The 72,089-nt window shown below is 32.5% G+C and overlaps 3 protein-coding genes and 1 long non-coding RNA gene across 7 annotated transcripts; all 4 read right to left on the reverse strand.

The window, feature by feature from the left end:
- Nucleotides 1–14,295: 14,295 nt before the first annotated feature.
- Nucleotides 14,296–20,010, reverse strand: LOC127256578 (uncharacterized). The gene is made up of 3 exons (XR_007839880.1): nucleotides 19,807–20,010; nucleotides 15,260–18,800; nucleotides 14,296–15,014 (listed from the first exon to the last, which is right to left on the reverse strand). It is a non-coding gene; the product is annotated as an uncharacterized LOC127256578 (long non-coding RNA).
- A 1,111-nt stretch (nucleotides 20,011–21,121) lies between these two features.
- On the reverse strand, nucleotides 21,122–21,649 carry LOC127256611 (zinc finger protein 6-like). Its single transcript, XM_051282722.1, has one exon. The coding sequence runs from the start codon at nucleotides 21,647–21,649 to the stop codon at nucleotides 21,122–21,124; it is 528 nt and encodes a 175-aa protein (XP_051138679.1).
- A 15,944-nt stretch (nucleotides 21,650–37,593) lies between these two features.
- On the reverse strand, nucleotides 37,594–39,574 carry LOC127256554 (uncharacterized). Of its 4 annotated transcripts, none has more exons than XM_051282615.1 (3): nucleotides 38,498–39,574; nucleotides 38,134–38,408; nucleotides 37,594–38,052 (listed from the first exon to the last, which is right to left on the reverse strand). In XM_051282615.1, coding segments are annotated over exons 1-3 (339 nt in total). In that variant the 5' UTR covers nucleotides 38,561–39,574; the 3' UTR covers nucleotides 37,594–38,051. The 4 variants fall into 4 exon arrangements, with proteins under 4 accessions (XP_051138572.1, XP_051138571.1, XP_051138570.1 ...); XM_051282614.1 differs by having other exon boundaries at nucleotides 37,594–38,408; nucleotides 38,498–39,197; nucleotides 39,292–39,569; XM_051282613.1 differs by having other exon boundaries at nucleotides 37,594–38,408; nucleotides 38,498–39,209; nucleotides 39,292–39,569.
- Nucleotides 39,575–49,192: 9,618 nt separating this feature from the next.
- LOC127256612 (zinc finger protein 4-like) lies at nucleotides 49,193–49,825 on the reverse strand. The gene has a single exon (XM_051282723.1). It carries the CDS (start codon nucleotides 49,823–49,825, stop codon nucleotides 49,193–49,195), a length of 633 nt encoding a protein of 210 aa, XP_051138680.1.
- Between the last annotated feature and the right edge of the window lie 22,264 nt (nucleotides 49,826–72,089).

The following is a 72,089-nucleotide window of genomic DNA, read 5'->3' on the forward strand; positions in this document are numbered from 1 at the left end:
ATCAAAACGAACAAGGCTCGCCTGGTTACACAGGGATACACTCAGATTGAAGGAATTGATTATGATGAAATGTTTGCCCTTGTTGCAAGAATTGAAGCTGTGAGATTACTACTTTCAATTTCATGCTCGTTGGATTCTCTCTATTTCAAATTGATGATAAAACTGCATTTTTGATTGGCTGGATCAAAGAGGAGATATATGTGGAGAAATCTAAAGGATTTGAACACCCATTCTATGCAAATCATATCTACCAATTGAGGAAAGCTTTGTATGAATTGAAGCAAGTACCCTTTACTTGGTATGCCCAATTTTCTACCTTATTGATTTGAAAGGAATACACCAGAAGATCCACAGACAAGACGTTATTCATCAAATACAAAGGTACTGACGTTACAATTCCTCAAGTTTATGTTGATGATATAGTGTTTAAGATGATTATGATTGGAGAACTGACATACTTCCTAGGTTTGCAAATCAAACAGTGTGTTGATGGAATATTTCTGAATCAAACGAAGTATGAAAAAAATATGGTTGAAAAGTTTGGGATGCAGAGTTCTATGACTGTCAGAACACCACTAGGACAACAAGACAAGTTCTCAAAGGATGCTGAAGGAAAGGTGTCGATCAGAAGCTTTACAGAAGTATTATTGGGAGTCTGATGTATCTTACTACTAGCAGACCAGACATCACATTTTGTGTTGGTGTTTGTGCTCGATTTCAATCAGACTCGAAGGAATCTCATTGGAAGGCCACAAATAGAATTTTGAGGTAAATTCATGGTACTACAGAACTTGGTTTGTGGTACTTCACAAGATCATCTCTTGATTTAGTTGGATTTACAAATTTTTATTGGGTCGGCTGTTGTGATGATTGTTACAGTACAACCAGAGGATGCTTTTACATTGGTGAAAATTTGATAAGTTGGCTTCTTTCGCTTTGTCTACTACCCAATCGGAGTACGCAGCTGTTGTATGCTGTTGTGAATAATTTTTATGGATTAAGAAAATGGTTAAGGACTATTGGACTGAGAAAAATTTGTTTGTATTGTGGTGTGATAACCACCAGTGCAATCAATATTTCAAGAAATCCGGTTCAACATGGACACACAAAACATATCGATATTCGATATCACTTTATTAAAGAACTTGTGGAAGCTGACATTGCAAGTTGCTGCATGTTGGAACAAAGTTTCAGAAGGCTGATATATTTACAAAGGCGTTAGATTCTGAGAAGTTTGAAGAATTGAGACGAAACTTAGGTATGTGCTCATACCCTAGGGTGTGTTTGTTTGGGGGTTTGGATTTTGGATTGAGATTTGAATAGTAAAAATTTTAAATTTGAATAATTGTATGATGTGATATAAATAGGTGTTGATGTGATGTTTTGAATGTAAAATTGATTTTTATTATAATATAAAAATAAAAAATAGATATTTGATTTGATTTTTTTTTTTTTTGAAAGAAATAATGGGATGAATAATTAAATTTAAATCCAATCTTCCAAACAAACACACCCTAAAAATATTTGCTCCAATATTCATGGGATTATTAGCTATTCAGATAAAGTTTGAAATATTGAAGGGTAAAATAAAATAGAAATTCATGGCATTATGCTATTGGCTAGTCAGCCATATAGCCTTTTCTTAGACTTGTATAGTCTATTCGTCTCGGGCAGAGGACTCCATGCGATCACTGCGCTGTGATAGTCTATGCGCGTGGTTTCTAGAAAAGAAATAATGTTTGCATATAAGGTTTACTATATACCCTTGGTCTATTTACTGATCTTGGATTTTGCCCCTACCTTGAGGAGAAACATCTCTTGTTCTGGGCTACTGGGTTGGAGAACTATTGCCCCCACCTTTTTATGGAATTGTATGCAAATCTGAGCTCGAACACTTGTGATTCAAGCTCTTTGTGGTTTCACAAGATTTATTTGCGACGTAAGCTACTGGAACTCAGTCCTGTTGTTCAACTCGCGGAGATGCCATCCGCCCTGCTTGAAGAATCCACAAGCCATATTGCAAGGACATTGTCTGCTCGACAAGCTGCATTGTTTCGATGTTTAGGAGTGACCATTGCGATGTTATCCTTAAATTATTATTTCTTGTTCAAACTTTGTGGTCAAATCATATATCCAACTGAAAATGCCACATCTGTAATTACCACTGAAAAAAATAGTACATTTGTAACGGAATTCTATCTCTAAAGTTCACGTAGCTAATGCAATTCTATATCTAATTCTGTCTCTAAAAAGATTAGTAACGGAAAAAATGAATTTAGTAATGAAAAAATCTCGTTGTAACAATGATATTTTCTAGTAGTGTACTGAAATGGGTAATCTTATGTATGTCATTAATAAACATGTTGAGGTGATAAACTTTGGGTATACTGTGCTGCAACGCGTGCTTGAACTAACCCTGAGTTTGTCATACCTTGCCCTTATTACTATGTTTCTGCACTTACATGGGATCATCTCCGAGGAGGATTAGAAAGTTTGCCCGATCACCCCATTTCAAACCCAAGCGAATCTCAAGCGACTTTACAATGATTTTCTGGAAGGAGAGACCTTGGACATGGCTGCTCGATTGGATCGATGCCGTGTTCTTATTGGTAAGGTTATGCAAGCTTATAATGCTCTGTCGACCCAACTGATTGTGGAAAAGTGCAAAACGGCACAGGCGCTCAGCCTTATGCCACGCCGCCCCAATGCTTCTACTGATGATGAGGATGCCCATGCTGCCTTCAATGCTGACGAGGACCATCTCCTGTGACTTCCTGCCGGTTTTGGCCTTGCTGCAATCCAAGGGGAGTGTTCCAGCAAGCTAGGGGGAGTTCCGCACAGAAGGGGGAGACTTGAAGAATTGGAGATTTGGAGATTAGGCGATCTGTTGCTTGCTTTTGTTGTAGCTTATTTGATGCTCCTAAAGTACTACTGGCAGTGTCTCTGTTGTTAGAATATTTGTCTAATTAGGCAGTCTATTTTTTCTGAAGATGTATGTGACTTTTTTGCTCATTTGCCTTAATCCCTAAACTCATTGCACTATTTCGTTTGAATGATTAAATGAGTGTGTGTGTGTTTCGATGTGCTTGCTGCCCAAGTATCTTGCAACATTTCCCAAAAAGGGGAAGAATGTTAGAAAAGATAAATTAGAGACTTTCCAATTTTGAAAAATGTTGCCAATGCAGCACAATCGTCAGAGTCGACATCGACAACAAAAAGGTAAGCCTTGTGCAGAGCATATTGTTGACAAAATATGTTACTAGGAAAGGTCATACACGTTGGGAAACTGATACTTGAAGACAAAGGAAGACTATCTTATGTTCCCTGACACTAGTACAATGAGCTGAATGCTTTAGCTCGTGTGAAGGCATTTATTGCCTCAGTTTCTACCTCAAGAAGAGATACAAAAACCTGCCTTGGAGAAATGAGATGAAGAAGGTGAGTGGTGTATAGTTTGAACGAAATCAGAGTGAGAAACAAGAAGTATTTTTCTCTCAACTTTACACCATCTGATTCTCTTTGAATTGAAGAAGAAGGGAGTGCTTCCATGATCTTGTAAAGCAACCTTGTTAAGGAGAAGAAGGAGTTCCATCCAAACAAGACGACCAACGTGCAAAGTACCTTACCCTGAGCTAGACTGCAAGTCTCTGGTGTTGTTACTATAGTATAACAACCAGTTTGCCTGTGTTTGTAAAACAAGGGGAGTTTGTATAGAGGCTACATTGTAGAGGTTGATTGGTGTCTTGAGTGTATAAAAGTGGTGATAGGTTTAGTGAAAACAATCCTGGATTGAAGTCCCCCACATGTAGGTATTTATATTCAACTAGGTCAAAAAATCATGTGTGTTGTTTGTTTGTGTCATTGCACTTAACGAACCATAGGTTAGTGATCATTAACACACCGAAGCTATAACTACGCAAAAATCACGTATTAAAGTTGTATTTCCTTCAATAGGTTTCATAGTTCTACTGTGCATTAGACTCGGAAGCGTTGGACCACTTTTAGGGTGGACACGGTAGAAGATCTTAAATAGTATTTTTTTGAATAAAATAAATAAATAAATAATTTATCAATCATTCATTTTTATGATTCTGTATAAAGTCAGATAACAGTTTTTCTCGATTAATCAATTATTTATTTATTTATTTTATTAAAAAAGGCCATTTAATATATTTACGTATAAAAATACCTAATTAGATTTGTTTTACACTCAAATATCAACTTTGACGAATGAGGTGTTTTGTGCAAATTTTTATATAAAATAAGGGCTTTCACCCAATAAATAAAATACGAGATATTTCATGTATTTTTATTAAAAATGTAAGGGGGTATTATATAATTTACCAAACTTTTTATACAAAATTCAAGACTCTTCGCATATCTTTAAAATAATTTCTAAGTAAACTATTCTTCTGATTATATAGATATCAAATTTATGCTTCCTGTATTTGATGTGGTTAATCGAAATTCCTTATAATTTGTTATCCAACCATCCCTAAGATAGAAGGGTGTTAGATATTATTTTATTTTATTTTATTTCTATATTTGAGTTTTCCAATATTGAAGTATTGTATGTTTGTTTGATTTATTATTATGATTTGTTATAATGCTTGTGTAATTAAATTCAGATGGTGTGTTTTTAGTAGTTTGATTCATTAATTTATTTTTCATGCGCTATTTTGTGTTTCGATTTTATACTCCTATATTTTCATGAGGTGAATTGTTACGTGATGTGATGATATGGATGAAAAATAAGTGTTATACATGATATTTATAAAGGAAAATTGTCATATTACAACGTAAAGATATAAATAAGTAAATATCAATGGAGTAAATGTAATAATTTATGCGATCCTTTCTAAATTGGTTATATGGAAAATGAGTGTTCAAATGTGATTTTTATGGTGGAAAATAATGAAATTTAATTATATATAAAAAATATTGTAAAATAGAAATAAGATAACAAACCAAGAATTTATTGGAATGCTCTCTAAATTAAAATTAGAATAACATCATCAGAGAATTATAAACATAGCATAATTGAATCAAAGTCATCAAGTCAATACCACTCCATAAAACCTAATTTATCATATGCTTGGAAACCTAAACATCCAATTTTTATTTATATCTGATTCATCATTTCTTGGGGCAGCCACTACCCTCACGAGCTCCGGTGCCCCTACCACATCCACTGCCATAAGCTTGACGATTTTTTTCAGTTCTAGAAGCACTACCCACAGAGCCTATGCCGGGAAAGAGATTATGCAACTGTGGCGGAGGCCGTGGGAGTTGTGGCTCAGCCAGCACCACCTAGGGCGGAAGGGGGGCATTGCCTGCATCTTATCCCCCCAAAAGGCCTGTAAAGCCCTGTTATAAAACCCCGGGAATGGTCCCATCCCGCCGTACTGCATCCTATCCCCAAAAAAAGACTTTGAATGGGCTTCTGATAAGTCCCAAATATTTTTCTCGAAGGCCCTTTCAGTCCCATGGACATTTTGGTGCCCTCCCAAAGGTTGTTCATCCAAGAAATCCCGGATACCTTTTTCCATAGCTCTTTCAAGCTTGTGGACATTTTGATGACCTTCAAAGTTTGTTTGTTCAGGAACATCTTCTCGGAATTTCTGCATCCATATTCATGTAGGGAGAGTTTTTTCAAACGAGGTTTTTAAATGGTGCTAGAGGAAGATGAAGCCCCTGTATTTATATAGAAAGGTATCACGAGGAGTCATTAACCGTTCTTGTTGGCAGGTCACTGCATATTTTTATTACAACCTACGTAATTAAGATTATTTGTTTTAAAGGAAACATAATTGATTTTAAATATTAAAAAGTAGTTGGGAATTAAAGTCTAACGTCCACCTACTATTTGTTAATTATTGTTTTAAAAAGGTGGTTGAGGAATTAATTAGGGTAGGTTTTTGTTAGAAGTTGTCGTTTTCTCTTAGAAATGAACTGAAAATTGTCTATATCGAATAAATAATTAATTCAACGAGTGAGATGATTATTTTATGGTTTAATTAAATTAAAAAATGTATTTAGAATCGGTTATTGCACTGAATACATTCTTATTAGAGTTCTAAAACATCATTATCAAATATTTTTTTTTGTTTACTTTCCTTTAATTTTCGGTAAACTATTTTTTTAGTCTCGTATCTGACCCCTTTTATCACTTTTAGACTTTAAGTGAACCCTGTCTAAAAATAGTCACGTAAGTAAATTTTTTTTGTTAAAATGGTTCTCCGGTGCCAGACTCGCCATGTTGGTCTGCCGTTGCTGACATGGCGCTGACGCGGCTGACATGTCATTGCCACGTAGATGCCATGTCAGCGACACGTGGAATTTTTTTATTTTTTATTTTACAAAATATTTTGGTAAACTATTTTTCTAATCATGTATATGACCTCATTTATCATTTTTAGGACATCTAAATGGATTGTCTCAAAATATTCCTACATGTAAAATTTTTCTGCTAAAATGGTCCTCCCACGTGGCGATGACATTTTAGCCAGTCAGCGCCATGTCAGCAACAGCTTCCAGCGTGGCGAGTCCGGCACCATAGGACCATTTTAGCGAAATTTTTTTTACTTACGGGACTATTTTCAAACAGGGTTTACTTAAAATCCTAAAATAATAAAGAGGGTCAAATACGAGAATAAAAAAACCAATTTACCCTTTTATTTTTATATTAGCTTTTCTTTTTTTTAAAAAAATATTTTTTTGTTAGTTACAATGTAACAATATATGTATATATATATATAACATCTCATATCTTGTGTATTTTAATTAACTTGCTTGCATAAATGTTGAAAACGTTAAGGAAAACCTTAAATAAACCTGTGAAATTGTTGGTAAGCCAAGAATGTGCGTTTCCTAATGTCAAGAATATGCGTTTCCTAAAATTCAGAGGCCCAAGACCGGTCATTGATTCCATCGGTGTGGGTTCCAGAAGAACTCCAAAGAGTCTGTCCGTCGTCGGATTTGGGAGAGGCTCCGATGCTAAAGCCTGCGCAGCTTCGAGCCTAAGCGAATGAATTCGATGGATTTAAACTAAAATCTACTAAAACTCGTATAAATCTAATGGAAAGCTAAAAACATGTTGGAAACATAAATTAACAAGTAATTAAGATAATCTCCTAAAACCTATGGATAAACTAATAATATGATAAAAACTTGTAGAGAATATGTATTCTTCTCGTGTATGTGTTCTTTTCACTATATTTATCTTAATATCAAATAACTATCTCTTCTACTAAAAAGGTAGTTTCAATTATTTCTTCCACTACCTTTAACCGCTTGGTGACCTCCCCCATCAACTTCCAACCGCTGGATTTTCTTTGAACTGCCTCCATTACATATGAACTGGCTCCCCACTCATTCTGAACCGCCTCCACTGCTGTTGAATTGATTTGTAGCATACCCTGAATTGCTTATATTACATCTCTAGCCGGTCTACGGGGTTTTGTTCCCAACATTCTTAAGTCACGTTGAGTCTTTGATTTTCCTCTTGTTAGCTTGTTCCATAGAGCTTTCTGAATAAAATATGAAAGTGCATAGGCCTTCCACTGATGTTCAGTATGAAATTATTAACCCAGGGTCAATAGAGGTCGTTATCCCATGATTTGTGGAAGCTGTTGCTTTCTATCTTGTGGAGGCACTACAGTTCAATGGAGGCAGTTGTTTTCAACCCAATGGAGGCAACAATTTATGACCATATTGAAGCATTGTTCCAGGATGGAGGCGCCATAGTCCAAGGAGTTGCTGCCACAAGGTTAATGGAGGTTGCTGCCCCAGGGTCCGTGGAGGCTGTTGCTTTCAGCCTTGTGGATGAAGCAATCATTTGCTTTGTGGAGCTTGTTGTTTTCGGCTCTGTGGAGTCAACTGTCTTTGGCTCCGTGGCATGAAGTTCCATTGTTGTTGGAGGACTTCGTGGCCTGGGAGCTCCGGCTCCGCTTTTATCTTCGAACCTCCTTCATAGTTGAGTATTTTTGGACCCATGTCCAACAATGCCCTCCTCAAAAGGGCTGGGCGATTGCTTCAATTGAGCCGATGTCTTTTTGCTCCGAGCTGTTCGCTTGCATCAACTGTGAAAACTTCTATCGACAAGGATCCTTCTCGGCTTTCACATCTTGGACTTCATTTCTATCCCAAAACATCAACTTTTGATGGAGTTTCGAAGGCACACACTCCCATGGATGAATCCAATTTTATCCCAAGAGAGCCAAATAGAATGGCCTACTATCGATCACCATGAAAGTTAATGATATTTCCTTTGTCCTCACTTGCACATCCAAAGTGATCATACGTGCCGGTTTGTATTCCATGAAATCAGTAGCCGTACAAATGTAGAAATCAAATCGTCACTAGTCTTTCTGAACTTCCGTAGGGTCTCAATTGGCAACGCATTCACAGAAGCTCCACTGTCCACTAGAACTTGGTCAAACGGATGGCCATTCATTGGTGACCGAATGCTCTAAGGCTTGACATGTTGGTTTTTGCAAAACCCGAGCCTCATAAATTCTATCATGGTTGCCACATCAATCCATTCGAAGATAGGCTCTTCATTAATGACAGCTTCCTCTGACTCTTGAAATTCTTCCGGAGCTTTGAACTCTTCCGAAGGCTCCTCCACTTGCTTTCTTTTTGAAAAAGACTCCTCCATCTACTTTCCTCTTTGAAGGGGCTCATCCGTCTGCCTTTCTGTTAGAAAAGCTCCCTAATCTGCTCTCTTTTTGGAAGCGGCTCCACAGTCTGCTTCTTTAGTGGCTTCACAGCCTATTTACTTTCTGGAAGTGGCTCCAAAGCTTTATTTCTTTTTGAAAGCAACTCCACAACCTGTTTTATTAGTGGCTCCACATTCTGCTTTCTTTCTGGAATTGGCTACACAACATGCTTTCTTTCTAAGATCGACTACTACATCATTTCTAAAATAGGCTCCACAGCTTGCTTCCTTAGCAGTTCCATAACCTACTTTCTTCCTTGAAGCGGCTTCACAGTCTGCTTTCTCTTTGGAAGCAGCCTCACAACCTGCTTTCTTTTTGGAAGCGGCTTCGTAGCCTGCTTATTTTTTAAAGCCAACTCTTCTATCTACTTTTCTTTTGAAATGACTCATGTGACCTTTCCTCCTCCATACGACCCTGCAACTTTCTTCTTTGAGCTTGCCTCTTTTAAGTCCTATTGAGTCCTCTTATTGCGCCCTTGGTGGAAGGCTTCGGCTCATTCATAATCCATTTTTCATTCTCTTTCACGATAGAAGGCTTCCGTGTCGCCTTATGAATGATGGTGACCTAATTGGCCTTGGTAACAGTCCAAACTTGTTTCCCATTCACAACCTTCAGTTCTAATAAAAACTTGTAAAGAATGTGTTCTTCTCATATGTGTGTGTTGTTTTCACTATATTTATCCTAATATCAAATAACTACCTTTTCTACTAAAAAGGTAGTTTCAATTATTCCTTCCACTACTTCCAACCGCCCGGTAATCTCCCCCCATCAGCTTCCAACTGCTGGATTTGCTTTGAACCACCTTCATTACATTTGAACTGGCTCCCCACTCATTCTGAGCCGCCTCCACTGCCCTTGAATCGATCTGCAGTTTACCCCGAATTTTCTCCATTACATCTCTAGCCGGTATATGGGGTTTTATTCCCAACAACCTTGAGTCGCGTGGAGTCTTTGGTTTTCCTTTTGTTGGCTTGTTCCATGGAGCTTTCTGAATAAAATATGAAAGTGCATAGGCCTTCCACTGATGTTTAGTACGCAATTATTAACACAGGGCCAATGGAAGTGGTTATCCCATGATATGTGGAAACTGTTGTTTTCTGTCTTATGGAGGCAACTTACCTCTGCTTTGTGGAAGCACTGCAGTCCAATGGAGGCAGCAATTTCTGACCTTATTGAAGCATTGTTTTGGGATAGAGGCACCATAGTCCAAAGAGTTGCAGTTCTAAGGTTAATGGAGGTTGCTGCCCCAAGGTCCGTGAAGGCTGCTGCTTTCGGCTGTGTGGAGGCAACAATCATTTGCTTTATGGAGGCATCACAGTCAAATGGAGGTTGTTGTTTTATGCTCTTTGGAGGCAGCATTCTTTAGCTCCGTGGCATGAAGCTCCATTGTTGTTGGACGACTCCGTGGCCTGGGAGCTACGACTCCGCTCTTTCTTCGAGCCTCCTTCATATTTGGGTGCTTTTGAACTCATGTCTAACACCTACAAATGTTTAAGAAGTTGTTCCTGTAAAGCAGAATTAATTAAAAAATATATAAGATAAAATAGCACTTAAATTAAAATATTATTTTCCAAAAAAAGTAATAGTTCAAAAATTATATCATGTGTTGTTATTTATTTATTTTAAATAAAACTAATATATTAATTAACAATTGTGGGTGCAATTATTTGTCTTTGTGGTGTATTTTTATTGCATGTACATATAAGTGAGAATATTAATGGAGGTTTTATCACTTTGAATTGAGTACAAATGTGACATATTGAAATTAAGATAAAAAATAAAATAAGGGTGTCTTTTTTTGTTTTTAAAAAAAACCCATACATTTCCCCAATAAAATTAATATATTACATACATTCATTATTTTTATATTTTCTATACAATTTTCTATATGCGTTAAATTAAGTTTATGTTTGAATATATTTTGATGCGATATGTTATAAGAGAAAATAATAAATTTTAATTGAAATTTATAAAATGAATAGCGTTGATTTTTAGTTTGAAATTATAAAAGAACAAACTCCATTTGGTAAACCTAAGGTCGAACCTAATACCCTGCGAACTAAACCCCACGGTCATAAGTTCATTCTCCACAGCTATTTTCAAAAAATCCAATTATATATATCTATATGTATATATGTATCACTACAAGAAATTATCAAATTTGTAACGAGGTTTTTTCGTTTCTAAATTCACTTTTTCCGTTACTAATGATATTAGAGGCGAAATTAGAGATGAAATTACATTAGCTACGTGAACTTTAGGAACGAAATTCCGTTACAAATATACTATTTTTTTGTAGTGTATATATTTTCTTTTTCTATTTAATCGTAGCTTATTTAGAATTTTAAATTTATTTTCATATTATTCAAATTCTACCAATATTATATATATGTATGAATATAATTTAAGTGAAACTTATTGTACATAAAAAAGTACTATATGTAATGGTTAGGATCACTTTAAGAATATTAAGAATTTAAAAACAAAACATTAAAATATATAATAATAATAATAATAATAATAATAATAATAATAATAATAATAATAATAAAACATTACACCATAAGTATAAATATATTTTCTCTTTCTTTGGATATCTTTGTCATTATAAATTCTGATTAATATCATTGTAAAATTACTAAATCAATTCAAAATCATCGAGATCTAACATATTCAATACTGTAACTAGCAATAATTCACTATAAGAAAAAATTATTTTTGTAACAAAACCTTTTTGTCTCTAAATCTACTTTTTCCGTTACTAATGACATCAGAGACGGAAATAAGAATGGAATTACGTTAGCTACGTGAACTTTAGGAACAAAATTTCGTTACAAATATATTATTTTTTTTGTAGTGATTCGATCAGCAGCTAAGATTATAAGTACGACGATAGAAATATTTGACTTTGGATTTCATTCAATTAGCATTAAAAAAAAAAAAAAAAAACATACAATAAGATGTTCAACATATATTTTTTGTGGTTCAATAATTATTGTTACATACTAGTAAGTTAAATACCCTTACATTTATCATATATAGATATACAAAATTCGCTTTTAGTTTAATAACATCATTTTACATAATTTATTTTTAAATAAATGAATGATTAATTGAAGACAAAATAGAACGGCCATATCAAACAAGCATACAAAATATTCATCTAATAGCAGGGTGTTATCTTTTATTTTATTTCCACATTTAATTTTTCGAATAATGTGAAACTAAATTTATATTTTTAAATAAGGCAATATAGCTAAAAAAATATTAATGCAATGAAATCCAGTCTAAATAATAATTTCAATTAGACTACAATCTTATATGTAATTAAGGGTTTAAAAATTTAATTGTGAGGAAAAATAATAAAAAATTAAATTTGTTGCCAAATATCATTACCAAAAAAATTGACTTTTTGTAGCGGTCAAAATTCATAACTAAAACATAATTTTCATGCAAAAAAACCTTCTGTGTCAACTTTGTTACGGAATTTGACCGCTACGAAAAATCGCGGTACAAAAAATCATTGTTGCGGCAAAATCTGTAACAAATAACTGGCGGTCAACGCCCTTAATATGCATGTGCTAATTGTATTTGTTACGTTTCTCATCCGCAACAAAAGGATCGATTATGCTTTCGATACGAAATATGTCCGTAAAAAAAAAAATTCGATACAAAAGTGGTAATAATGTTAGAAAACTTCTTGTGACGAATATCTCCGTAACAAAAAATACTGTACAAAAGATATGTCACTGTGAAACTCTTGTTCCGAAAAATATCCGTAACAAAAAATACGGTACAAAAGATATGTCACCGTGAAACTCTTGTTCCAAAAAATATCCGTAACAAAAAATATGGTACAAATAGGAAATCTGTGTCAAATGAAATTTTTAGTGCCACAAAAGAAAATGCACTCAACTTCGTATTTGTTACGAAAGCAACTATTTCACAAACACTTAAAAGCATAATTTACCATAGATAATCCGAAAAACTTAATAAGTCTTACAAAATAACGTCAATCAAACGACGTTCATAGAAATGCCAAAAGTAAAACAATAACCATAAAAAGTACTTTGAAACATCAACTATGACAATGCCCTCGACCATCATAACAAGTAACTAATACACAATCCCCGAATTAAAAATATAATACTCAGAAAATCAAACTAGCAGCAACGAAAAGTGTAATCTTCGAAGTGCTAGGAACAACTACTTCGGACAACCAAGCTTCTCAATTAAATAATTACAATGGCAAGAAATAGGGGCAAACCAACTGCAATGAGAAATCAATATATATACCAATTTATTACTACAATTTAAAATATTTAGTTCGTCAAACAGTAAAACTAATAAAATATATATACATGTTGGTATGTCTGTTCGATGTTATCTCCGTCGAGTACCTCACCAAGGATCTTCGCTCCGGCATTCGTTGAGTGTAATACAAAAAATCGACAAAACAAATTGCAAGCATATGCTAAATTAATTGTGTATTTAATTACAAGAACAAGTACTAGTAACACAACAACTCTACAAAACAATTGCAAAGTTCTGATAATATTTTTTCAACAATTACAACAATAAAATCCATAGAGAAGAATTGCAGGCATGCCCAACTAGAAACACTACTCATCTATCTCATATCATGATTACCTCTACATTAATCAGAATAAAGGTAATTCAAGTGATAATGGGGGAGAAAGTGTTGGTGACATTGCATAATGGATTCCATGCTGAACCACATGTTTTTGGGTCAGTGTATCATTAGAAGTTCCTACATATTGTCCGGAAGTTTAGACACATCACAAAACTAGCAAAAAAGGTCCAAGTCTAAGTTCAATGTTGCAGTTTGCAAAATATAATCTGATATTTTTCTCTTCAACCGATATTTTAACTATTTGCAAAATTTAAAACAATATTGATTTGTAGTTTATCAATGAAACAATCATGCTAGTAAATATAGCTACTCAAAAAAACCAAAAGAGATATCAAATTCAAAAATAGCTAAGAATTTACACTAATATCAATTAAAGAAGCTCTCAGTCAATTCATAACATGCAAACTTACTCCACATGTACGATGTCTAATTACAATATACAATTCCATGTGGTTTGAGTGTTATGGTATGCCTTCTTGTTTTGCACTTAAAATAACTAGTTCAATAATATGAAAGAATGTTATTCCTAACTCATGGCTACCAAACTCAAGTCTCTACTGTAGGGCCTAAACTACGAATCAATCAATCAATATTACAATGAGAAACTCAAATTGATCAACAAGCTATTTGTGTCTTGTACATACATACCCAATAATAAAAGTGAAAAATTCACCACATCCAATTTCATTGAATAAGTAGTATATATATACATATTTAAATATATATTTATTTTTCTATTTTCTTTTTCTTTTTTTATATGTACATTATTAACAAGTAAAAAAATTAAATAACTATATTTTATGCCAAATACCACCACAAAAAATATGGCTATTTTTAGCGGGTTCGAATTTGCTACAAATATTTAGTTTTCATAGCAAAAAGCTATTTGTGATGATTTTGTTGTGGATTTTGGCCGGTATGTTTACACGGGTAACAAAAAGTCTGTCTCGCAACAAATGTTATAACAAAAGATTGATGGTCAATGCGCGTACGGTTTTGTACGTGACAAAAAATATAATTCTTTTTGTAACAAAGCATAACGCGGTGCAAATATTTTCTGACAGTTACATTTTCTTTTCATAACGGTTTCTTGTTTGAAACAAAAATAAAAATCAAACTAAATATCTATTTGTAATGAAGCATAACCGTAACAATTGATCCAGTGCAAAAATTTTCTGATATTCACAATATTTTTTGGAACGATTTTTGTAACATCTTTTCGCAACAAAAAATATACCTCCGGTCAATTAAAATAAACTTTTGCTATAGACTGAAGATGATACAATTGTAACAGTTTTTGTAACATCTTTTTTATGACAATTAACATACAACTTGTTTTTTCATATTCCCTCCAAAAATCATCATAAAACCTATAAAATGAGAATAATCCAACTAGATTCTAAGGCATAACAATCGTGTCAACTACACATAAGACTACATAAACTGCAAACAAGCCAAATCTATATACTTATATGCAAAATGATCAATCTAGTAAGCTCAAAAGATGTAATTATACGGCAGAGTGTTCAATCCAGTATAGAAAATATGCAAGACATAAATCCAGGGTCAAATATACATGGTATGCAGATGTCAATGCAATGAAAAAAGTACGGAGAAGGAACACAAGAGTGGCGAACCAGCTGCAACAAATAAGTAAGTTCTATAAGAATTTAATTGAGAAATGAATATTATGAACATATAATAAAATAACAATCTTAGAAAGCGAGCATAAAATAAACACACGAACAAAGGGTAACTACAAAAATTAAATACAATAGATAATTGTATGTCATGCTCCACAATTATATAAACAACAAATATGCATTAAGCATTATGCAAATACTTAAAATTTCACAGCTATAACATATTAAAATTGGAAACGAACCTAGGCCAGGGACGAATAGCATGAACCCCTCACCAACATATTTTTTCAAGCCATGGGTGATCAAAAGAACACGAGACCCAATCTACATAAGTGTTTTTGCAACTATTAACAACATTCTTATGGACTAACAAAGTATAAGCAAAAGAGAATGCTAATTTACCAAATTTTAGATATTACTTTAAAACCCGTCACATATTCATGCGTAAACTAACAATAAGTGGTTCATGAACCTCAATCCTTGGAATCTTGACATTTTTTGGTACAGCTAGTTCCCTACAATGCATGAAAACAATTAATTGCATGAAGTACATCACCAGACAACATGCCATACAATTTATAGAGATAATTGTATCCTTACAAAGGCTCGTACTAATGCTCCAATGGAAGAATTCATCCAATTAGACAATTTAGCATGGATATCTTTAATTTCAACCATGACAGCCCTCATCTAAGGAATATCCTTCTTAGGATTTTAAGCAAATAACTGATCAACGAAGACTTATCAATGGAATTTTAGGATACATACACATCCCAAGAAGAAAATGGCAGTCAATAATAATATCACACACTATCAAAGTATACACATCCCAAGAAGAAAATGGTAGTCAATAATAATATCACACACTATCAAAGTTACATAATATAATTTGCATAGACATCTGCATAAATTTCAAGGAATCTTAGGCATACAATGAAGCTTTTTGCAAAAAGAGTAAAAGGTGGGGATACAAACCTTACAAGGCATTATTTTGATCTACAAGATGGTTATGTGAGGTATCCATATACAGGTGCGATTATGAAATATAGAAGCAAAACATCAAACAGTAAGCAAAACCATGCTGAGAAAAAGGATAGAAATTACATGTTCGGTGCCGAACACGCAAAAACTATTGTATCAACAATAGACCTATGATACTGCAAAATCTAGCAAGTTGTTTGGATATAAAACTTTGGAAGAATAAATTTTATGAGTTACTTATGCTTCAGACAATTTTAAATGCTAACAATATGGATGTACTTTTTTAAATATAGGCATAATTCCATTTAGAAAAGAGAATTGTATTGGCACAAATCGAATAAAAATAAAAAATTGTAAGCATCCAAATAGAAACCATTAAAGAAATGTGTCTGTATATGGTAAATTTATATCGAAAATGGTTCTATTTTTTTTTTTTTTTATGTATCTGCCTATGTAACAATAAATTTAAGTTTATTAAAATGTTATTTTTCACATTAGAATTATAAAGTATTGTGAATGATAATTAAAATTGATTAATTAATTGCTATGTTGTTCTGGCTAATCCATTTAAATACATACAATTCAACAAAATCACAAGAGCCACAATATGATAAGACACATGACGCTTTAAGGTCCTTTGAACCTAAGTAGTCTTGGCTTCTAGGAATTATTTGAATTAGAATGAAGTAAATATAAGAGTACATGTAATATTGAAATAATCACATAAAAAAAAAGGGTAACCGAACAACCAAATTCACTAGATAAATATATGGCACGGAGATTGTCCTTGTGCAAAGAGAAAAAATAGAATAAAATAAAGAAATAAAATATTAATATCTGCTAGCCATCCATTCTATATACATAGTATTATATATATATATATATAACAATTATGATTACCACTAATAAACAATCAAAAGTTGAATGATAGAAGCAATTAAACATGGAGTGGACATTTAATACAATCAACATTCTAATGAAACCCTTTCAAGTTAAAGTCTATAAATTCAGAAGTGGATGACCAAAATTCCATCAAAATCAAGTAAAACCATTGAAATAAAAACCAGAATTTGGACAAATTCAAAGACCAAATAAAAAAATTCAAATTCATCAAACACAACACCGACAAGAAAACACACAGACGACTCACTACATGTTCAACACTACGCTTATCGCCTTGAAACTATTCATCAAGCAACTTGGGCATAAATACTAACTAAATTATTTAGTTATACTTGTATCTCGCACTTTTCTAGTTCAATACTTGTATCTCGCACTTTTCTAGTTCACATACCGTTGTTGGCCTGCTGCGGCACTGAGTTTACCTTCTCCTAGTGATGAGTTTCTTCAAACATCAGCCATAAGCATAAGAGATAGACAAGACATGCCAAGGCCATAATCCATCCAGGTAACGTGTTTTACATGAATGTAATTTCTAAGATCTCGGAAATTAGTTTGAAGTCAACATGCAAGCGCAAGATCGCAAACCATCCAAAGTGCACTCGCGTTGGAAAAACCCGCAGATGCTTTCATACGAATTATTAAAGGAACGCATACAATGATATAGCGCCAATTAACAAATTTTGCGGATCTCAATCTTAAACAGTCATTAGCCTAAAATATTCAAAAATAAGTATGTACAAAGAAGTTTAGTAAATAATCTCTACTTATAACTTCAATCCTATATGTAGAACAAAATTTCCATAACATTAACTCACTTAGACTCCTAAACCACATTAGGAAAAAAGAACTTTTATGTTAATTTCTTACCCACAAAAAAGAAAAAAAGAAAAAAAGACCAATAAGAACCACCTAGATAGAGTTGAAATCATAGCCAAGAGCATATAAGGTGCACTTGCGCTGACAAAACCCGCAGATGCTTTCATACGAATTATTAAAGGAACACATACAATGATATAGCGCCATTTAACAACTTTTGCGGATCTCAATCTTAAACAATCATTAGCCTAAAATATTCAGAAATAAGTAGGTACAAAGAAGGTTTGTAAATAATCTCTAGTTACAACCTCAATCCTATGTGTAGAACAAAACTTCCACAATATTAACCCACTTAGACTCCTAAATCATATAAGGAAAAAAGAACTTGTATGCTAATTTCTTACCCACAAAAAAAGAAAAAAATGCCAATAAGAACCACCTAGATTGAGTAGAAATCATAGGCAAGAGCATATAAGGTGTTCCCAATCAAAAGAAAAATGCTATTGAAATCATAGGCACATAGAAGATGTTCCCATTTGATCCTAAAACAACATGCCTAGACCTCTAAAACCATGTCTCCTCTTGCCATAGGGCAGACCACCCCATATACATTACGAAATTGGACTCAAATTCATTCCAGCCTCATGTCCCTTCTTTGGAGGATTGTTGCTAGATTCATTAGGACGCAAAAAACAAGTGCATATAATTTGACAAACTAAATGTTAAATATTTTAAATATTAGACTAGTAGAATGGTAAAAGTCGATTCATTATTTGGGAATCCAGGAAGAGATTCATCATCAATCTTTGTAGAGGTGGGGGATGAAAGATACAGTTGCTGCCCTTAAATCCAAAAAAATTCAACAACAGCTTTATGACTTCTCAAAATGTAAAACAAAGAAGACAAATTTAAAGCATAATAGGTAAATGGATTGGAGGTGCTCCTGGGGGTTTGAAACCTTCATTGTGTTTCAATCTTAGACTACATAACCGAACAATAAAGATTAAATGACAAAGGGAAAGTGTCAAAAAATCACCTTTCCCCATACATGGGATCCAATTGATCAACATCAAACCTGTGATCCTGCAAAAAAATAAAAATAAAAAAGAATAATTTCTTATAATGTCAGCTATTTTGGATAAGGATATTGATATCTTGTAATTGAAAAGTACTTGTCAAGAAATCCAAATATAACTAAGACTTTAATAAAAAAAATATATAATAACTTGTTCCGCCAGCATCAAATGATCTTTTAACCCTGTAATAATAGGGACTGCAACTTAAACTATGCAATTCAAAGTAGTAGCATGGCACACGCCAGAGTAATGCAATTTTATCAAGTTGGCAATGAAACTTAAGAATGTAGATTATAAGAGGTAGCATTACATGTAAGACGATAAATATATCAAAAGTGCATTGTATAACGGGATTGCAAATGAGAAAGAATGGTCAATTAAATTATTCTTAGATTATGGAATGGTTTCACTTGATGGAACTTCCACTACCTTAAACTACTAAGCTAAATCTCTCCTGCAGAGTAGTTTTCTAGCAAACAATTATGAGTCATAGTTCATTGCACTACACTTGTTGGCAGATCACCATACTTCACTGCACTATATCACATTCACAATCACGTGCCTGCTCTAAACAAGCTATATATATAAATTCCCAACAATGCGCCAACGTAGCTCTTTTGTCTTGCCAACACATGTGCTCCCTCTATGGCCTGTCTTGTCTTTCATCGATAATAATCAATATAATCTCCCTCTTCAAAAGAAATCCAATGAAGTCCAAGAGCCCAAGTTTTCATCCACTTCATTTTTGCTAATTTATCTTATATATGTATCAGAAGAACTAGTTTTGCTCCAAATGCAGAATAACACAATTTAGCCATTATATACACACACATATATATATATTTCAAATTATAAAGAATAATTTCTACAAGAAGATTATCCAAAGGCAGAAAAAGTCGATTTCAAAAGATTTTGGGTGAAGCTCTAATCTTACAAATGAACATCAACAAAATGAGTATTATGCCACCCCAAACAATCAATCACACAAACTCAATTGTTACACGCTATATTACCTAGGTTTTAATCTATTCTTCTAAGAAGAGCGCTGCGTCTAGAAGATTGAGGCCGCCGATCCGTCAACAAACTAGAACAGCTACGGAGAGGGTTGTAGTCCTATTGTTGCTATTGGGCTACCTGAAATCGGCAACGACGTAGGAGTAACTAGGGTTTGCCGGAGAATGAATCGATTGATTTAGACGAGAAAAAAAAATGGAATCAATTTTGTCGACTGTTGAGATGTAAAACCTTATAATGCTTTGTCATCCTTTTTTACATTTTTTTTTTCATTTTATTTTATAAAAATAAATTTATTTAGATATATATATATATATTTTTGTAATTATCATATTTAATTTTTAGTTACGGCTTGCCTCGTAACAAATGTGTATAAGATCATATTTCATTATAATTATAATTCTTTCGGACAAATTATTATCGATACCAATAAAGGAAAAACGTTTAAAACATTTTTGTTATTGAAAAGCATTCTTATGATTATAAGGAATTAAAATGATTTTTCTTTTTTTCTTTAACATAAAACATATGCTTTTATTATTATTATTATTATTATTATTATTATTTTATTTTATTTTTCTGTAGATATTGAAAAACATTATTATGATTATAAAGAATTGAAAGGCTTTTTCTTTTTTTCCTAACATAAAATATATGCTTCTTGTATTTAATATGGTTAATCGCGATTTATTATATTTTTTGATCGAACTATCCCTAATATAGGAGGGTGTTAGCTTTTTTTTTTTTTTTTTTTTATGATTTATTATTCTGATTTATTATAATACTTGTGTAAACTCATATGGCGTTCTCAAAAAATAGATTTATTTATTTTTTTCCTGCATATTTGTGGTTTGATTTTTTATAGTTTAATAAGGTAAAATTGTTGTTTGATGTGATTATATGTATGGAAAACTTTTATACATGATGTTTATAAACACAAATCGTGAGATTACAAAGTATAATAAAATATAATCTAATAGAGCACATCGAACAATTTGTGTGATTGATTTTAAAATTGATTTACATGGAAAATGGGTGTTAAAAAGTGATGTTTATGGCTGAAAATAATGAATTCGAAAAATGAAAAAATTTATATGCATAAAATAATTGAATCTAAGTCATTAGAGAATATTGCAAAAATGAAATAACATAACAACCCTACAATTTATGTAGATTCTCTCTAAATAAAAATTAAAATAACAACATTAGAGAATTCATACACATAAAATAATTGAATATAAGTCATTAAGTCAAGACACTCGATAAAACCTATTTTATAACATGTTTGGAAACCTAAACATTCAATTTCCCGATTTATAACTTAAGAGATAAATCGAGTCCTGAGTCATCAAAATCTGACTCATCATTTCTTGGGGTAGCAAGGGCACTGCCCTCACGAGCCCCGGCACTACTACTATATCCACTGCCATAAGCTTGACGACTTCCATCTCCAGAAGTACTACCCATAGGGCCAGCACTTGGAAAGAGGTTATGCAATTGTGGCGGCCGTGGGAGTTGTGGCTCAGCAACCACCACCCGGGGGCGTAATGGGGGCATCGCCTGCATTTCCGGGCGAGGATTAATGCCAAACTGGATTGCAGGATGTCGTAATAGCATTTGTGGAGCCTGTAAAGGCCTTTTGTAAAACCCCGGGAATGGCCTGTTGTAATTGGGTTCTGAGAAGTCCCGGTTACTTCTCTCTAAGGTCCTTTCAGCCTTGTGGGCATTTTGGTGCCCTCCCAAAGCTTGTTTCTTGTTAAATTTTTTATTACAGTATTGACATTCGTATTCAGGTTCAAAAGAGTTACAATTTGGCGGTGGTGGTGACGGTGGATGCTCCATGGATAGGGGTGGGAGTATGAGTATGTATAAAAACACTATGAAAAACAAGTTTTCGAATAGAATGATACTAAAAGAACATACAACCTTTTTATATATAGAACAATGGGTTTTGGGACTCAACTAAAATTAAAATTTTGTGAAAACTGTTTCATCTGCTAAAATATCAGTAATAAATATTTCAACTAAAGTCTCATATTACATCTGTCCATTTTCATCTTTTCTAGTTTAAGGAAAAAAATGAAATTAAAATAAAATGACATTTTTTTTCAGGAATAAGAAATACTAGGTAAGTAAATTTTTATTACATAGTGTATTGTTGGGGTTATTAATTAGGGTTTAATCACTTCAAGTCGAGTCCAAATTTGACAGTTACTTGTTGTAATTAAGATAACAAAAAATTAAGTATTTTGAATATTGAAATTTAATTGAAAATTAAATACTAACCCCCAACCAATTTTTTTTAATTATTATAAAAGAGTTGTTGAAAAATTAATAATAGTGCCATTGTAATAGAAAATGTTGTTATCTGTTTCAACTTATTTGAATTTCTCTTTCAATATTTGAGAATAATTAATTAATTCAAAGAAATCTTTTATTATTTTAGTGAATAATACGTTTAAGAACATAATCACAATGGCGTGTACTACGTTTATAGGGAAAAAAAGGAAAATAAAAACGGTTTTAAATTTATGTTTCTGCTTTTCAATCAACATCTTCATCATCATTGTTATTATTATTATGATTATTATTATTATTGCATTTTGAAACTTATTCATAGTATTCAAATTCTACCGATGCTTTTTCCTTATATATATATATATATCAATATATATGATATTTTATGTTAAACTTATTATATATAAAATATTATATATAACGGTTAGTTTCAGTTAAAGAATTTCGAAATGAAAAAACCATTAAATCATAACTATATACACAAATTTTCTTATAGATTGAACAAAAAAAAGAAGGTTTTCTGATAGATTGTTGATACAAAAGTTGAGATTCATACGATACATTTGTTGTAATAAATTACCATCGATATGAAAATTTTGAGGTGTTCGTCATTTGAACAAAAAAAAAAAAATTCTTATAAATTTTTGATACAAAAGTCAAGATTCATATGAAACATTTATTGCAATAAATTATGATCGATATGATCTTTTTGAGGTATTTGTGGTATTTGCAAACTTTTTAAATGAATTGATAAGTATAAATATAAATAGAGAGGAGGAGGGGGAGAGTAATTTTGTCAGATCAGTTATTGATATATTTGAGTTCTAACGAAGTCAATAAAGGCATTATAATTAATTTGTTCAATAGCTTTGACAATAGAGATATTTGGCTTTGGATTTCACTCAATTATAATCCAAAAGACCAAAAGGACGAACAACATATATCTCTTGTCATTAATTATTATTTCATACTAAGAAGTGAATTACAGCTGAGTTTTTGAGATTTATAGGTGTAATGAGAGAATGAGAAAGAAAGCAAATAAAGAACATAGAGATTTTACGTGGTTTAGCGACGGTGTGTCAACTTACGTCCACGGGCATGAACCGGAGAAATTTTATTATACTGATTCAGATAATTATAATCATTGTCATAAGGCTAGGAACCATAGTTATCTATTTATAAGCATCCCAAAACACCCTAAACCGTAAGCTAATTTGTTATTAATTGGGATGAGCCCAAAAGGAACCCTGTAAATTGAAACAGCCTGTTCGCTTTGGTTCTGGGTCGGGTAGACCGCTATATCCAAGTCACGTTTCAAAAATCTCCACCTTGACTTAGAGTTTCTCCGACCGCCAAAGGTTTCTCAATATCCCTCAGTCGTCTCCTTGCTTCCAGATGTCCCGAGGGGACTTTACCTCCTGAAAGTATTCACCAAGTTCAAGCAGTGCTCAAACTTCTTCGTCGGTAGCGCCTTTGTCAACATATAAGCTGGATTGTATTCTATAGCTATTTTCTGAAAAGAAAACTGTCTTCCTCCAGAACATCACGGATAAAATTCAACTTTACATCAATATGTTTGGTTATCTCATGATACACCAGATATTTAGCCAAACTCAAAGCACTTTGACTATCACAGAATAACAGTGGTTTCTCCACTTTCACACCCAAACTCTGCACCAGACCATGTAACAAGATATCCTCTTTAATACCTTCAGTCATTGACATGTATTCCGCCTCAGTTGTTGATAGTGCAACCACAGGTTGTAGACTTCCAACTGACTGCACATCCAAATAGAGTGAAGATAAAACAAGTCAGTGATCTTCGTTTCACCAAGTCACCCTCGTATTCAGAGTCTGCATAGCCAACCAGACCATCACTATGGCCTTTATTATCATATACCAGAAAAATATCAAACGTTTCTTTCAAATATCGCAAGATCTACTTTACAGCTCCTCAGTGAGCTATACACGGATTAGCCATTAACTTGCTCACCACACTAACCACCAATGCATAAGCCACGGAATCCATGTCACATGTATTGACAAATCTTGCAAACCTAGCTGGTTTCTGAATATTTCTCTTTCCCTTTCTAGCTACTATGGAATCTTCAACTCCGGTACCAATGTCATCAGTTTCCTCCCCAACCGGTTTTCCTTGAGATTTTGACTGATCTGGTTGATCGGATTGATCAATAGTATTATCCTGATGCTCTTCCTCTAACACAACTCTGTCAGGAATCTCAAACTCCACATTCTGGTTATCACTGCAATATTTTGTACCTGCAATACTTTCATAACCTCTACTTTGATCAAGCATAGTAGATTCATCAAAGATTACATCTCTGCTAGTAAGAAATTTACCAAGAATTTTATCTTCTGTACACCACAGTTGATAACCTTTGACTTCTTTTGCATACCCTAGAAATATGCATTTTACCGTCATCTGCTCCGCCTTACCATTATTCACATGAGCGTATGCAGGACATCCAAATATTCTTAGATTAGAGTAATTAGAGGGTTTACCGGACCATACCTCTTGAGAAGTCTTTAAGTCAATTGCAGTTAATGGAGATCTATTAACCAGATAGCTAGCAGTGTTAATTGATTCAGCCCATAATTTCTTAGATAAGTCAGCAAATATGCGCATACACCTAGCATGCGCCATGAGGATTTGGTTCATATGCTCTGCAATCCCATTTTGTTGTAGTGTGTGTCGTATAGTGCGGTGCCTCACTATACCTTATTTCTTAGAAAATGAGAAAGAAAACAAATAAAGAACACAGAGGTTTTACGCGGTTCGGTGACGGTGTGTCAACCTACATCCACGGGCAGACACCGGAGAAATTTTATTATACTGATTCAGAGAGTTATAATCATTTTTATACGGCTAGGAACCATAGCTATATATTTTATAAGCACTTTAAAACACCCTAAATCCTAAGCCCATTTGTTATTAACTAGGATGAGCCCAAAAGGAACTCTGCCAATTGAAACAACCTTTTTACTTTGGTTCCCGGTCGGGTAGACCGCTAAATCCAAGTCACGTTTTAACAATATGATACATTTGTTGTAATTAATTATCATTGACATGATCATTTTGAGGTGTTTGTAGTATACATGGGGGAGTATGTAGGTCGGATCAGTTATTGATATATTTGAGATCTAACGTACTCAATAAAGTCATTATAATTAATCCGTTCAATAGCTTTGACAATAGAGATATTTGGCTTTGGATTTATTCGTTTATCATCCAAAACAACAAATGGATGTACAACATATTTCTCTTGTTGTAATTATTATTTCATATTATGAAGTGAATTACAGTTAAACTTTTGAGATTTATAGGATACATTTGTTTCAATAAATTATCATTGACATGATCATTTTGAGGTGTTTAGTATATACGGGGGAGTATGTATGTCGGATCAGTTATTGATATATTTGAGATCTAACGTACTAAATAAAGTCATATAATTAATTCATTCAATAGCTTTGATAATCGAGATATTTGCCTTTGGATTCATTCATTTATCATCCAAAACAACAAAATGATGTACAACATATTTCTCTTGTCGTAATTATTATTCAATAAATATAAAGTGAATTACAGTTAAATTTTTTCGTATATATCAATAAAATTTGCTTTCCCACCAATAATTTTGTTATCCAAAAGAACACTTATTTATTAACATCATTTACATAAATTAAATTAAAATAAGTAATATAAGCATATTATAATATATATCTTCAAAGATTCGAGCAAAATAATACTTCCACATTAAACAAACAAAAAGAATATTCACCTCCATTTCTTCTAGTCCGGTAAGGCAATATGCTTCAAATGAACACTCATTTAAATAAACCAACAATCTAAATGACAATTTCTATATAATTTATCTATCATCTCACAATCATACTACAATCTTGAATGTAATATAAGTGTTTAGAGTTTGGATTGTAGAAATAAGAAAAAGTTGTATAGCCACATAAAATAGTAATATATATATATATATAATGGTGAATTTCAATATACTGTATATGCTTTAGTAAAAATTGTTAATTATCTTTCTTGATTTAAAAATAATGTGAAGTCTTATGTGCGTATCGTAAAACAATACACAAAACTCCTTATCTATTAAAATTAATTGGGTAAAAAATAAATTTTACATGCTCGTATATTGGGAAATAATTGGGTAAAAACTCCTTATGGCTGCCCTTGATTGCCTCAAATGTAGTTGGAGAACGCAAGCATGTTTGTCCTTGGTCATGTTCGTAACTGCTGTTTTGATCGAATATCAGTTGTACTGGATTGGAATATTGGGTGTTAGTAATTATATTGCGGATTGATTTATTTAGATGTTTGGTGCATGTTTGGCCTCATTGTTGGTCGGATATTTTAAGGTGTCTTCATTTAGGCTGCTCCTAGACATCGGTTTGGCCTTATTTTTTAGGTTGGGTCAAGGATTTCATTTGTAATGGAAAGAACTGGTTCGAGATATTTAGAACAAAATTTGTTCCGTAACAACTACTATAAAAATGGCCATATTTTTATGGTCGTAATGAAAATTTTTTTTGATGGACAAAAGAAATTTGTACGCATTTTTTGTTATGGAGTGAGTTTTGTAATAAATATTTTTCTGTAATATTTATTGCATACAAAAAATCCTAACAAATAGTAATCCCATGTGCGTTTTCTCAATGTTTACCACCTATCTTTGTTGTGAAAAATAACATGGGAAAAAAAAAATTGTGCCGCATTTCTTTTACAGTCGAATTCCGTAACAAAGTTGATACAATAGGATATCCCAATGAGCATTTCTTAGGGAAAATCGGGTGTGTCAGAAAGTGAATTTTCTGCTTGTGTGTATGCTTCCTCATTTGTACTCTTTGTTGGAGAAACCTACTTCTGTAGAGGAAACTTTGAAAATTAATGTTTAGAAAAAGACAATGGAAGAAGAAATGATGGCCATCAATAGACACCGAACATGGGCATTGATAGTTTACCAATAGGTAAAAATGCAATCAATTTGAAATGGTTATTTAAGGAAAAATATAATCCTAATTGTAGTGTGCAAAAACATAAGGCAAGATAAGTTGATGGAAGGTTTAGTCAAGAGTCAGAGATCGACTTTGAAGAAACTTTTTCTCCGGTGGCGATATTGGAGACAGTAAGAGTTTTTCTTTCCTTGGCAGCTTATCATTGATGGGTGATTTATTAGTTTGATGTAAAATCTACCTTACTCAATGGTGATCTAAAAGAACAATTTATGTTCCGCACCTGGAATGATTTATTGTGCAGGGGAGAAAGACAAAGTGTATTGCTTGTACAAGGCACTTTATAAATTCAAGCAACCTCCGAGAGCTTGGTAAAAAAAGAAAAAAGATAGATGAAGTTCCTAAATCAAGTGATTAGGACGAAGTTTGAGTGAACTGATATTTACATAAAAAAAGCAAGTCTTGGGAAGATAGTCATCATTAGTATTTATGTTTATATTGTTATGTATACATGTACTTGCAACATCAATTGATGAATGAAAAAAAAAAAATTATGATGAATTGTTGTGCTGGAAGTCAAGCAAGTTCCTAGTTGTAAACAGCGGCTACTTGAATGAATTCAAATGAAAAATCGAGTATTGGCGATGGTACTGGATTATCAGATCCAAGACTATTTAGGAGCTTTGTTGCCGGGTTGATATATATTTAAGTCAGATATGACCTGACATTGCATTTCATGTGGGACTAGTTTCCAAATTTATGCATTGCCACAGAAAACAATATTATAGAGCAGCGAAATGAATCTTGTTTTATCTACCCGTAGTCAAGACTATGGAATTTGGTACACAAAAACTGAAAAGTTTATTCTTGAAGGATTTACCAATAGTGACTGGGTGACAAAATAAGTACCTCTGAAAATTGTTTCAGTTTTTTTGAGCTGGTCCAGTCATGGCTTTCATGGAAACAATCTATCGTTGTTTTATCTTCTGCGGAAGCTGAATACGCAGCTGATGCAACAGCTGGATGTCAAAATGTTTGGCTATGAAGAATCCTTGATGTTCTTAATCAACCCTAGGAAGGGCTAACTGTGATTTATTGTAGAGTTCGTATTTTGTGGCAATTGCTAAAATACAATAATGCATGCCCGGACAAAATATATTGAAATGAAGTGTCACTTTATCCGTGACTTGGTAACAACTGAAAGTGAGCAACTGACATTGTTGCAGTCAACGTGGGCAGAACACAGGCCGATTGAATGAATAATATGCTAATTAGATAACCCTCTAAAAAGTAAACAAGTACATTTCGCTACTCTTCGAGTGCGCTCTGGGTAAACCCCCTGCCGAACCTAATAACTTGCAAATTAGACCCGACAAGGCAACTCATACTAGGCGAACCATGTGTGATAGGCAAGGAGGCGTGGGGGTTTGAAACCCATGACCTTGTTGGGGTGCAAACCCAAGTCCCACATTACAAGATATTAAAAAAAATTTACACCTTATAAGTCCCACATAAATTCCACTAATATGAGCCCTTTTGTAGGAAGTTCAATAACAAATTTGTGCGAGTTCAGCACAAAGCGGAAAAATATCATACTAATGTTGACTTGGCCATGTCCTAACAGTAGTATTAGAGTTTGGTTCGTTAGTAGCGTGGATGTGATTTGCAAAGGTGTCTTGCATCAAAAGTCTCCTAGCATTCGTGAGTTGGACGGTCGATCCGAAACCCAAGTCCCACTTTGTCCCAAATAAACTCCAAATCTATGTTGGCTCAGCCCAAAACGGATAATATCATATTAGTGTTGAGTTGACCTAGTCTCAATAGACGTTACGGTTACAAGTCCACCCAATTCATGGAAGTGTAGTATAACATAGTACTGAATCACTTATTTTATACCCTTAGTTTTTATATATTTTATAGGTTATAATATCTTATTCCATCCAATTTAATGAACTTACTTTATTCAATTGTTAGAGATTATTCAATACTCTGCGTAATGAGTCTTGGAATAATTGCTGAACTATTTTTTGTTAATATATCAATTGCGTTTAATGATTGAAGTAAAACTGAAGAATGGTACAAGAACGAAGTATCAAAATTCCATGGATAAAATCTATTAATTTAAAAACTAATATCAAGAGAAGTTCAAAACATATTCCTGATTTGAGAACACAATGGATTGTTGATAGTGACATTGTTGCTGAATGGAGCATTGATTTTACATATTGATATTGTTCAAGAACAGTCAAAGGAATAGGAGTCAATCGAGCCGACTGCGAAGTAGGCCAAAATCATTACGGAAGAAAACTCAAATTTAATCCGATTATCGTGTTCAAACTGGTTGTATTGAAATAATTATTGTGTTGTGTGCGCTGGGACTCCCGTTTGCAGATAAATAAATTGATGGTCCGATATGGTATTAGAGCCTGGTTAGGTCTCTAGTTCGAGTCCCTAGTGCGTTGGGGACTCCCGTTATGTTGGGACTGGACCAACTCAACATTAGTATAATATTATCCACCTTGGGGTGAGCCCGCACGGATTTGTTTTTGGATATTCTCCAAAATGCCTCATACTAGTGGAGTTTATGTGGGACTTATAAGGTGTTGATTTTTCTCACATTTTCTAATGTGGGACTTGGGTTTGCACCCCAGCAAACCTCCCCTCAAACCAAGGACCAATTTATGGGCCTTCTCTGCCACCTTGCACCGCCTAATACAAAGGGACCCGCTGCTTGAGCAATGACAATTGTCGAAACTGACCCAACACCACCAGGAGACTTTCAACACAAGGCACCTCCGCAGGTCACGAGCGAGAGTCTTGGTTGATGCCCAAATATCTCAAATTTAAAGACATGTCAATAGCGTCACAACAAGGTAAGGAAGGCAGCGTTCTCCCTTTCCAATGTCCTATGTTAACCTCGACTAATTATACTACCTGGGAAATTAAGATGGAAGCCATCATGGATGCTCAAGGAATTTGGGAGCCCATCGAACCACCAGCCGGAGTGGCTGTAGATGATAAGAAGGGCAAGGCTGCTCGGGCTTTTATCTTCCAGGCAGTTCCAGAGGACATTCTCCTGCAAGTATTGAAGAAAAAGACAGCGAAGGAAGTTTGGGATGCACTAAAATTGAGGCCTTATGGAGAATATCCAAAAACAAATCTGTGCGGGCTCAATCCAAATAGATAATATCATAAGTTGGCCCAGCCCCAACGCGTTCGCAGATATTATTTTCAGCAGTTTAGGGTTTAAAATTTTGAATTTCAGATATTTATTAATTATTGTGTCAAGCCTATTGTATGATAAAAAAATAGAAATAATATTCCTTCATTTTCTTCTTGTTCGTACTTTCTTCCCTTCATATTTTCTTTTTTTTTTCTGTACTACTAACAAAATCTTGTGTTTTAACTGGAATTTTATTTTATTATCAAGTTTTGAGGTTTTTAGTATATATTATAGTATCGAGTAACACCCTAAAATCCGATAACGAACTTGCAGAAGACTGAACGAGAGTATTCAGTTTCTTTTGAGAATGAAAGTTTGATTTTTATTTATTTATTATTATTATTTTGTACAAGTGTTGTTCTGAATTGAATGAGCAGTAGTATTCATGTTTAAATTATATATCCAATGAACGAGTGGGTTAGGAAGAAGAGAAACGAGGAGGGAGAAAATATATGGTTAGGGTTACTTTTAGAACTAGAATTGGATTGAATAATAGTGATAAAAAGAAAAATAGACCATAAATTTCAAAATGTAGTACCTCTTATTATATTTTGAGCTAAAATTTTATAATATGTTCTTTGGTCTATTGCTGCAACTTTATTTTCTTTATTTTATTTATGTTTCAGTTTTTTAAATTGTGGAATACTTCGAATAAGGTAGTTACGATTGTTCCTAGTTATTAGGAAGTTGTTAGTTATTTAGTTTTTGTTGTTATTTTTTAAAACCTCTTCTTTATTGATAAAACAAAATCCAAAATGCAGACTATGGAATAGAGCCGTCTTCTCAGGGGACCTTAGATATGTAAAAGGAACATTTAGTTATGGAATCAAGTTTTATGGAAAACTATTCTGATACCGATTGAGGAGGTTCACTGGTTGATATGAAAAGTACCTTAGACTATTTTTTTGAGCTTGGTTCATGAGTATTCTCATGGTGCTCCAAAAAACAAGATACGGCGGCTCAATCCACTGTAGAAGTAGAATTTATAGCCGCTAATATAACTGGAAATCAAGCACTTGGATAAAATAGGTATTGGAAGATTTGAATCCGAAGGAAGACAAAAGCATCAACATCTTTGTGGATAATCAAGGTACAATTGCAATTTTTTACAATCCTTCCAAAAGCCGCCTCTGTGGCTATATTAATATATATATTTTTGTTGTTGAATGTGTACGGCTATATTATATATATTTTTGTTGTTGAATGAGTGGTGCATGTGTCACAATATATTTTCCCTTTCCTAGAGCATTGTGTTCTTTTATGTCTATGTGTGGCGGACAATAAATTAGTATTATTGAACAACTTGAATGTAACAAATTAATGAGAAATAGATAAGCTCATTTTAGAAAATGTTTTGAGAAATTTATAGTTCCTAATTATTGGTTTTTGAGAAAAGTTGGATTTTGGATTATTTTATTGAGGTTCCTCCACATACGAGGCAATCATATCCCCATAATTCTGAAGTGTTCACTATGTTCTACACTAAAAAGTATTACAAGGGCGTTACTGAGCATGGAGAGAAAATAAGTAATGGACTTCTTATTTAATTATTTTATATATAAATAATATAAAATTAATATATTTAAATAATTTTTTATTTAGTTATTTATTTTATTAAAAAAATACTATTTTAGACACTTTATTCTTTTTATTTGTATAAAACTTGCAGAATTAGATGTGCGTTTACAATCGAAATCAATTTTGTATGAATATGATGATTTGCGTCTACTTTAATTTAACATAATAGAGTTTCGAGCAATAAATAAAATACGGTATATTTTTTATATTTTTACTAAACAGAAGCAGGTGTTTTATAACCTACCCTTAGTTATTTAGCTATATAATTGACGTGATTCTTTAGCCAATGTGCTTATCGTAACTCATGTGTTGTATTCTAAGAATTTCACACCAATCCTTGTTGAATTACAAAAATGCATTTCGTTGCAGAAGTTTATTTGTTCATCTTTTTAAGGATTTTTATTTAAAAATGATTGATCTATTTAGGGTAATTAGCTTTTTTTTATATTTTATTTTTATGATGTGGGAACCCACAGCCGCTACCCGAAAGTGCGCACTGGGTAAACCCCCGGCTGAACCTAATACTCTGCAAACCAGGCCCGACGGGAAAGTCACACTAGGCGAACCATGTGTGACAGGTGACCTGAGGCGTCGGGGGTTTTGAATGAGTGATGACTGACCATGATGCGTCCTAAATATAATAGTAAAACTTGTGTTTATGACTTATAATTAGCGAAAAAATATAACATAAAATGAAGTCAATGTTGTAGTTACCCTGGTTGCATCAAATATAGATTATACTATTTCTAAAATATATAATATAGATTTCGGGAATTTTAAGTTGTGAGATAATTCAAGGTAATACTTACAGTGAATCTATGTTGTTGAAACGTGAATAAAGCATAATTGAATTAGCAAGATTTAACTATAATTATAACAAAGTAATATAAAATGAAGTCTAATTGGTAAAAATGCATGCAATAGTATTAAGGTGGCGAATAGATGTGCGTGAGGCATATCTGAGTGAACTAGGTGGCTTACTAAGTGATGAGCTTTGTTCTTTTACAAAGAATTACCAACAATTTTTTTCCAAAAAATTATTATACTACACACACATATTATTTTTATATTACCTACACAATTTTCTATATCTCACATAAAAAATATTCTTTCAAACCAAAACACAAAACAAACACACCCCAAGTTGGTACCCTCCAAGACTTCTTAAAGGTTGCGGATATTCTTCTCCTTAGCCCTTTCATGTTTGTGGGCATTTTGTTACCCTTCAAGGCTTCCTAAATGTCCCAGACATTCTTTTCCATAGCTCTTTCATGCTTGTGGGTATTTTGGTACCCTCCAAGACTTCCTGAAATTTCGGAAATTTTTCTCCATAGCCCTTTCATGTTTGTGGGCATTTTGGTACCCTCCAAGGCTTCCGAAAGATTCTGGCCGTTCTTCTCCATAGCCCTTTCATGCTTGTGGGCATTTTGGTACCCTCCAAGGCTTTCTGAAGGACTTGGGCATTCTTCTCCATAGCCCTTTTGTGTTTGTGGGTATTTTGGTACCCTCCAAGGCTTCTTGAAGGTCCCATAAATTCTTCTCCACAGTCCTTCCGTGCTTGTGGGCATTTTGGTACCCTCCAAAGCTTTCTGAAGGTCCTGGACATTATTCTCAATAGCCCTTTGGTGTTTGTGGGCATTTTGGTACCCTTCAAGGCTTCCTGAAAGTCTTGGACATTTTTCTCCATAGCCCTTTCGTGCTTGTGGGCATTTTGGTACCCTTCAAGGCTTCTTAAAGTTCCTGGACATTCTTCTCCATAGCCCTTTCTTGTTTGTGGGTATTTTGGTACCCTCCAAGGCTTTCTGAAGGTCCCCGACATCCTTCTCCATAGCCCTTTAATACTTGTAGGCATTTTGATAGCCTCCAAGGCTTCCTGAAGGTCATGGACATTCTTTTCCATAGCCTTTTTCATGCCTGTGGATAGTTTGGTGCCCGCCAAAGGTCTGCATTTTGTTGACCATCTTCTAGTAGTATCTGCACCCATAATTGTGTTCAGCACAATCTCTCTTTCTGTCGACCTTGTAGGTTTAGAGTTAAAGTTTACGGGTGTTGGTTATGGTGGTGGTTGATGGTGGTGGATGGTCCATAGGTAGGGTGGGGTAGGAGTAGGGATAGTTTCTCCAGATAGAGCTTATAAGTCGTATTAGCGCAAGATGAAATCCTTGTATATATAGAAAAACGAGCAATGGGGAGTCATTAGCCCTCCTGGTTGCTTCGTATTTTTGTTACTATGTAGGTGTGAAATTATTAATTAAGGTTTTATCACTTTGAATTAATTTCAACGCGGACAGCTCAGTTATTGTAATTAAGATTATTGATTTTAAGGTAAACATAATTATTTTGAAATATTGAACAATAGTAAGCAATTAAAGTCTAACGTCCACCTACTCTCTCCTAAAGGTAATAAAAAAGTGGTTGAGGAATTAATTATAGTGCCTTTATTGTAGATGTTGTTATTATCTCTTATTAATTGACCTCAAATTAGTAAGTGACCGTTAGTCTTTTATTGCTAAGCGATTTTCAAATTTTAAAACTATTTTTTTTTGTTTTAAAAATAATAATCTTAATTACAGTGACTCAATTGTCACCGTCGAAATTAAATCAAATCCCAACCACTTTTTTAACAACTATTAAGAAAGAGTAAGGCATTGTTAGTCTTTAATTTCCAACTAATTTTCATATTTTAAAATAATTTTGTTTGTTTTATAATTAATAATCTTAATTACAAAAAGTCGAATTCATATAATAATCTCACATATACGTAGGTTTGAATAAAAAGATGTAACGATGATATAATCGTAGAATAACTCTACAAAACACAAGTCTATTCAAGGTGCTTTGTACTAACTCACATGCACCTTAAGAGACTTTCCAATAGACACCCATCATAAAATTACCCCGAAGTAACCACTCTTAACTTTACAGTTCTTTCAAATGAACTTCCGAAAATCATGTAAGCATTGTTTGCTATTAGTAATCTAATCAATCTATTCAAAATATACTCAACTCCAAGGGACATGGAGGATGAATGCCTCCCCATAAGCCCTTTTTCTATAAATATAAGGGTTTCATCTTCCTCTAACACTAATTGGAAATCTTATCGAAAAAATTATCCTCTCTATCTATGAAACACCCACCACCACCACTAACACCACCAAAACCCTAACTCTAATCCTAACAGGGTCGTGGCAAGGCTTAGTATGAGGCTGAGACTGTTGGATAATCCATGAAAAGTTAATTCAATTAATAGAAAAATTAAATTCATATTCTTCAGAACTGCGTATTCGGTGAGTTAAAATCCATGTAGGTTGTATAGTTGTTATTAATAATGTGGTTTAGGCTTGTAATACCAGTAAGCCACAAGTGCTCAAAGGTCTTAGATGTGGTCATGGCTTAGGCTTGGGCTTGGTGAATGATTAACTTGAAGAGGTCTATTATGCTCTAGAGTGTAATACTCGACCCGTAATGGAATCATCTCTTAGATGTTTAATGAGTTTAATTGTTTTAACCATGGTCGATATGTTCAATTTGATAGGATACAAATTTTTGTGTTGTTGGTTTTTGTGGGTGAATTGATCTAATTAGATAGTCCTTCAAATTATCTTTTCAATGCCATTGACAGAGAGTCGATTGAATATCTGACAAAAGAGATATGTTCAATTTAGTAAAATGTTATATGTTAAGAGTTTATACCACAACTGTTAACTTCCAGAATTCACCGTAAATTGTGTATGGATCCAATTGATCTGGAATTTTACAAAGAGATAGTAATTTTAGTTATCTATCCGTTGCCTCAAACGCGAGGTTAATCGAAGGTCGTACAAGTGAGTTACAACCCAAACAATGTCTTATTGTCCAGGTCGTACGGTCACCGTACGGTCAAACGATTTTAAAAAAATTGTTTTGTATATTTTGACGAATTAAAAACCCGTCCAACCCAAGTTTCTCTCAAATTTCGTCCTCCAACAGTGGATAAAGTTCATGAGAAGTTAGGAAATCACTCCATTCCATTGCAAGTCGGTTTTTACGGTAAACCTTTCAACTAATTTATATTTTTGGATCTCCTTTTTTCAAGCCTTGTTCCTCTTTCAATGGTGTAATTTCAGTTTGGGAATGGATGTTTTGAGTTCATGTCAAATTTTTCTTGGTTTTGGTTGGTAAATGATGTATTTGAACCTCTTTTTCCGCTTATCGATTGAATTTGATGCCAATTTTAAGAAATTGAGTTTAAGTGCGATTTTACCAAAATTAATTTCTAAATTATGGTTTCACATATTATTGCAATTGGACCTTAATTATACAAGTTTTGAGATTTTAAAATTGTAGAATCGACATTGTTTGACCCGTGCTCTGATTTTCAGCCTTGTTCAAATGATTTTTGACTTGAAAATTATTCAAAAGGTACTCTAAAGCCTTGTGAATGATTTTTGTAGTTGTTGGATTGGGTTGGGATCATTTGGGAGCCATGTGTGTGATTTCTTGTCCAAGTTACTGAGTTTTGTGCATTGTTGTTGTTTGATGTTCGTGTTATTATTGTGGTTTAACCTCGTGGTTTAAGATTATCCGGAGGTTCCAGACGGCTTGGGGTTGTCTCATGTTTCCATTAGGCAATAAAAGTCAAAGGTTAAGGCAAGAGGTTAAATTATGTACGCTTGAAATGAATGGACAGTTATGGTTATGTCTTCGTGATATGTCGTGAAATTGTTATGATATGATAAGACTAATTCCTAAGTGGAGTTGATGTGATATATAGTGTTTATGATAAATTGTTTATTCGGTTATTGATGTTGTTGGCAAAGAAATAATTATATATAAATTGTAAATTATATTAGCCGTGGATTTGTCTAGACTTAGTCATTGATTGACATGTCGATTGATAAATTGTGTAAGATATAGATTTGGAAAAAAATGAGCCGTTGATTGGCAAGTTGATTGAAAATTGTATTAGCCATCAATTTGGCTAGACTTAGCCGTTGATTGGCAAGTCGATTGATAAATTGTGTTAGCCGTAGATTTGGCAAGACTAAGCTGTTGATTGGAAAATTGATTATAAATTGTATTATTCGTGGATTGGATAGAGTTAACTGTTGATTGACAAGTTGATTGTAAATTCTATTAGCGATGGATATGGTCTGACTTAGCCGTTGACTAGCAAGTCGATTGTAAATTGTATTAGCTGTGGATTGGCAAGTCGATTGGTAAATTTTATAATCTATGCATTTTGCTAGATTTAGTTTTTTATTGGCAAGTCAATTGGTAAATTATGCAAGCCCTGGATTTGGTTAAACTTAGCTGTTGATTGGCAAGTCGATTGGTAAATTGTGTAAGTTGTTGATTTGACTAGACTTAACCATTAATTGAAAAGTCAATTGATAAATTGTGATAACAATGGATTTAGCTAGATTTAGCCATGTTGGCAAGTTAATTAATAATTGTGTGAGCCTGTTATTTGGCTAGACGTAGTGGTTACTTGGAAAATCGGTTGATCAATTGAGTGAGCCATGGATTTTTTTATAGTTGTAGTTGTTTCATAGCAAACACTTGTTGTTGGTATTTATTTCATGTATTGTATATTTAATTCGTTACTCAGCTCTAGTTGATGTTATTACTTTCTTCCATGCAAAGATGAAGTCTATACTTTCATCAACTTGATGCATCATAGAGATGAACTATTATCAAGCATGCATGACCTTCTTGCTGTGTCAAAAAATTCCGGTCATATAGAATAAAATAGTGTTCAAAGTGTTAGGATTTGTGACATTGTAGTTTAGGGCATGTTACTCCAAATAAATGTGAAGTTTTGGGGGGAGGGGAAACCATTACAATTAATTCTGTTGCCCTCAGCTGCTTGGGCTTCCGAAAGGCTTTCTTGAGCTCTAATAACTACAGAAGCCAATGTCTCTAGATCACCATACCCCTGGAAGATAAGTTTCTCTCATAATTTAGCATGCATCTGATTAATGGTGATATCCACAACTTGAACCTCTCAAATTTTCAAGTTGCACCACCTTTCTATCCTCCAAAATTACTACAAAAAATCTTCTACGGGCTCATCCGGCCTTTTCCACAAGCTAAGAAGGTCTGTGATAGTCGTCTCGGGCAGTGGATTGTGGAAACTTCCATGAAATACTCTCTCCAACTGGGTCCAACTCTGCAATGAATTAAAACACAGCGAGGTGTACCAACTAAAGCTAGTCCGGTTAGTGATAATGAAAAGAGTTGCAATTTGTACCACTCATTGATCCCGAGCTCTTCACTACATTTAGCCGCAAATTGGATTATGTGCTCGATGTCCATTTTGGAATCTTCTCCAGAAAATAGAGTGAATTTCGGTATTTCCGCTTTACAGGGAATAGGATAATCATCTATGATCCGGTCTGAAAAGGATTGTTGATACTGCGGCCTTGCAGGCATCCTTGGAGGATCATCTCCATATAACCTCCTGATCGTTTCCTCCAAAGCATTTGGATCTACCAGCGGATTCTTTTGTATGTTCTCCTTCTGTCCCTAATTTGGAGGAATATGTTGAGTAAATTTGTAACCGGGCAGTCCTCATGCATAGGTGGAAAATCTTCAAACACATGTAATCCACCTACTCGATATGACAGATGTTTCACTTGAAGTGATGGATTTTTCACTGGAGCTGCCGGAATTTGCATTGGAAATGGTGGAACTTGATGCAACGGCCACTTAATAGGCAGCCGTAGTCATTTCTCCTCAGGAATGGCCACCAGTGGAACTAGTTGAACCACTTCCATAGTGGAGCAATCCTTCCATGGATGAGAAACATCAAAAAGATGATATCCACAACTGGCTGGATGCGATGGATTTTTCACTTGAAGTGGCGGATTCTGCTGAACCGGCCTTCTGGGGGGTAGTCTCAGTCATGGTGCTTCTTTAGCGGCTACTGGTGGTGCTCCAACAGACCGATTGATAGGGATCGGCCTCTCCATAGGAATCTGTTAGGGCAGATTTGGATTGATGCTCCCAGAAGCATGTGGTGGCTATGCATATGGAACTATTGTGGTCACCACACTTTCCACCGTTGCATGCCCCCCAACCGCTGAATAAGCCGGCGGGTTTTGAGCATATGAACCCCAAGGGGTTCCGTGGTACAACGGGGGAATGTAAGACGGTTGACTCCAAGGATTCCAACTCCCTTACCGTCTTGGTGGAAACAATAAGGCTATGTTTCTTCCAAACTTGTAGAAATTTGTTGCTGGCTCAACAGCCCATGCTTCTCCCCAAGTGGGTTGGCTGGGCTGATAGACGAGGCCAGCGGAAAATCCACCTCCTCTTGAAGATGGACTTGCCAAAGTGCCTGCCGTTAGCTCCACCACTAGGAAGGAGAGACATATCCATATTGAAATTGAGAAGAAGGATTAGTTACCTAGTGTGGTTGGTCTGATGGGGTAGCGTCCGCAATATGACTCCCTTGCATCGGTGCCCTGCACTTCTTGCTTCCTCATCTTTCAACCAAGTCATTTCTTTCTGGATAGTCGGTTGAATTACATCCGCTAAATATTTGGATAGCAGTAGGGCTAAATCATGCACAGATGACTGCACTTCATCCTGGGTCTGCTCCCGGATAAGGTTGGCAAACATAGATAAGGCCGGATGCTGACCCTCACTTCCGCGAGGGGATGAAGTGTTCAAATGAAAGGGGTCCGCGTTATGAGGTATGATATCCTGACATCCACTTCAGGCGGTGCTAATTTTGGGGGCATGATAGGTGGCAATTGTCGATTCCACAGTGTATTCACGAAAAGTGAGACAAGAAGTAATCGTGGTCCCACTGGGCGTGCAATTTTGTTGTATACAGAAATCCGTATATTCGAGCCTCTCGACGGCTTGATAAAGCCGGTCAGAGTTTCGTCAGAAGGTTTCCTAAGGTACTGTATAAAGAGCCCTTAGTGATCGTTTTGTATATACGGAATCTGAGATCGACAGAAAATCCGCCCATTTGAATTGAAAGAAAAAGGCTTAAAAATGAATTTTCATTAAATTAAAAAGAAAAAATACAAGGGGAACTAAAGAAAGCGATAAAGAAAGCTGATAATTACAAAAAATAAAAATAAAACACTGTAAAGAAAAAAATATTGAAAAATAAAATATAAAAAGTTGGGAATTGTGTTGGTGGGGAATCCTTTCTCTCTCGTCGAGCATCTCCTTTTACAGTTCCATTTTGAGTGTAAAATTCCTCTTCATGTAACTCCTCCATTCAATTATCTTCATTAACAGTGGACTCCCTTCAACTTCTTCAAGTAACTCCCTCACGTATTGATGATGATAACTCCCCTTTCAATTATATACCTTTAATGGAAGTAATTTTCGGCTTAATTACTGACTTCAATCCCCCTCATGTAACTTCCAAATGGCTTTTCATCATCCTTCGTTATTTTTCGCAACCGTTACGTTCTTCTGTCCGTTTTTCCACAAGGCTGCGAATTTTTCGCAGGACTGCGGATGAGCTTCTTCCACTGCGAATACTTATTTTTCTTTTTAAATACTACATTCAACTATTATTTCACTTAAAAAGAACAAAACAAAAAATACAAACAGTTGAAAACAAATCCATCATTATTACTTTTTTCTTAATTTGATAAAAATGACTTTGACTTCTTCAATAAAAACCATTTAACATATATATATATATATATATAGATATTTCATGATAGAGAAATCCTAAGATGTCACAATTAGAGAGGACTGAAATTGAGGTGCAATTTACTAGACTGCGAGAGGAATCTGTTGATTTGTGACGCCACTTGGAAGCACTGACTCAAACCATCAATGCTTGGACTGTAGGGATGGAAAATTTGACTGCGATTGGATGAAGTTCCGATGATAAAACTATCCTCGCAACATTGGCTGCAGCTGCGATGTCGGTAATTCTTACTGTTGGATTGTAAGGGCTGAGAGGCAATTTTCTCTTCAAGGTGTTGCAGAGGAATCTCGGGTTCATCATGCAATGGTGGCGATGGAGGAAACTACTCTATATTGGTATAAGATGTTATCGCTAAAAGTTGTTGATCTAGTGCCCTCAAATCAAAGTGTTGTGTATTCTTGGCCATCCAATCAATGGCAAACAATTATATAAATATTGGATGAGGAATCTGATGCTGTGGATATTTTATAATAAGTCTATTAAATCACTTTAAATTTTCATGGAGTGTTTCACCTAATTGTTTTAGAATAATACATATCTCATTCCTCATAATTGGAGCTCTGCAAACTAGGAGATACATCCAAGAAATTTTTCTTCATGTCAGTTCACATGTCAATGCTTAATGCTGGGAAGTAATAGAGTCAATCCTTTGTAACGTCTTTAGATGAAAATAAGAAGTCTCAAAGTATGATTTGCTTATATGTAACACACAGTGACTTCATGTTGAATCACACTACGTTAAACTTGTGCAAGTGTTCCTGTGGTTTTCACCTAAAGTCCATGGAAAGAAGACAGTAAAGGAATAAAGGTTTTTAAGAGTTAGAAAAGTGATGCATAAAGCTTTTTAGTTCAAGTTAGGAGCAGCGAACTCCATTAAAATGACGTTATCCTCGGTCATGATAGTTTCTTGGTATTTTTCAAAGTTACTTGGGATGGAGTTTTTGAAGGAGTTCGTAGAACTAGCCAAATCTATGTCTTGAGCCACTCCTTGTTGTTTCGTTTGCTTTCTTAACTTTCATATATCTCTTTCAATCTCAAGGTCAAATATGAGTTCACATGTGAAAGAAAAACGAAGCATAAATAGGGGATACAAGAAAACAAACTACAAAAGTAACAAAAAGAAGAGTAAAAAGCATATACCGATCCATGAAAATAGGGAAAAATTGCAAAATATATTCTCATGTATACTCCATTATCAGTTTTGTTATTTATTTATCTCAGTTAGCAAAATATATTCCACATATTTGCAAAAGTCGTTATAGATATCCTTTGGCCGCGCATAGCCGCGCGTGACTGCACGTGGTGTAAACGTCACGCGCGGCTAAAGGATAAAAATAACGATTTTGCAAACATGTAGGATATATTTTTCCAAAGAGATAAATACATGACAAAAGTGATAATAAAGTATATATAAAGGATATTTTCCGCAATTTTCTCATGAAAATAGCATAAAAAATTTAATAGTTGAATGGTCAATCAAATAATTTACCTATTCTGGAGTAACAAATTAAATGTAGTACACGGGAGTGTCAGGACTAGACTGGACCCGAGTTTGTATTTATATTTTTATTTTTCTATATACATTATTAATAATAAGTAACTAATTAAAATTTATATTAGATTTCAAATACAAATACATCAAAAGTAACCACTACTTGGTAATGGTTCTTTTATTATAATTTTAAATTCATTTCTAATACAAAGCCAAATGTATCTACTACGAGATTTCCTATAAATACTTCTCAATATTGCTAGGATTCTACCAAGATTGTTTATTTATAAATACTTCTCAATATTGCTAGGATTCTACCAAGATTGTTTATTTATTTGTTCGTTAACATTGAATATATGCTTCTTGTTTGATGTGGGAGAATTGCGGGTCATGTTATTTTGTTAACCCTGTTACAGAAATCATTGGTGAGATCCAAGGGTCTTTAACATTTTTTTTTAAATTGTTGTTAATTGAGAAAAAAAACTGATAAGAAAACACCATCTTACTTTTTTATGAGATGTGCAATTTCCAATCTCAAAATTCAATGTATTTGCTTATGTTTGATTATTCTCATTTGTTATACTCGATCCCTTCTCGATTCAAATTACCATTTTTACCATTTTCGTTTGTCTCACTCAATAATATCTATTTTCTATTTTAGTAAATATAATTATACATTAATATCCAAATTCTCTTAACTTTTACTTAAATTACAAATAACTACTTTATAACTGCTTTATATAATGACGCTAAAGGTAAATGAGACCTTAGAACCAGACGGAGTGAATATTATTTTTTAATCAACTACAAAATCCTATATGGTATATTCATCGGGGACAGAGGGAGTATTACTTCTATAAATTCGTAAAGGATGCCTTATTTTTTACGCATCCTTATTTTAAGTTTGTGATACTTTAGTTGAAATAATTTATATGGTGTGGTGATCTTTTTATGAAATTTATGCGTTGGATGTGATGTTTATGGGTGAGAACAGTCGGATTACAAAGTAATATGTATAGATATATATAAATGAAATTGAACAACGGCAACAGCATATATATATATATATATATGTGAATCCTAACCAATAAATATGTAAGGAAAGTATATGTTGGATGTAATGCTTACGGAGGAAAAGAGTGAGATTTTAAAAAATCAAAATACAAACAAATAAGAAAATATATATAATGAAAGAAAAGAACAGTCTAAAAAAGCAAAATAAAAGAAAAATCAAATATAGAACAAATAAAGTTAAAGAACTCGGAGAAAAGTAATAAAAGAAGAAAAAAATTAACGAAGAAGAAGAAAAGAATAGATCAAACAATTTTTATAACTCATTTTTCATTGAAAACAAAAATAATTGGAACAATCAGATCATCCAAGGTATTAGCTCTTAGGACAATGGAAACTATAAAACTCAATTCACAACTTCAGAGATAAGTCAAGGTCAGATTCGTCAATATCCGGGTGATCCTCGGCATAATTCCTGGGTGCTGCTGCGGCAAACCCACCACCCTGCCGAGCCCTGCTGCCACCGGATCCGCTGTCAAGGATGGTAGAAGTAGTGTAACGTGAATGGTATGATGATAGGTGTTATAGGAATTATACTTATAACTATGATGTGAATGTAAGAGCAAAAGGTATCATATTTTGTTTGGTTAAAAGAAATATGTTGGTTCTATTGGTACTTGACCTTGGAGATTAAAACGGATTCTAAAATTTAGAACTAAAAACATTACGGGAAAGCAAAACCATTGTCAGTGGATATCACTGCGACCTGCTAAACAAGTGCCTCTGTCTAATAAATTACTCAGATATTTTATGAAGTAGAAATTAACATACAATTTGCTTGACAATTTTTGGCAAAATAATATAGATATAATATGAAAATTAAGTGCTATGTGAGTGTGCATGTAGTAACTTCATAAACTCTGTTAAATCTAAAAAAAAAAAAAAAATTCTTTAACCGGTGAGTATCAAGGTCGAACTCAGGGGATAATATGAATACATATTGCTTTAATTAGAAATAGTCAATGGTTTGCTGCGAACGAGAGCGAGAAATAAACCTGGCTAAAGTAGGAATATAATGTGAAAAGGCATGTAATGAACGGGTTGATGCGCTCGCTATGCAATATGCATAATATATGATATGTAAAATGCAATGAAGTGGTTGTGTAAATGACACTCAATGTTCAATCCCGATCAACTAACATGCTATCTCAAATTGCTTTGCTAGCCTAAAGGCAATCTAGGAAAAATAAAAGTAATATTCAATTATTGAGCTAATTATCCATTTCTGAATTCATTATTATGTGTTCAGTGAGTCATTCTTTTTGACCTTCACGACTGGTTGATTGAAAAATCAATTTACCACCTACCTTTTACCACATATTGTTAGTCGAATTGAGCTCAAGAAGTCAGTTTCACGATAGGTCTTGGTTCCATCTAGTAGTGTGAAATTCTTTCGGAACCTTCTAACTAGATTTTGCTAGTCAATGTATATTTGTTTAATGGATTCAAGTTATCCTGCAATTAAAATCTCAATGAAACATTGAAAGCAAGTATGAGTAAGTGAAAGTATAAAAAATGAATAATATATCGTGAAAAGAAAAGTCCATATCCTTGTCGCAATAAAATCTTATTAATGTCATATCGTCGAGGTGCTAAAATTAAAAAAAAAAAAAAGGATCAAATCATAAATAAAATTATGTATTGATCTAGATTGTTCATAAAAGTTGAGATTTTTAGAATATCACTATAGTAAATTTTAATCGATACCATTTCGGGTTGTTCGTAGCATTTATGATATTTTAGAATTTTATTGGTACGGAGAGAGAGAGAGAGAGAAAGAATATTGGACAAGGAGTCGATCCCTCGAGATTTAACATACTCAATAAAGTCATAATTATTAATACCACCAAAAGCAAATATCATGAGCAAACCAAATAAGATAATTGATCCAAGAATAACGACAAGATGTTAAAATATATTTCTCGTCGTTCAATAATTATTATGACACTAAAACTTGAAATATTGTTACATTTATCATATGTAGCAGCACATTTTGTTTTTCATTCAATCTATTTGTTTTACCCTAAAACATTATAAATATAAACATCATTTAACAAGACTATCGGAATATAAATATCAATATTTGTATCCTCCATCTGCCTTATATTTGTACTAAGTTAAAAAAAATATATATATAGAAAATTTGAAGCTTTCATCAATACTTTTTTTAAAATTAAGTTTAAATTGAAAATTATTTCCAACAAATACAATAATCATTTGCAATTTTCTGTTCCTACATTTTCAATAATAGGAAAGATTCAATATCATACAAGAGTAGGTTTGCTTGTCTACTTCTGTTTTTCGTTCATCATAAACATATGCAACAAAGTTACTTTCAATTGTGTTATATATTTTTTGAGTAATCAAAATATTTATAATTTTATTTTTCATTTCTATATGGAAAAATAATTTTTAAATTTTAAAAATTAGTTGAGATTTAAGGAATGCTGCCTACTTAATGTTTCTTAATTGTTTTAAATGAGTGGTTCAATAATTAATTATGGACAATGGCTTTAAAATAAATATTGTGGTCACCAGAAATTTTCTTTGAATGTCTGGGAATCAAATAATTAATTGTTGTATTAAGGCAAGTAATGTCTGGTATAATGAAATTAGATATGGTATTATAATGACTTATTGTATTCAATGCATTCTTACTAAGGGTTTTTGTACATCAATATCGAAAATAATAATAATTTTTTATTTTCATTTTAATATTAGTTTATTTGAAATTTTGAACTTATTTTTTTCAATATTGAAAAATTAAGAATATATATATATATAAACATTGTATATAAAAATTCTTTTCTGCTTAAAATATTATATCAAATGGCTAGTTTCACTTTAAGAACATTAATTTAAAACACATTATATGGTAAGTAAATATAAAGTATTTTGAACAGTGGGGTAATTATTATTTTTTTTTTGGTATAATAAAATTAATGATAGGATTACGATGACCATATGTATTAAATATAGTTTTAGCCATTCTTAATTCATCATTATCTAAATTATTTATTTAATATTAGTTAATTGAATTTCTAAACTTATTTTTAGGTTTTAAAAAAGTACATGTATATATATATATATAAATGAAACTATATAAATGTCATATGAACCATATTTTATGTTTAATTATTATATGAAGTCGTTAGTTTCTGTATAGTAAGTCATAAGTAAACACAATTTTTCGTTAACACCTACAATGAAATGTTAAAATACTAATATTGAGCTATCACAAACTTAAAGAACCAGAAAATAAATAAAAATAAAGAACAAAGAGAACAACAATTTTTGTGAATAGTTTTAAATTGATTTTTTTAAAAAATATATGTGTGTTAAATGTAATGTTTATTAAAATATTGTTACATTATATAAAATTCGAAAAAATTCATAAAAAAATAATAATAAAAAAAATCAACAATTTATATGGTGAATCCTTTGAAACTCCACATGACAAATCAAAAAAGTTGAACAATGTAGATAATACTTACAATGTAACTTGATTGTCAAGCATAACTCAATCTTTAGTCAGGACTATCACATCATGGAGATAATTAATATGACACAAACAACAATCAGACCATTTATTTTATAATTTTAGAGTCAAGTCTAGGCCACAATCGCTCATCTCTGGGCAATCTGCACCATCATTAACTAGTGCAGCAAGGAAAAACTCGCCCACACCTGTGCCGCTGCTGGGTCCACTGGCAAAAGCCGGAGGGTTCATAAACACATGATTTCGAGTACTAGAAGAAGAACCCGGCCCTAAAAGAGGGACAACACTTCTGCCCTCAGTGCGTGACCCAGGAAAGAGATTATTGTATCCGGGTGGTGGCGGAGGCGGCAGCGTCACCCGGGGAATGAATGGTTGGACCATGCTAGGGACCAGCTGCATTGCTAGATGGGGATTAAAGGTGAGATTGATTCCAGGATATTGTGAATGAATTTGTTGTGCCTGGTGTGGTGGGTTGTAAGTCCCAAGGAGTGGCATGACTGGCCTCATCCCGGTGTTGTATGGTATCCCGGCCATGGAAAAGTAGCCGAAACAGGCTTGCCGAAAGTTCCGAGCATTCTTCTCAATAGCCCTTTGGAGTTTGTGGGCATTTTGATGCCCTCCCAAGGCCTGCTTGCTCCTGAACTTCTTTGCACAATAATTACAAGCAAATTCACGTTCATCACCCTCGGCCTCAGCCTCGTTGTTGCCCCTCCCATGCTCAAAAGGGTTAGGGTTCTGAGGTGCTGGTGGTGGTGCTGGTAGGTGTTCCATAGGTAAACTTAGGGTAGCAGCAAGGATAGTTTTTGGGGATTTTTAGGTAGTGTATAAAGACTAAACTCTGATATTTATAGAAAAGATGACTTTTGGATGGAATACTTATCTCACTTGTCCATTCTAAAGTTTTGAATTAATGAAATAATTTTTTAAAAAAATTATATTTCTAAAATAATATTATCTAATTACACAGAATTATTATTATTATTATTATTATTATTATTATTATTATTATTAAAAAATTACCTGAAAATTAAATATACTAACCAACTACTCTTTTTTAATTGTAATAAGTAATTGGTTGAGTAATAAATTTTGTGGCTTTACTATAAAGATTGTTGTTATCTTTTACTAATTACTATATTTTTCTTTGAGTGTGTAAAAACAATTAATAAATTCTAACCGTGTCTTAATTCTTTTCTTGTATAATGAAAATAGAAATGTGATTAAACAAGTTATTGTATTCAATACATTTTAGAAAGTTCTTTAGTACGTAGTTATGAAAAAATATTTTATTTTTATTCTTAATATTAATTTATTTGAAATTTTATACTCATTTTTGAAATGTTTAAATATTATCAATTATAAATATAAATAACTCATATAAAACTTATTTGATAATTAAAATATTATATTAAATGGCTAGTTTCACTTTAAGAGAAAATAATTTAAAACATACTAAATAATAATTCAAAAGAAGTTTCTCTTCGAGAATGTTAATACAATTATCGAGAATTGTAGGATATCTTTGTCCTAATAATTTTTAATAGGCATCATCTTGAACGGCAGCTAGAATTCATAACATTTTAAAAACTTATTGGCATACCTAGTGAGTATGCTGGATTAGGTGTTGAAGGCTCAAGATATACAATACTCCATAAAGTCATACCTATTAAGTCCATCAATAACCATAATTGTAAATGAAGCTATTGGGATCATTGAATCTTGATTTTATTCAATTAGCACTTAAGAATAATGACGAGATGTTCAACCTATGTTTCTTGTCATTCAGGAGTTATATACAACTGTTGAACATGTGTGCAAAAAGTGTTAGCTAGGTAAATACAATTTGCAACATTGCATCTATATATTAATTGTTCCACTATTTTTTTTAAATTTTTTCCAACGTAAGTATTAAACATACAATATGTATTTACTCAAGGTATTATTTGATTTTGATCGATTGGATAGATGGGTTATCTGCAATCACAAAGTCAATAAAAATATAAAAAGAATCAAAATCATGAAATTAAAGAAAAATAGAAAATAAAGCAGTAATTTTATGGAACAATTTGTTAGGCTCATATCATAACCACCCCTACACCAAAATATTCCAAGAGGTCCTACGAGGCGACCCATGAAGTGTCTATTGTTGAGATTTGTAGAATATAGTAACCCAAAAAATCCTTGAATGATTCAATCACACAAAGACTTCATGAAATAGAACAAAAAATCAAGAGAAGAGAAAGTGAGATTTTAAAAAACTAAAAAAAAAAAAAAAAAAAACAAAAAACAAAAAACAGAAGGAAAAAAAATAAACAAAATTTGTAAGAAAAAAATTAAAAAGAACAGGCTAAAAAAAATTAAAATAACAACTATAAAACAAATTAAAGTTAAAGAACTGAGAGTAAAACAATAAAATAATAAAAAAGGAAAAAGAAAATAATAGATCCAACAATTTTTATGAATCATTTTTCATTGAAAATACAAATAATTGGTACATCATTGGAACAATCAGATCATCCAAAGTATTAGCTCTTACAATAATAAAAAGTAAAAAACTCAATTCACAACTTCAGTGATAAATCAAGGCCAGATTCGTCAACATCCGGGTGATCCTCGACATCATTCCTGGGTGCTGCTGCGGCAAACCCACCACCCTGCTGAGCCCTGCTGCCACCGGATCCGCTGCCAAATGCCTGCGGGTTCACAAAACCCTGATTTCCAGCAGCCAAAGAAGAATCCGATCCCATAAAAGGGATAGCATTCCTATGCACAGGGGCTGTCCCGGGAAAGGGATTATTAAATCCTAGCAGTGGACGTGGCTGAGGCGGAAGCAGCACTGTAGGGGGAAATGGTACGGCCATTCGGGGAATCGGCTGCAATGCCTGGCGAGGATTGAACCCAAAATGGATTCCAGGGTGTTGAAAATGGATCTGTGGCCCCTGGAAGGGTATGTGATAAGCTCCAAAAATCGGCAAGGCAGGCGCCAATGCGGGAGGGTATGGTTGGCCAGCCCCAGCAAAACTGGCTTCTTGAAGGTTTCTTTCAATAGCTCTCTCCAGCTTATGGGCATTTTGGTGCCCTCCCAATGCTTGTTTGCTTCTGAATGTTTTATCACAATAACGACAATTGTATTCGGGTTCAGCGACCCCCATTTGCGCCAGAGGATTTGGGGGTGGTGGTGGTGGATGCTCCATGGGTAAAAGGGTGGTAGAGACAGTTTTTTTAAAAGTCTTCCTAAAGGAGATGTTAGAAAAAACTTAAACTTTTGTATTTGTAAGAATAATAGATTTTGAAGAGTCATATTTATAATAGGTTGTATAATAAAAAATAGAAACTCAGTAAATACTATCAATAAAGTAACATTTCTCACCTATCCCCTTCTACCTGTCAAATTAATAAAAAAAGATAATACTGTAATTATATGTTCAGAATTATATTACCTCACTAAACTAAATTATCATCATCATTATTATTATTATTATTATTATTATTATTATTATTATTATTATTATAAGCAAGTTAATTAGCAATTGAAATTCTATATGTTCATTGTTGCTATGCATTTGTATTGAAATCTATGTATGTATTAGATTATAAGTTGAGGATTTTCACTTGGAAATGAGTATGGAAGTGACATCATATTTGGTTTAATTAGATTAATCTTTTTAAAATAAATAAAATTATTTTTAAATACTTGAAATCAGCTGCAATTGAAGACTAATTCTGACCTAAACTTTCTTAAATATTTTTTTAAAAAACAATTGTGAGAAATTAATTGTAATGCCTTTACAGAAGATTTTATTGTTATCTCTTAATATTTACTTGGATTTCTCTTTAAATTATTGAAAATGGACTATTAGTTTGAATAGTGTGGTAATTCTTTTCTGGTATAATGAAATTAAGGATAGGATTAGAATGACATAATCTATTAAACAGAAAAATTGCAAAAAATATCATGTATACGCCTATTACTTATATATTTTAATTGTTACTCTAACAAAACATATAATTGATGCGTCACAATTTTCTGTTTCAGTATATTGACAGCGGATGAGTTTGGCAGCTTGCCAAATCCACCCCTACCATTGAATGATACATGACACAATATTGGATAATATAAAATATTTATATGCTATTTTTAAGGAAATTTATACCTGTTGATAATATATTTTCCTAGATGATATATTTTGCTAGAGTGTGACGTTACGAGAATATATTTTACTAGAAAGTCCATGAAATGCAGTAGAAGTGGAAACTGGGACAAGGATAGAAATTCATGCATGGTCAATATACTGAAATAGTAAAACTGATGATATATTTTGGTACGGTGACAATGAAAAAATAATAGTGATAATTGAGTATACTTACCGGATATTTTTTCTAATTTTGCCATATTGAATATATTTTTATCTAGTCATATTACTTCATTATATAAGTTATTTATATATTTAATATTAGTTTATCGAATTTGTAAACTATTTTTTAGGTTTTTAAAAACTATTTATAATTTTTTAATCTATATAGGCCTTATATGAACCTTATTTTTGGTTAAAATATTATATGTAATCGTTAATTTCATTGTATCAACATAAAAAAAAAAAAGAAAATTAATTTTAAGTTGTGAGTAAACAAAAGTTTTATGTAACATTATGTATACAAAAGTCAAGATTTTCAGCCATCTTTGTCTCAATAAATTATGATCGATATCATGCAGGGGTGTTTGTAATACTAAAATAAAGAAAAAATATTAAATCATAGATAAAAACAAGTTATTCTTCTTGATTGCTAATAGAAGTCAAGATATGTAGAATATCTTTGTCATAATAAATTTTGATCCATATTATTTTGCCGTTTTTCTAGCATTTATTATGTTATACAATTTTATTGGTACGGACAGAGCGAGAGAATATTTATGTCGAATTTGGTGTTGATCTCTCAAGATCTACTATACTCAATAAGTCATAACAATGAATTCGATCAATAGCTAATATCATAAGCAAATCAATCAGGATGATTGATCCAAAAATAAAGAAATGATGTCAACATATATTTTTTTTTTCATCGAGTAATTATTGTTACATAGGAAATAATCAAATATATATTGTTATATTTATAATGTATAGCAGCAAGTTTTATTTATATATTTTTTATTCAATCAATTTATTTTACACAAGATTATTTAAATTATTTTTAAACCAATGGAATAAACATTTTACAATCTTAAATAGTAAATTCAATATTTTGATCATCTGACAATCATACTGCAATCTTCAATTTAACATAAGTATCTAGAATTTTATTTGTGAAAGCAAGTTTTTCCAAAGCACAAAGTAGTAAATTAAATATATATATATATATTCATGGTCAATTTCATTATACCCTGGCTTATTTTAATACAAAATGATAATTGCATTTCCTTATCGATAAAATTATGTGACTTAAATCTGTCTTGAAAACTTTTATACAAAACCCCATATCTCTATTACAATGGGTTATACCAAACACAAAAATACCTCGGACAATTTATAATCCGGATGAGAGAACTTCTGTTACTATATTAATTTGTTTAACACAAAATTTGGTATAATTTCTTGATAATAATTTGCTCTGTATGTTAAGTTTAATATACAATTTTGTGATTTTTCATGAGTTTAAATGTATATATTCTTTTTATAAGAAGCAACACCACATAAAAAGTTATTTTTAATATTTATCCTCTGTTTCTTTATTCTCTATTTTGTTTGATTTGGTATTGTTTTAGTTTCAAGAGTTTATTCCTATTTTGTTGGCATTAGTTCTTTTTATTGGGTATGTTAGGTTGATCATGTCTCCTTTTTATTTTTTCCATAACAAGAACAACTTTAAGTTGCAGTAACTTGCCGAAGCCTCTTTGCATTCATCTGGTCTGGTCAGTTCTTAATCTGTTGTGTAAGCTTCATTTTTGGCAGTTTAACAATTGTTTTCTCTATTTTAATAGCAAGTTTCTATATTCATTTTCCTTCACGTGAGTTTGATTACAAAGTATTTTGTGAATTATGGTTATCGTAATGTATTTAAGCGAGTTTTGTTACATTTTATATGCGCAGGTAATTCTTAAAATCTTCTAACGAACTTTTGAAAGATTTCTATGTAAGTGAATATGTTATATTAGTAGCAAGATAGCAACTAATCTTAGTACAATTGTTTAGGCAAGTTGAGTAGAAGCAAGAGTCGTAGCATCTTGATTGTGGGGCAATTAAGTTTAATCGTGCTCTAGTGCATCACATGTCATTTCCTTCGTCGTAGTCATGATTAAGATATGTAGACACTACAAGAAAAAATCATTTTTGTAACAAAATTTTTTTGTCTCGAAATCTACTTTTTTTCGTTACTAATCACATTAGAGACGGAATTACGTTAGGTACGTGAACTTTAGGGACGGAATTCCCTTACAAATATATTATTTTTTTGTAGTGAGATCTTTCTTTCCATGTTTTCTCCAATTATTTTAATGTTTTTACCAAATTTATCAAATGTCTCATATCCTTGCGAAGTGTAGCAATATACACAAATTTAATAAAATTTATATCAAAACAACTTAAATGCCCTGAAGTATAAACAAAAAAAATAATAATATACATATTCTGTAAAATATCAATTTTCCCTAGACCAGAGCCTTGCTTGTCCTCAAGCATGGATCCAAAATAAGTCTAAACAATTAATAAAGTGATTAAAATCAAACGGAAAGTCCAAATACAATCAAATCATTCCGAAATATATATATATATATCAAGCCAAACCAATCTCTCAAGGACATACTCTATAATTGAGTTATCAGTCAAATGATGTAATGAAGTACCAATCCCATAGATTTTTATGAAATCACATCTCTTCATAAAAGACTGGAGGTAGGTTACAAAGATAAGAATAATTCATGTAATTGTGGCCACTGACATTGAGAGATATTGAAAAAATAAAGTCGAAGTTGTAGCCTACCTCGTATGTATTAAAAATGTTTGACTAAGTGTGCATGAGCAAGAGTCTTATCAATAATTTTTGTTTATTTATTTAGTTTAATTTGATCTCTTTTATCAAGTCTTTTGGAATTTGTTAGTCTCCTGATTTTTAGCTAAGTTGAATTTATCTTCTATTTTTTATTTCAATGTAATTTACTTTAAATCTTTTGGAGTCCATAAGAGAACCATCTTTTGCTGCTCTCACAAATCCTACATTTTTCTCTCTCAATCTGAACCAACAAAAGCTGTAAATGGAAAAAATCTTTTTGAGGTATGGTACGGTTATACGCCACAACTGAAACATCTGAAAGTATTCGGTTGTTTGTGCTTTACTCATGTTCCACAGATGCAGCGAGACAAATTGGACAAAAGAGCTAAGCCAGGAGTATTAATTGGTTATTGTTTGACATCTAAAGTTTATAGAGTTTTTCAGCTTGACTCGGGAAAAATTCTTGTAAGCCGGGATGTAACTTTCATGGAAAATGATAAATGTGATTTCAACAATGCAGAAAATCAGCAGCTTAATGAGCTGAATCCAGATGAGTTAATTGGTGTACGTGGCACCCGATCATTTGTTGATATCTACCAAAGATGCAACATTGTTGTTCTTGAACCGTCTGGATATTGGAAGCTGAGAGAGACCCAAATTTGATGGCTGTAATCAAGGGTGAGTTTTATATGATTGAAAAAAATAAAACATGGGTGCTAGTTGAAAGACCTTTGCATCAAAAGGTAATTAGAGTGAAATGGATATTTAGAAAGAAGATTAATGCTAACAGTTCTGTGAATAAATATAAAGCAAGACCTCCTCAGTCCGGTGGTCGGCGCCGGTGCCGTTTAGCCTGAAGTTCGTTCGCCTCTCCGTTTAGGGCTTCTTCTCCCAGTTCTTTATCTGCTTCTGCTCATTGACCAGCCGTCCGCCCTCAATTCTAGGTCCTCCCGGCCGGCTCTCCGGCGGTTTCCTGGGCTTGTTGAAGTGTGATTTGGTCTTCCCCCTAATCGTTCCAACCTTGACCTCCCTTTGTTGTTCCGTCAAATCCCTCTTTCTCCGATGGTGTGCACTCATTCCGGCAGAGATCTGTGGTTCGATTCATGAGTTGGAACCCTTTTGATTGCTCGATTGGTGGTGAAGAAGAGTCCTTCCCTGCCTGGGTTTCCTTGTCTCATCTCAGAAGCACTGTTCTGGCATCGTCTCCCACTGGTATACTCATCCCTTTCTCTGTTTGAAGACCTGGGGTGGTCTTGTTGGGTTTTTGGCCTGGTGTGGCCTTGATTAATTTGTGCTCTCCTGTCTAGATTGCTTATTTGTGCTTCTGCCTTATTGTCTAATTGATTTGAGTTCTTTGGTTGTATTGGAATTTCGTTTGAGTGATTTGTTATTCTGTGTTCTTTATTATGTGATCCGAGGAAGGCTTTGCACACTGGTTTATTTCCAATATGGTTCTCTTTATTCTTCTGAGCTGCAGACATATTCAGTTTAGCCTAACCATGAAAAAAAATCAATAAATCCCAATTTCGAAGGTTTTAATCTTCTCCAAGTGAAACATAAAGCTTCCGGCTCCAATAATCTCTCCCTTGTCGAGTTTAAGTGTTAGGGGAATTCTTAAATAGTCAAATCATATACCGAAGTCGTCCACAGGATGAACCTGTGGACAAGTATGTTGCCTATAGAAAGGTAATTATATTATCTTATATATGTGTTTTTGCATACGTGTAAGATAAAATTGTTCGTGTATATATATATATATATATCTAATTGGTAGCTGAGAGCTTAATTTAACTTGATAGGATTATTTAAGGAGTGTGGAGGAGTTAGTTATAGCAATGCCTTCTGTTAAATGATGTCAATAAAAAATATACTACACAAAAAATATTTATGCCCAATCACATAGTTATTTTTATTCCTTTGTGTCAAGGATTATGCTTTTGTTATATATACATTATCATACTTACAACTAACAACTTAGTTGTTAATCAATCTGCGTGTCGTGTGAATGAATGTGTTCCACGGGTTGTGATAATTAAATATAAATTATATTGTGGTACATACTGTGTTATATGATGATATTATCCTTCATTTCTTTGAAGAGCTCATTCGTGCTATACCAGATTCTTTTTTTAGGTTGATTTGCTGTAATTCATCTGTTTTGTTCATGACTTAATTGTGCAAAGTATACTTGCACATGTGATGAACTATGTTTGGGATATGTCGCGTACAAAATTACCAATGCTTGTATTCTTTCTATCCTAAGTTGTTGAAGTATTCGAAAAATTAATTGTTCATTTACTCCATTTCGGTTTATATTTGTATATTGGCTTGAATAATGATTTGAACATAATATTTTATAAAATAAAATGCTCCATTTGTCCCTCAACAACCACTACAAAAAAATGCTTATTTTTCTACAAATTTATTTGCTATGAAATTTTTTTTTGTTGTTGTTAAAATGTAATATTCAACTACAAAACTTAATTACGTAGTTAATAATAAATTATGCACTACGCCTTATAGTTTTGTAGCTATTTGTGACATTATGACAATAAATTCGATAATTTTTGTGTATCATGTTTTTGTTAGTATTTTTAATGATCAGAAGCCTAATACTTGTAGATCGATTTGAGTTCCTCATAGTAATATTGATTGATTGATTCCTAGTTTAGGCCCTACAGTAGAGACTTGAGTTTGGTAGTCATGAGTTAGGAACAACATTCTTTCATATTATTGAACTAGTTGTTTGAAGTACAAAACAAGAAGGCACACCATAACAATCAAAACCACATGGAATTGTATATTGTGATTAGACATCGTACATTTGTGAGTAAGTTTGGACGTTATGAATTGACTGTGAACTTCTTTAATTGATATTAGTTTAAATTTTTAGCTACTTTTGAATTTGATCTCTTTTGGCTTTTATAAAAATTCCAGTAGCTATATTCATTAGCATGGTTGTTTCATTGATAAATCAATATTGTTTTAAATTTTGCAAATAGTTAAAATATTGGTTAAAGAGAAAAATATCAGATTATATTTTGCGAGTGCAGCATTGAACTTGGAATTGGACCTTTTTTGCTAGTTTTGCATTACGTCTAAACTTCCTAATAATACACTGACCCAAAAAGATGTGGTTCAACATGGAATCGATGGTGCACTATCACCAACACTTTCTCCCCATTATCGCTAGAATTACCTTTATTCTGATTAATGTAGAGGTAATCATAATATGATATAGATGAGTAGTGTTTCTAGTTGGCATGGCAGCAATTCTTTTCTATGGATTTTATTGTTGTAATTGCTGAAAAATATTATCAGAACTTGCAATTGTTTTGTAGAGTTGTGTTACTAATACTTGTTCTTATAATTTAACATACAGATTTAGCACATGCTTGCAATTTGTTTTGTAGGTTTTTTGTATTACACTCAACGAATGCCGGAGCGAAGATCCTTGGTGACGTACTCGACGGAGTTAACATCGAACAGACATACCAACATGTATATATATTTTATTAGTTTTACTGTTTGACGAACTAATATTTTAAATTGTAGTAATAAATTGGTATATATATAGGTTTCTCATTGCAGTTGGTTTGCCCCTATTTCTTGCCATTGCAATTATGCAGTTGACAAGTTTGGTCGTCCGAAGTAGTTGTTCCTTGCGTTCTTCGAAGATTGCACTTTTCGTTGTTGTTGGATTAATTTTCTAAGTATTATATTTTTAATTCGGGGATTGTGTATTAGTTAGTTGTTATGATGGCCGAGGGCATTGTCATAGTTGAAGATGTTTCAAAGTACTTTTGATGGTTATTGTTTTACTTTTCTCATGTCTATGAACGTCGTTTGATTGACACAGATTATCTATAGTAAATTATGCTTTTAAGTGTTTGTCACACTACTGGTTTCGTAACAAATACGAAGTTGAGTGCATTTTCTTTTGTGGCACTAAAACTTTTATTTCACACTGATTTCTTATTTGTACTGTATTTTTTGTTACGAATGTTTTTCAGAACAAAAGGAGCTTTACGGTGACATATCTTTTGTACTGTATTTTTTGTTACGGAGATATTCTGTCACAAAAAGTTTTATGACAATATTATCACTTTTGTATCAAATTTTTTGTTACGGACATATTTTGTATCGAAAATATAATCGATCCTTTTGTTGTGGATGAAAAACGTAACAAATACAATTAGCACATGCATATTAAGGGTGTTGACCGCCAGTTATTTGTTACAGATGTTGCAGCAAGGCAATAACGACTTTTTGTACCGTAATTTTTCGTATCGGTCAAAATCCGTAAAAAAGTTGACATAAAAAGGCTTTCTTGCACGAAAATTAGGTTTTGATTAACGAATTTTGACCGCCACAAAAAGTCAACTTTTCGAAAGTGTATACGAAAGAGACATCATTGTTGTTCTTGAACCCTCTGCATATTGGAAGCTGATAAAGACCCACATTGGATGACTGCAATGAAAAGTGAGTTTTATATGATTCAGAAAAATATAATTCGGGTGCTAGTTGAAACACCTCCGCATCAAAAGCTAATTGGAGTAAAATGGGTATTTAGAAGGAAGATTAATGTTGATGGTTCTGTGAACAAATATAAAACAAGGCTAGTTGTGAAAGGGTACGCTCAAGTTCCTAAGTAGACTTCTTTGATACATTTGCCCCTGTGGCAAGATTGGATACCATTACACTCCTTCTAGCTATTGCTGCACAAAAGGGCTTTTGGATGGAATACTTATGTCACTTGTTCATTCTAAAATTTTTATTTAATGAAAGATTTATTTAAAAAAATTATATGTCCAATATAATATTATCTAATTACGCAGAATTATTATTAATATTATTTAAAAAGAAATTACTTGAAAATTAAATATACCGACCAATTAATTTTTTAATTGTAATAAATAATTGGTGGAGTAATAAATTATGTGTATTTACGGTAAAGATTGTTGTTATTTTTTACTAATTGCTGAATTTTTTTTTTGAATGTTTAGAAATAAATAATAAATTCTAATAGCGTGTTAATTGTTCTCTTGTATAATGAAATTAGAAATGTGATTAAACTACTTATTGCATTCAATACATTTTTGGAAGAGCTTCAGTACATTATTATGGAAAAAAGATTTTTTATTTTTTATTTTTATATACTCATTTTTGCAATATTTAAATAATATTAATTATAAATATAAATAACTCATATAAAACTTATTTGATAATTAAAATATTATATTAAATGGCTAGTTTCACTTTAAGAGAATTAATTTAAAACACATTAGACAATAATTTTAAGGAAGTTTCCTTCGAGAATGTTACTACAACTATCAAGAATTTTAGAATGTCTTTGTCGTAGAAATTTTAATTCGTATAATCTCGAATAGTAAGTAGAATTCATAACATTTTACTAACTTATTGGCATACATAGAGAGCAAGTATGTTGGATTAGGTGTTAAACGCTCAAGATATACAATACTTAATAAAGTCATCCCTATTAAGTCGATCAATACCCATGATTGTAAATAAAACAATTGGGATAATTGACTTTGGGTTTCATTCAATTAGCAGTCAAGAAAAACGACAAGATGTTCAACATATGTTTCTTGTGGTTCAGAACTTATATACAACTGTTTACAATTTGCAAACATGCATCTATGTATTAATTTTCCCCTATTTTTTTAGTTGTTTACTAATGTAATTATTAAACATACAATATGTGTGTATTCAAGGTATTATTCGATTTTGATCAATTGGAGCTGTGGGTTATCTGCAATCACAAATTCTAGACAAGAAAATATTAGCCGAAAAAAATATAAAAAGAATCAAAATCAAGAAATTAACAAAAAATAGAATATAAAGCAATAATTTTATCTAACGATTCACTAGGCTCATAACACAGCTACCCCTACAGCAAATACTCCAAGTTGTTCTATGAAGTGACTCACGAAATGTCGATTGTTGAGATTTCTAGCACACACAGTAACCAAGAAACCCTTGAATGATTACATCAAGTAGAACCAACTTGTTGACTTTTATTTTATTTTGTGTCATGGCTCAATATTAAGCAAAATTAGCACAGGTCTTCTGAAATGACCCAACTAATTAAAAATAACTATTCTATCTAAACTATAAGTTAACAAATTCAAAATGATATTTATATCAATTATAAATTATGGTTTTTATCCTTGTAAATTGTTATTCAAACACTTTAATCACTTAATGTATGTCTGTGTCCGTTAGATATGTTTAATTTGTTTAATTTTCTTATGGTAAACTCAAGGAACTCACGTAGTAGTAACATGGTTACAGCTTCAGGTATGTGTTTAGAAAATTAAGCATTATATTTGTTAACAATGTGCTGCAAATGTATGGGAACAACTTTGGAGATTATGATTTTTTTTGGGACAACCTTTGTGGAAATGAATGGACAAAAAATATGGAAAAATATGTGTGTTTGTTTGTGGGTTTTAGTTTTTAGGTTTGGATTTTTTAATAATAAAAAGTTGAATTTGAATAGTTGTTTGATGCGGTATAACATTACAAAAAAATAATATATTTGTAACGGAATTCCATCTCTAAAGTTCACGTAGCTAACGTAATTCCATTCCTAATTCCGTCTCTAATGTCATTAGTAACGGAAAAAGTTGATTTAGCAACAAAAAAGTTTTGTTACAAAAATGATTTTTTCTTGTAGTGTAAATAGAGGTTGATATAATGATTTGAATGTAAAATAAATTTGTAGTATAATATAAAAAGGAAAAGTAATAGTTTGATGTGATATTTTTTAAGGAAAAGAAGAATTTGAATAGTAAAACCTGTGTTAAAATCTACAAAAGAACACAACCTTAGAGTGTTTTGACCCTTGAGCCATAGGCTTGGTTTTTTCTTTTTTTTTCACAGTTTCTATTGTGATGACGACAGACTGAATTAAGATAGTAAAAAAAGGTATAATTACCAAACAAATTTCAAAGCCTTTATTACAAAACTTATCGCAATAATGATAATTTAAGTACTTAAGGTTTTAAAAAGTACATGATAAGTAGAAAAATGCCTGATGTCATTTCTTTGCAATGATGTGTTGGCACTCCAAAAAAAACTTGAAATTTAACTACAAAAAATTTTATATCAAAAGGTAATGAATTCATAGAAAAAATAATTTTGAGACGAAACTTATTTCGTCGCGTATACATCGTTAGTAAAAATCTTTTGCGGCAAATATGACTTTCGTAACAAAACATAAATTTTTTGCAATGAAAATTAAGAAAAAAGATATAGCTATGAAAATATGATTTCTTAGCTAAAACTTTTTTATTTTTATAGAAAAAAAGTTTTAGCAACAAAATTTGCATGATTTTTTTAGTCAAATAGTTATAGCTATGAAAAATAAGTTTGTATCTAAAACCCTTTTATTATAAAAATAGAAATTTCTAGCAAAAAAAATTTAGTGAAGAAATTAATTTTATAGTACGTAATTTACTTTTAACGATAAAATTAATTTGTGTTTCTAAACGATACATTTAAACTACAAAAATATTTCGTAGTTAATAATATTGTAACTAATTAGATACTTTTTGTATTGTGGGTTTTTCTGGTGCATAGAATGAAACGGGCAGGTTTTGTTCAAGCCATGCAAATTTGCTTTGACAGACTAGAATTATCAGCACTTAGCACCCTAAGTGCCAACGTAACTTTTTGAATATCAAATTGCTTTGGATTTGAAATTCTGAAACCAAACTTCCTATTATCAGCAGACTTCAAAACAACATAAAGTAAATGTAATTGTCATGCATTTCCTATCAATTAAATTGACCATTTCACTAAGAAGAAGCTAAGCCAAAGAACTAAAACAACTAGTTGATGGAATGAAAAATGTAATTACAAACTAATTAAATCATATTATTTTGGAAGAAAGTGTGTTTGTTTGAGTGATTGGATTTTTTTTCCACTATTCATCCAATTCCGCCCCCCCTCTCCCCCAAAACATCAAATCAAACACCTATTTTTCATTTTTTATATTATATTAAAAATCAATTTACATTCAAAATATCACATAACACCTATTTATATCACATCATACAACTCTTCAAATTCAAAATTTTACTATTCAAATTTCAACTCAAAATTCAAACCTCCAAACAAACACACCAAATCTCTTTCGTGTTTTCATTTCATTTTCTAATTACGAACTAATTCATTGAAAACAAAAATAATATAATTGGATATTTCAAATATATCATTGGACCAATCACGTCATTAAAACTATTAGTAATTATGTCGCCACAAACTATTAGAAATCAATTCACAACTTAAGAGATAAGTCCATGCCAGAGTTGTCAATATCTAGGTGATCCTCGGCATCATTCCTGGGTGCTGCCGCAGCAAGCCCACCACCCTTCCGAGTCCTACTGCTGCTAGATCCACTGCAGCAGCTGAAGAAGAATCTGATCCTATAAAAGGGACAACATTCATCCACGCAAGGGTTGTCCCCAGAAAGGGATTATTAAATCTTGTAGGTGGACGTGGGGGAGACAGCAACAACACAGGAGGGGGAAATGGTAGGACCATCCGGGGGATCGGCTGCATTACATGGCGAGGATTGATTCCAAAATGGATTTCAGGATGTTACAAAGGTATCTATGGTGCCTGGAAGGGTATCTGGTAAGCCCGAACGATCGGCAAGGTAGGCCCTATTGCAGGAGTGTAAGGTAGGCTAGCCCCGGGAAAATAGCCAAAATGGACTTCCTAAATGTTTCCGGCCTTCTTTTCGATAGTTTTCTCTAGCTTGTGCACATGTCGGTGCCCTCCTCATCACCGTCGACCTCTCTGGATCAGGAGGGTTAGGGTTGCGATTAGGGTTTTGTGTGGTGGTGGGTTGTCCATGGATAGGGTAGTGGTAAGGACAGTTTTCAAGACAATTTTCCTAAGGGGGAGTTAGAAGATGCTAAATTTTTGTATTTGTAGAAACAAAATTTGCACGAAGTTATATTTATAATCGATTGTATAGCCAAATGAGAAAATTAATAAATACTATCAATAAGCTACGTACAAATTTAATAAATAAACTACAGTAAATTATATTTTCTATCTTACTAACTATATCATCTTTGTTGTTGTTGTTATTATTGTTATTATTACAAGTTAACTAACCATTTAGATTGTATTGTTATTGTGCATTTTTATTGCAATTATTGTATGGTGGTGATCGTGTGCTGAATGAGAACATTTAATACATGTGCTAAAAAGGCTTTATAATTTATTATAATAATTATACTAATAATAAAATTTAATTATACAAATTAAAATTTTTAATTTTTAATTTTATTCATTTCACTAAGAAACTTAGACAATGAACTTAAACAATTTGTTCATGGGATAAAGAAAATGTAATTACAAACTAATTAACACATTACTTTAGAAGAAACACTTGAAATATCTTCTTTTGTGGTTTCATTTCATTTTCTAATTATGAACTAATTCATTGAAAATAAAAATAATATAATTGGATATATCAAACATATTATTCAATGTATCATATCATCAAAACTATTAGTAGTTACGGCGCCACAAACTATCAAGGTTGGGGTTGTGCTTAGGGTTTGGGGTGGTGGTGGGTTCTCCATGGATAGGGTAGTGGTAGGGACAGTTTTCAACATGCTTTTTCGATAGGGAAATTGAAAAATGCTTAACTTTTGTATTTGTAAGAAAAATGTTTGTAGGGAATCATATTTAAATCGATTGTATAGCCCAATTGAAAAATAAAAAATACTATCAATAACCTACATGTTTCCCATGTTCACTATAACCTATCAAATTAATTAAATAAAATTAAATTAAAAGAGTTAAATTAGATTTTCAAAACTATATTATATTTCTTTTTATTGTTGTTGTTATTTATTATTATTATAAGTATTATTATTATCATTGTTGTTATTGTTATTATTACAAGTTAACCAACCATTGAAATTGTGTTGTTTTATTGCATTTTTATTGCAATTTATGTACGGTGGGGATCAAACTGTAATAATGAATTTTAAATTTTCAATTTTTAGTGTTAAGTGAGAAAAATAAATATATTTATAATTTTAGAGATTTAGAAATTGAGCATTTAGGTCAAACATCGCGATCGTCGAAGGGGTTTGACGCTGAGTTTATGAAAGCAAGTTTGATGAGAAGTATGGAGATTTAACACAATTTGGTGAATCTACCGATAAATTTTGTATAATTTAGCCTTTATTTTCTAATTACAAACTAATTCAAAGAAAATACAAATAATATAATTGGATATTTCAAATATATTATTTGATCAATCACATCACAAAAACTATTACCAATTACAAAGCCCCAAATTATCAGACATCAACTCGCCGCCCTGCTTAGCCAGACCTGTGCCGCTGGTGCACAATTGTTCATCTCTGCGCAATCACTGCTAAAAGCTTGAGGGTTCATAGACACATGATTTCAACTAGTAGAGGAAGAACCCGGCCCTAAAAGAGGGACAATACTTCTGCCCTTAGTGCGTGACCTAGGAAATAGATTATTGTATTCGGGTGGTGGTGGTGGTGGAGGCTACATCATCACCCGGGGAAGGAATGGTTGGACCATGCTAGGTACCTGCTACATTGCCGGACGGGGATTAAACCTGAGATGGATTCCAGGAAATTGTGAATGCATTTGTTGTGCCTGGTGTGGTCGGTTGTAAGCCCCAAGGAGTGGCATAACTGGCCTCATCCCGGCCTTGAAAAAGTAGCCGAAATGGGATTGCTGAAAGTTCCGAGTATTCCTCTCAATACCCCTTTGGAGTTTGTGGGCATTTTGATGCCCTCCTAAGGCCTGTTTGCTCCTGAACTTCTTTGCACGATAATTACAAGAAAATTCACGTTCACCACACTGGCCTCAGCCTCGTCGTTGCCCCCTCCCCTGCTCAAAAGGGTTAGGGTTCTGGGGTGGTGGTGTGGTGCTGGTGCTGGTAGGTGTTCCATGGGTAGACATAAGGTAGCAACAATGATATCTTTTTGGGATTTTTAGGTAATGTTTGAATATTAAACTTTGATATTTATAGAACAAAGGGTTTTTGGATGGAATACTTATCTCACCTGTCTATTATAAATTTTTGAATTAATGAAATAAATTTTTTAAATTATATTTCCAAAATAATATTATCTAATTACACAAAATTATTATTATTATTATTATCACTACTAGAAAAAAGGTTGATAATTGCGGAAATTTGTTGCAAATTTTAATCTGTGACAATTAAAAGTAACGGAAAGTAATTTCGTGACAAATTTATGTCATAACTTTTTGTTTTGACTATTCCGTAAATAATATTTGCAGAAAAAGCTACAAACAACTTTTCGTGACTATTTAAAGTAACGGCTTGTGTAACGAAAATGTCCAAGATATTTCTATTCCGTGTCTTTTGATTATTTCGTCACAAAAATTGTCACGAAATTTTTTCTTGACTTTTTTAAGTTGCAGCAAAAATAACCAAAATATTTTCAACATTTTAAATTATTACAGATATTGTCATAGTATAATTTTTGTGACTTTTTAAAATCAAATGTCACAACATAAGTAACGAAAATAACTATAAATTTTTCTTATTATTGTTTGTAGCTATTCAAAGTAATAACAAAATAATAAAATCATCTTCAATATCTTTATTCAATATCGTTCGTAGCTATTCAATTTTTTTGTTAAAAATTCATGATGATATATTAAATAAATATGTATATATTTTTAAAAGATAAATTTATAATCAATAATATTTATATAGTTAAAATATAATAATAAACAAAAAGTAATACTTTAGAATAGATCGCTAAAATGGCATGACAGGTCGTGTAAGTCTTTAATAACTATAAAGTCACTAGTTCGAAACCCAAAAATAGTGTGGTACGAAGTAATTCCGAAAAAAAATAATCGTGTGTGGTTGCATTGAACACAAATTATAATATAATTTTTTTTTCAAAAATATAAAATCACGGAATTGTTACAACTTTCGCTAATATAAAGTCACAGAGGTGTAATGGTATTATTTTGTAACTTATTGTCACGAAAATGTCACAATTATAAAATATTTACGAAATTTGAAATTTTGTTGCAGCTTCTGTTGCTATATAAAATCACGGACATGTCATAGTATTATTATTGTCACAGAAATGTCACCACTTAAAAAAAGTCACCAGCAAAATTCAACGGAAATGGTTCCGTATATTTTTCCGTGACTTTTTAGCAAAAAATTACCAATTTGTACTAAAACCGTGACTTTTTTTACCGCAGCTATAGCCTAATTTTCTGGTAGTGTATTATTATTATTAATTAGGGTAAATTATTTTGTTAGTCCCGTATCTGATCCCATTTATTATTTTAGGATTTTAAGTGGACCCTCTCTGAAAAATAGTCTCATAAGTAAAAAATTTTCGCTAAATGGTTCTCCGGTACCGGACTTGCCACGTTGGTCCGTCGTTGCTGATGTGGTGCTGACGCGGCTGACATATCATCGCTACGTAGATGCAGGTTTGCAAATTAATATATAGATGCATGTTTGCAAATTGTATTTACCTAGGCAACGCATTTTGTACACATGTTGAACAATTGTATATAAATTATGAACGGCATGAAACATATGTTGAACATCTTCTCATTTTTCTTGACTGCTAATTCCATGAAATCAAAAGTCAATTATCCGAATTGCTTTATTTAGAATTATGGGTATTGATAGACTTAATAGGGATTCTAATCAACATACTTGCTCTCTATGTATGCCAATAAGTTATTAAAATGTTATGAATTCAACTTACTATTCAAGATGATACCAATTAAAATTTTTTACGACAAAGACATTCTTAAATTCTAGATAATTGTATTAACATTCTCCAAGAAAACTTCTTTCAAATTATTGTCTAATATGTTTTAAATTAATTCTCTTAAAGTGAAACTAGCCATTTGATATAAATTTTAATTAGAAAATAAGTTTTATACGAGTTCTTTATATTTATAATTGATAATATTTAAATATTTCAAAAATAATTATTAAAACTCAAATAAACTAATATTAAATATGAAAATCAAATAATCTTTTTTCCATAATGATGTACTAAAGCTCTTCTTAAAACTCATATCAACTAATATCAATCATTTCTATACGACGCAAACCGACTTTCTCCAATGTTGCCTTCCTAATATATAGTTATATAATTTATTTTCTTTTTTCTCTTATTCTTCTATCCCACCAATTCGTTCTGTCATTTCTTTTTTATTTTTTTATTTCTCTCATCCTTCTATCTGACCAATTCGGTCAGCCACTTTTTTTTTATTATTATTTTAATTTTCTCTATTCTCTTATTCTCTCTATCATAAGAATAATTCGGTCAACACTTCTTTTTTCTTATTTTCTCTCTAAAATATATTTATATAATTTATTTGTTTTATTTCTCTCAGCCTTTTATCCAATCAATTCGGTTTGCCACTTTTTTTTTTCTTTTCTCTCATTCTCTTTCCTATAAGACTAATTCGGTCAACTTTTTTTTTATTATTTTCTCCCTAAAATATATTATATAATTCATTTTCTTTATTTCTCTCATCCTTCCGTTGGACAACCACTTTCTTTTTGCTTCAAAATATCTAAATTTATATTCTTTATTTATTTAAATTTATATATTTATATTCATATAATGTGATTTTTAAAATTTAATTTGAAATTTAAACTATATTGTTGGAACAATATTTTTCTCCAACTTTTTTGGCATATGGTTCTTCCTGCTTTTCCCCTGTTGCCTTTCTTTATTTCCATTCAGGTTGCTGCAACAGACTGCCTGCAACAGGGTCTGTTCTTCTCGATTTGGGAAGCTTAGAAGAGACAAAAAGAATGGATATTTTGGGTGGTCAACCTTTGACAGACTTCATGCAGTGACACATCATTATATTTTCGTGCAAAGGATTTTAATTGAGTTTGTCCTGCATGCTTTGTTTGGCTGCTTCTTGGTAAGTCGTGTGGGAAGTTTGGTTGTTGTATGGGTTTAGTGAGAGAACTGTAGTGAGAAAAAGTAAGTTAAATCCTCTTAACCCCAACCGTTCCCTTCTCCATGCATTAAGAGAGTGCTAGACACATTTACCTGCCGGGGACCTCGTCGGAGGAAGGAGAGATCGGAAATCCGATCATGAGATTCATCCAAAGTCTGAGCAACCCCGCTATCTGTTAGTTGTCAGTACGAGTTTGTGACAACTTATGCCTGTTGAGGGATTTTCCTAGGTGATTTGCATTATAGTATGGGTTGGAGGAGTTTTGGGCTGTTTTGTTCATAATCACCTTTGATTAGTGAACTTCTCCTGAATTGGAATCCCCCGGATGTAGGTTGGTTATAACCGAATCGGATTACCAAATATCTTGTCTTTTATTACTTTGGATATTGCACTTATTTCGTTGACCAGATGCTGTTACAACTGTGATATAACCACGCTACGGGAGTTGGCCCATTTAGATAAGTGTACGAGAATTTTTTGGAGTAGCACTTATTCAATCCCAACATATATCAATATATATAATTTTGTAAAGTATTATTTTTTTAAATAATACAGAAAAAAAGTAAACTAAAAAAAAGTATAATATAAAAAACATTTTGAGAAAAGAAAATTTGATTTTTTAAAATTGATTGAATGCACAATTATAAAAATATATATATATATATTTTTATGATTCATTCTCTTTATTTCTCTCCTCATTTTATCCGACCAATTCGGTCAGCCTATTCATTTTCGTTTCAAAATATTTATATTCATATTATTTATTTATTTAAATTTATATATTTATATTCATATAATATAATTTTAAAAATTTAATTAGAAATTTGAAACATATCAATATATATCATTTTGTAAATAATAATTTTTTTAATAATACAAAATTTAAATAAACTAAAAAAAGTATAATACAAAAAAAATTAAATTTTTTTTTTTAAAAAAATTGATTGGTTGCACAGTTATAAAAAAATATTTATATAATTCATTTTATTTTTTTATCTCCTCGTTCCTGCCGACAAATTCGGTCAGCCACTTTCTTTTTATTTCAAAATATTTATATGCATATTATTTATTTATTTAAATTTATATATTTATATTCATATAATGTAATTTTGAAAATTTAATTAGAAATTTGAAACATATCAATATATATCATTTTGTAAAGAATAATTTAAATAATACAAAATTTAAATAAACTAAAAAATGTATAATACAAAAAAAAATAAAAATAAAAATAAATTTTCAAAATTGATTATAAAAAAATATTTATATAATTCATTTTATTTTTTTCTCTTCCTTCCATTCCACCAATTCGGTCTACCATTTGTTTTTTTTTTCATTTTCTCTCTTCTCTCTTCCCTAATTCTTTCTTCGGTCAACATTTTTTTTTTCTATTCTCTCTCTAAAATATATCTATATTATCTTTTTTCTCTTTCTCTCATTCTCTTCCTCTCTCATGAGACTAATCGGCTCAACACATTTTTTTTTTCTCCCTAAAATATATTAATATTATATTTTCTTCCTTTCTCTCATATTCTCTGCCTCTCTCATAAGACTAATTCGGTCAAACATTTTCTTTTATTACTTTTTTCGTCCATAAAATTTATTTATATTTTTTTTTTCTATTTTTCTCATTCTCTTCCTCTCTTATAAGAATAATTTGGTTAACATTTTCTTTTTTTTTTTCTTCCTAAAATATATTTAAATTATTTCTTTTCTCCTTTTCTCTTAATCTTTTCCTCTTTCATAAGATTAAGTCTGTTAACATTTTCTTTTTTTTTCTCTTTTTCTCTGTAAAATATATTTATATTATCTTTTTTCTTTTAAAAAATTAAAAATAGAATATGCACAAGCTAATCAACTCATACAACAGATTAATATCAGAGAAAATAAATCCCAAAAATCGTTCTACCAAAACAAAAAGTTGTGCGACGTAGCGCGCACATACGAGCACTTATATATATATACACACACTGTGTAAGTCTAAATGGAGCACTAGCACTTCTCCACTGCTATCTTCCACCAATGGATAAAATTTAGCAGTATGTTTCTCTTCCTCTAAATATTTGTGGTTGATGTATTGGTGAAATGTTCCTAATTCTAAACCCCTCTCATCTTACAATTACAATAGTCAATGGTCACATATATGGGAGATCCGCTACCTCACAAACAAAGCAATTAAAAAAAAAAAAAAACCGAAATGCTCTAAGCAAATAAAGAACAGACTCACCCTCGAAAATCGGCATTAAAAATTAGTAGTTGCTCTTCACTCCCTCGTCATTGGTGAAATTGAATGAACAGAGATGGAGTTTGGATCGGCACCAAGTTTCACACTTTTTATCACATATTTATTACCGGAAAAGATGTTGGGTATTTAATTAAATACGTGAAAGAAGAATAAATTATATGTCTTATATTTTATTTGATTAATTTATTTTATTTTAAAAAATAATTAAATGAATAATCAAATAAATAGTTGATTACAACTGAATGCAACCTGTAGTAAACGTAAACAATTTTTTCTCTACACGTGATTAAATAAAAAATAAATTGAAAAATATAACATATATATATATTATATTTTCCTCCCTTTTTCGATGGAAGACGGAATATCAATTCTAAAAAATTTTCTGAAAATTTCTCTTCCATTCTAATTCGGTTTGCGGAATACGTTATTCACAATTCGTTATATCCAGGGAGGCGATCGGTAGAGGGCCGAATTCGCTTCAAGGAAATCGCGTGCTACGCAAGGCTCGGATATGATTTCACATTCTATCTTATTTTGTATTTTCAAATTTAGCCGTATCTCATATTTCACCAAATTATTTTCTAACAATCTTAAAGCGAATTCGGGTGGAATCCGAGATGGCTCGAAATTCCCCAAATCCGCCGCTAATCCGGACAGCCGCGGTGGAAGCGACATAAATCTGAATAAATGATATTCAGATTGGCACAGTTGGGGAAGAGGACAAGAAGGTTAACTTCAACGTTTCACACTTCTATTCTCTATATTTCATGACTTCAACCACCCCGTTCAAATAGTGAGGCAGCCTAGAGGGCTGCTGCCGAAAAGGCTGCACTGGCAGCATATGAACAAGGTCTTCAAGGCCAGAGCGCAACCTGTTGTTGCAACCTCCAACTAGCCTGTTGCTGAAGAAAAAAAAAAAAAAAAGATCTTGTTGATACCCGTGAGAAACAGCCTGTTATTGTTGTGCCTCGTCCGCAACATATGGCTGCAGGACCTGCGCAGGGTCTCGTTGCGTCTATCGGACAATAACCAAATGACTTGGAGGGTCTACAACATGTTGTTGTTGCGGACCATGTAACGCTGCAACTTTCAGACAGTCTGTTGCTGCGACAACCGAGAAAAAAAAAATTGTCTCCGAGTTGGGGTGATTTCAAGATTTACTCGAAATACAAACGGAAGGAAAATGCACATGGCGAGAGTGATCAATCGTCTCCAAACTGAAGAGGAGCATAGATCGAACCTGGAAAGCAGGGGACATCTGATGCTCGGCAGTAAGACCAATGTAGTCGACACAATTCAATAAGACAACTAATCACAACTAAGGTTATTGCAATAGACCATGTTGCGTCAAAAGAATAACCTAGTGGATCCGCTAACAAAATGGGTAAACCGTGATGCAGTTTGCAAACTGGCTAGAGGAATGGGCTCAAGCTTGCTAAGGAAAATGTTTTATAAAGGAAAACCCAACCTAAAAGATTGGAGATCCCAAAAACTAGGTTCAATGGACAACCTACCTATAAGACTTATGTGCATCACTGTGGGGATAAAAGCCTCAACCTATTCCTGTTAACGAATAGTGACATAGTAGAGAGGATAGCAAACAATTGTTTTTATGATTACTAAGTGAGTAATGTATTACCCGGAAACTTAGAAAGATCACCTATGTGAGAGAGAAGTGAGGCCGCTTCAAAGAAGAACTGTCCGGGCTAAGTTCTTTAGAAATTCTCGCAGAACCAGGACAGGTTCCATGGCCAAAACGGACAAAACAATGAGAACCGAATTACACCTAGAAATTCAGTGTTGGTATGTAGCCCACTTACTAAAAAATTGAACAGTTCAAAGACAACGTTTTCACTGGGCAATTGGTAAAGACTACATACTGTTCAAGGGAAAGTTCAAAGGAAATTCTACTTATTCTATGCAAAATTCATCTTTCTTTCATCGAGTCATTGTCTTCCTCTTTCATGTGGGGGATTATTTGGTATTTAATTAAATAGGTGAAAGATGAATAAATTATTTGTCTCACATTTTATTTGATTATTTTATTTTATTTGAATAAATAAATAACCAAAGATATAGTTTGTTGCAACTGAATGCAACGTGCAGTAGACATGGGCAATTTTTTCTGTACACATGATTAAATACAAAATAAGTTGAAAAATATAATATATATTATATTTTCCTCCATTTTTCAATGG

The sequence above is a fragment of the Andrographis paniculata genome, unplaced genomic scaffold (assembly GCF_009805555.1).
Source record: "Andrographis paniculata isolate CXL003 unplaced genomic scaffold, ASM980555v1 Contig56END, whole genome shotgun sequence".
NCBI lineage: Eukaryota > Viridiplantae > Streptophyta > Magnoliopsida > Lamiales > Acanthaceae > Andrographis > Andrographis paniculata.

Coding starts and splice junctions, on each gene's coding strand:
- LOC127256554 (XM_051282614.1), bottom strand. CDS start 38,560: ATGCAAATTCCGGCAGCTCCAGTGAAAAATCCATCACTTCAAGTGAAA. Junction 38,409..38,497: donor TGAAACATCTGTCATATCGA/GTAGGTGGATTA, acceptor CCTCCAAATTAG/GGACAGAAGGAGAACATACA.
- LOC127256611 (XM_051282722.1), bottom strand. CDS start 21,649: ATGGAGCATCCACCGTCACCACCACCGCCAAATTGTAACTCTTTTGAA.
- LOC127256612 (XM_051282723.1), bottom strand. CDS start 49,825: ATGGAGCATCCACCACCACCACCCCCAAATCCTCTGGCGCAAATGGGG.